Below are 72,089 nucleotides of genomic sequence, written 5' to 3'. Positions count from 1 at the left end.
CTGAGCCCTTGGTGCTACCCCTGCCTGCAGTCACTGCAAAGGGGTTTGGAGGCAGTGGAGCAGCCTCAGGAGAAGGGATGGAGAGAGTCCCCAGCAGCACTGCAGAAAAGAGAAGGTCTGATGCTGGAGGCTCCCATTGCCGGCCCTGATCATTGGATATTGGCACCTTCTCCTTTAAATTTTTCATTTTGAGATTGTCAGCAAGAAAGAAAACCCAACTTTTTCTCTAACTCCTTGACTATGAAATCTGCAAAAGAGAGGTCACGCCCTCTACCCCAGTGACGGGAGATACAGTATCCACAGCTGTGAAGTGAGCTCTTCATTTGATCCTACTTTTTTGTGGAAGGCTGTTCATGCAGCCAGAGTCTAACTTGTGTGCTGCAGGCTGATCCAGTTAAAGGAGGAAAAAAATGAGGGGCAAGAGTAAGAACCTCCCCTTCCCATTTTTAGTTCTATACCTGTAAATAAATGTACTCAAAAAAGAGACAACCCTTGCACAACTTTCTCTGTCTGACTCCCAAAATATATAGAGAGAAAAATAAAAGGAATTGCCAAGAGAAATCTTCTTGTGCTATAGGATATTAAAAAAAAAAAAAAAAAAAAAAAAAGACACAATAAATTACATAGAAGAAAAACCATACCTGAGTTTTGACTATGTGAAGTTTTGGTGATGTTAAGAGACACTCTCTGCACCACCAGTTTCTGGTCCATTGCACACAGGATACGGAGTTTTGCTGTAGCCCGGTCTGAAGCTCACGTACCAGCTGTGAGGTGGTACCGATCGTTCGGATACAGAGCCATTCGGTAAGGGGTTTGGTGTGCTTTGGGGCTGGAGGGTCCGGAAAACTTCCAGCACCACAGAGGGACAACGGCTGAATATTGATATCCTGAAGTATCACATTTAGAACAACCTACAGGAAAAACAGAGGTGAAATTATAACACAGCATCGTAACAGGCCTTTCCTAATTTTTTTTTCATAAAGCAATATTTAACAGGATCATTCATGCTTTTTAATAGAACCAGCTATATATATCACTAAGAAAATGGAATTAATAGATAAATAATACATTTCTAAAAGTATTCTACCAAGGTAAATACCTCTTTGTAAGGAAACCTTGGAGCAGTGTACAGGAATGAACACTGTCTGCCAAGGAAAGCAGAACAATACTGAAGATTTGTGACAGCAAGACAACTGGAGAACAAATGCAAGACTCTCAACGTTACCAATTGCTACAAATAAATTTAATGAAAACCAGAGAGAACCAAAGACAGATAAGATTTCCTTGACCAGAACTTCTGAACATGAATTGTCTGAAAGAAGCATGTTGAATATGACATATTATAATAGATAGGAAAACTAACTGAAGTGGAGTTACAATCAATTTTTGAAACAACAGAAACAGAAATAAAAGAACAGCAGTATCACGATACCCATCAGACCTGTATTTTGCTAATAAGGAATAAAGGATTTCTGCAAAATAGGCTGTTAAAGCAAAATCCATAACTGTGCCTAGACTTCAGATAGCTGTCTCTGAAATGATAGCTCCTGGTCTGCTCCTAGCATTGCCAAGAACACGAGAATATAAACTGTATCCAGAGTGCAGGCAATAAAAACAAGGTCTTTTTTATTTTATCTTTTTATGAACAAAAGCGTATAGTAATGGACTTGAATTGCAAGCTTTGCAGGCAAAAATTTCGAAGCACTTTTGGAACTCCGTGAGCAATACGCACACTGTTCAGAGGCAAAAAAAATAAATTTACTGCTCCAAATAGAGTCCACAACTTCTAAATTAAGATTCTGGAAGTTCCTTTTAAGTCTGAAAATTAAGTTCAAAATACATCAAATTAGATGCTCCAAAACTTAGCCAACCAAAATCTGTTGCTGTCTTTTAATATATTTTTTTATTACTTCAAAGGCATTAATTGCAGCTGAAAGCCTTTGTGCATGCCCTTTCCCTTAGCATTTGAACAGAAATGTTTGGGATAGGTGCCCTAGCAGAACAGAAACAACATTTTGTTCCTGTCTTCACCATTGTTTTATGGACATAATTCCTCAGCTGTAGACTGAAGAATTAAAAATGGCATTTCTTGAAAATGCTTCAACATCAGATAACTCTCAGGAAACCACAATTTGCTAATTGATAAAATATTAGCACAAAAAGGAGCTGCAACTGTCAAAACAATCGCTAAAAACTCATTGTCCATATATTAGCAACAAACCCCATCAAGAACTTAATTTGCACTAGATGCACGTGCACTGAGGGCAGGATGGGCAGACACAAACCTCACCAGGCTGAACTTTCATGGTGAAGAAAGGCAGGACAGAAGCAGCCTCCAAAAAGCAGCGCCCCCGGGAGATTAGCCCCCAGGGAAGGCGGCGCACTTTTACACGCGAAGAGGGGGCTGACTTGGGTGCCGCTTCGGCAGCGCCTGCAGAGGAACACGGTGGGTGCCTGACAAGCGAGCCACCCGTCTCGGGCCACGTGTCGTCCTCGTCATCTGAACCGAGCGGGATTTGTGCGGGCACCTGCTGAAGGGTCATGTCCACCCAGTCCACCCGTGAGGGCGTTGCTTCTCTCTTCACCTCTTGCCTGAACATTGTGCGAGATGAAGAAGCCGGCTCTGGTCACGGCTGTGGGCAGAGGGACCGGCTGTGGGCGGCCGTTTTGTGACGTTCAGCTCAGCCATTTCAGCATCTGAAGAGGAACTTTTCGGCGGGAACTTATTAACGCACAGTTATTTCTTTAAAGGACTTTGCGCATGGCACAGCTCTCTGTTATGTGTCTCTCCCTCAGCCAGGGCCAAGCCAGCATCTGTTACACAGCTCGTTAAAAGGCCTTGCTGCCTCTCGTGAAACTTGGAAATACGTGGTTTGCCCTAATGATCAGTTCTGACCTGGAAGAAAGTTAAAGAAACCAAAATGGAAAAAAAACCCAACTGAAACCCCCAACTACTATTCTTTAAACTACACATAACAGCACAACCAAAAATGGCTCTCTTAACGTCCTTCCTAGATAGGTTCAAAAAGGGAGAGAGCGCCCGTTTTCTGAGGCCGTGCTCCTCACAACTAATGAATGCCCCAGCCCAGGTGCAGTCGCTGGCTCAGGGGGTCCTCTCAGCACCTCGGTCACTGGGAGGTCAGTCAGGGGCACAATGCCTGTCCCTCTTTCTGATACTCTTGTTCTCAGAAGAAAAGCCACAGGCAGGGACAGGACACTAGATTACAAGGACCCTTACTCTCAGCCAATACCAAGAAACTGCTGGCCCTCTATTTCTTGCTTGTTTTGGTCTCATCTGGTGGCTGGAGGCTCCTGGGACACACACACACACAGAGTCAAACCAGGCCTCGTAGCAGAAATCAGCCAAACTCAACTACATTTGTTGCCTGAACATAAACAGGAGAACAATATGGAAGGCAAATCAGAGAACTTGAAATGTTTATATGAATGTTCATTCTGTATTCATACAAATGAATGCCTCAACAGCTTTGACCTCTTTTCATCTCAGTCCTAGTCACTATAACTTGTCCCAGGCCTCTCTTACCCGTCCCCAGATTTCACCCACCAAGCCATGGGGTTTCTGTGGCAAAGGCAAGTAGGTCTGTCTTTCTGGTGTCCTCCTTTGGGAGGACTTTAAGCCTGTAGTTGACTCTTCAAGTCACCGTGACTTGAAATTCATGGGGACAAAAAATAAATCATCTTTTGCAACTGGCCTCAGGAAACAAGGCTGCCTTGTTTTTTTTTTTTTTCCTCTGAGATGTGCTCACCTCTCCAAGGAGTTGAGTTAACTAACCCTCACAGAGACAGGGGAACAAAAATGCACACAACACCAGCAGCACTGATATGTTCAGTTTTGGGGCCTATTTCTTTTATAGGGCCTATTGTATCTCGGTATAAGAGATTTTATGGTTTGCAAGATTCCAGTAACTTACATTTGTCGCAAACATTGGTTTCTGGGTGGGGTCTCAAAAGCCACCTTTTTTTCCCCAGACTTCGCTCTCATTAAATTCAACAGTCCTCCTGGGCACAGTGAGAGCAGGAACCAAGCAGCGTTGGTCACGGGCCTCCTCCTCATGGGGTCAGATGGCTTTTCCCAGGCGCGTTGCTTCTGCTGATGCTCTGCAGCTCGCGCTTGCCATTTCCTCAACCCAGACAGGGAAAAAAAAAACCCTCCAGCCACATTTCCCCATGGTGTCAGCACCTGAAAGGCTGGCCCTGGAGGTGCTTGGGAGGAGAGATGTGAATACCGGAGTGGTGTCCCAAAATCACAGCAGCACTTGCTCCTTCCCCACAGCTGGTGGCCAACAGCTCAGTGCTGGTGCACAGAGCATTGCTCTTACATGCTGCTTCCACCCATAATGCTTCCTTCCCTCTCTCACACACACTCATACACGCACACCCATATCCACTTTTATTAGAGTGAAAAGGTTTTATGTAAGTCTGGAGGATCAGGTTTTATTTTTAAAATGTTTGCAGTAGTACTTCTGAAGCATCCCTATCATCTGGCAAAAAAGGGAATTTAATGCACAACCATATTTCAGTCACTCTCCCGACACTGCTGCTTCCCCTACATAAATTGTTTTATTGAATCTGATTTTTTTTAAATGAATTTGGTATTCATGAAAGACCTCAGATTGATAGCTTGGAAAGCAAAGCGATGTCTGGATTTCCACGCAGAACCCAGGCAGCAAAACTTATTTCAGACCCACTGCAATGACTGCTTGAAGCAGCTCTGTTTTTAAAGGGGTTCTGCTGGACTTTTGGTTCTAACCCACAGGGAAACATGTCACCCACGTGCACAATGTCATGCGAGGCAGTGTTCCCACTGACACCCAGACTTCCTCCCAGGCTCATTTTAAAGGCTACTGTCACCTACATCGGGCTGTGTCGGTAGCAGGGTCTGCATTTGGTGCCTTTGGGAGGCAGCGTAATGACAGGCAGTGACCGATAATGTGGTTGAACAGTGATTGAAACAACTGATCCAACATCAAAAAGCTGATTTTATTACCTGACAGATTCAATCTTCTCTTTCATCAGTTTAGTTAGAAAGGAAATGGTTGTATTTTAGGAGCAGTGTTGGAAAATATGGTATGGATGAAAGAGGAAATAGAAAATTTTTTCTTTCCTAGAGTCTTGGAAAAGACTACCCAAAACCTTCCACTAGTGGTTACATCCTCCAAAGGACTTCAAAGCTTGCAGCAGCATCTGTACCTATCCGAGAGTTGTGTTTGCATGACCTGACATGCACAGCCACTTGGATATGAGCAAACACAGGTGCAGATGTGCATCCATCAAAAAAAAACCCACCTCTGTTATGTGTTTCCAGTAGCTCCCTTTTATTATCTTTTCCATTCCCACCTACTTTGTTCCAAGTTCAAAATAACGAGCCTTCGCTTCATGCACAGTTGCAGTGTTTGGCAAAGCGGGGGCTGGTGTGATACCTTACCAGTAAAGATGTTCCATGCATGAGGAAAAAAGAGTCTATCTTATTTTCTCGCATTTATATTGGGGAGAAATATATTCCGAAGTACTGTAGATTTATTACAGAAAGCCTGAAAGAACCCCCTAATTATTATTCACTGCTTTACAGATCATTGTTAAAAGTGTTAATTTCAATTATCCAAATTTTTCTGGTTTGTATGTCATTTGCAATAAAATTACTAGGGCCAGATTTACTGGTGTACACCATTTGCTGTGTGCAATTCCAGCCTCGGGTTTACGGCTGCTTTGTGTCGCTGGAGTGGTGCACTGAGCTTTCTAATGATTCTGGCTTATTGCCTTTTCCCCACACATTCTCTATCAATTTATTATTCCATGGTGGATGGTTATATGCTTTCTGCAATTTACTTTAGAAATAGTATTAAAAATTAAGTTGACATGCATGAAATAAGACTTCATTGATTTTCCTAAACTTGCAACAGAGAAACACCCCTCTGTGTCGCTGGCCCTGAGCCGTGCGTACACACCTGCGTACGTGTGTATATAAGGAACACTGTACGTACGGTATAAGAGAAAGCCAGGTGAAAGCTGACAAGCTGAGCATAAACACATCTCAAACGACACCTTCATGAGAAAAAACCCCGCACCATCCCGCCCCAGCCTGTTTGCACGCAGGCACATCCATAACATGACTGAACTACAGTTTCTCCACGAGCACAGCTCCCGGACGAGCCTCGCCGTTCCAACGCCTACACAAACCACTCGCCAACAGGCCCAGGAAAGGGCGATGGCCACACACTGCTCCCCCTCTCCCCAGGGAAGCTTTTGGGTTTCAGACCATATTTGAAGCACAGAGTTTTGGTGCAGACTTCCATCAAGAGCCAAACAGGAACAAATCAAACCCGCAGCTGTAGGACAGATGGTTTCTGACATCTGATTAGACAGGCTTTTTCTGAACCAGGGATAAGGGGGGTGTTTGGGTGACCACCTAACCTTTTGACTAACACACAATGATTTAATTTCTAAAAACAGCAATTCCAAGTGAGCGCAGAGACTATGTATTTTATTACCCACATGTGTCTGCTTTAGATAAAGGCTTTACATATCCATTTTGGAAAGGACTTTGAAAACAATTTTTGTTTAAACTATGGGTAAAGGAATAAAAATGGGTCAAGGTGTATTCAATGCAAGAGATAACTATTAGCACAAGCTCCAGCCTGAAGCATTTTAGAGCACACATGCCACTAGATAAATATGACACTGGTGCAGCACTGCACGCTCTCTTCTCAGCTAGTGGGCTTTTCATCATAGAGATGCCTTTGTGTGATCTAAAGTGGGGCTGCTGGAGACTTGCAGTCAAATGCAGTGCTGTCAGGAAGGGACAATCACCCATCTCTGCCAAGCTGACAGTACAGGATCTGATTTATCCTGCCCCTGACTCATATATTTATTATAAAATCAAAGGTAGCCAGGGTTTAGCACCAGTACAAAGTGCTGGAGTTTTGTCCAATAGCGAGCTGTTGCATGTGGAATAAGCATCAAATCTCCTGGCATTTAATGATTCATTTTAAATATATCTGGCACATGAATTAGCAAACAGAGCTGTGAAATACTAACAGCAGCCAAAAGTAATTTATGAATATTGAATTGCACTGTGCAGTATGTCAAGTAAAAATACAGCAAGAACACCCTTAAAAGCTTCTTTGCCTGTCCCAGCTTTCTGGTAATCAGAGCACCTGAGAGAGCTGCACTGAATGTAACGCTAAAAATCTCCAAATAAAAAATTAAAAAAAAAAAAAAAAAAAAAAAGAAAACAAACCCAGGAAAACTGAAATGTCCCCCTAGAAACGGATAACAGATATTTTTTAATGAAGCTGTTGGTAATTGAAAATATGCAAGTAATTAAGTATACATAGATGGCTAATCACAAATTTCACTGCTGCGCACATAGTCTCTCAGTTTGTCCAAATCTATCAATATTCCCACAGTTTTCACAACCTCCAGCAGAGTTTGTCACGTGTCTGAATTTTCTAACACAAGCTGGCCATGTCAGGACCTCTAACGGGGTGCTGGAGTGCAACTGCAAGGATTCTGTTAGAGCACTGCAGCGCATCGGAGAGACCCTAGAGGAGCTGAGTGTTTGATGTGATAAGCTTTGAGATCCTCCTGTTGCAATCTGCAAACAAAACTACACCAGCCTGTAAGGGAGGAGCTGCTGGGAAAGGCTTTAGGTCCCTCCGAGACCACAACTTGTGATCATGGTACTTTTCAAAAGTACTGTTACATCCTGGAAAACTGGTTTTCTATAACATGACAGTTTTCAGGTGAGGAAAAACATGAGGCTTAAAAGACACAAAAGTGGATGGGCAAGAACAGCACCCAGCTTAAAATTAAATACAGGCTGTCTGAAAAAGCTGGCTTGCAGAAAGGACACTGAAAGGAAATGTCTTCAAGTGAAATGTTATTTGTAACCTTCAGTCAGCATGAATGTAGGAGAAAGCACCGGGGAAACGGTAAAAATCTTCATCTTTATCTTCACGTTTATACCGCTAAGATTTTCCTTATTTTCTCCCAGAAGTGTTGCCAAGTGTGGCAGAACACACACACATACACAGTCGTCTAAAGCACCTCAGGCTTCGCACACGCTGTGTCCTGGGCTGTGTCACAAGCCCTTTTAAACGTCCCCATCCACTTTAAGCCAGAGATCCTGTCCTGACGCTTTTAAACAGCTTGATACCGGGCCACCACGAAAGCTCAACCTCTCATGAAGACTTACTCATTCATCTGTACAAGTCTGTCCATGACGCTATGCATATTCATTGATTAGTACCTTTAGAAATCAGCTGGGTGTCATAATTAAGACCAGCCAGCGTTGCTAGATCCAATTACACAGTAATAACTGAGCGGCAAGGAGATGCTGGCAGCTAAAACTGCATCAAATGGCTTTCTTGAGGCAGAGCCAACAGTATGGGGTAAAATTAGAAAACAGCCCTGTGACATTTTAACTTCTCATAACAAACAGAGAGGGGAAAAAACCCACCACTGCAATTCCCAGGGAACCATTTTTTAAAACACTGCGAGTACAAGTCCGAGCGTGACTGCCAAAGCCAGCTGCTTTATACAAGCGAGGGCTGCAGCTCTCCTTGAACAGAGCAAGCTCCCGGCTCAGCGAGGCGCCCGTCTGCAGCTACGGTCACTCGGTAACAGCCAGCGCACTGGCTCTAGGCGTGAGGGGCACCCCCAAGGAAGGGAGGCTGTTTCACGTTCACAGGCGATGGAGCTCAGTTCCTGGGAGCAGAAAAAGGCCTGCAGCAACGCTTAGCAGTGGGAAAGTTTCGTAGCTTACGCTGTGAGTAGGGAATGAGCTACAGAAGCGTAAAACTGACTCGTAGCCACAGCACTTTTACAACCATGTTGTATCACCATCAATATGTTATTTAGAAAATATCAAAGCTTCGGTTTAGATCACAGCACTGTAGACATTCCTGTTACAGGGAATGTAAAGAGGATCCAAAGTCTCTCTTGATAAAGCCAAGCCTTCATTGAAAAAGGTGTTTTATGCATTTGGGTCTTTGTACTTCAAGGAAAAAAATTATTTCAGAAGTTTCTTTGAATAAAAAGGAAACAAGAAAGCAATGTAAACAGAATTGGTGCGTCAATTGTAGACATACTCCCCAGCAGTTCTTTGGCAAGAAGACAATAACAGAAATCAAATTAAACATGGACTAACACACAAGAAAAATATATAGGCTTCTGAAGGCAAGTAGGAAACTCAACATCAGTTTGCCAAGTCTCAACAAGTCACCAGTAGGTGTTTAAGACAAGGAGACTTTCCTGAGTTACTCCAGACTCACCATCATGGAGAACTGGATAAAAGAGTGCAGGGGGGATGTCCAAGGGGAAAAAAAACCCACAACATGCAGACAAGAGCTCCTATCTGGGCGCAGGGCTATCCCAAACCTGCCATCTCCCTTTGGCAGCCCCAGCCTTCCCTGGGGACTGATCCTGCTGGCAGGGCGGAGAGCACCAGGATGAGGGGGACTCTGCAGCACCTCAGGTGGGACACAAGCTGGCGTGGGCACAAGCACACTTTCTCAGGATGGTCATCTTCACTATCACTACGAGGCTTGCACAAAACACACCTTTACAGAGGGTGTGCAGAGCATGAGTAAGTTTAAGAATGTAAGCCAGTTCACGTGTCTGAGGGACCAGTGATATGCCTGAACTGGCATTTGTTACTGGTCTTATTTGTGCCAGCAGCCCTACAGCCACTGCAGCCTCCGCAGAAAAGACTCCAGTCTCGGGAAGCAGCCCCACAACCAACCAGGTGTCACCACACATTGTCCTGCACATCCCCCTGACCACCTCCTTCCTGGTTCAAAATGCCAGGCTTTGTCATTCCCATCCTTCCCAGGCATAAACACGCTTTTCGCACTGGATTTCAGTGTCTTCCCTGCTACAGGCTCTGGTGTACAAGCCACCTGTGCTCTGCTGGTCATTAAACACAATGTTTGATAGTGCTGTTGGAAAAATGAAATATCTACTTCCTCCTGAAGAAAGATCAACACTCATTTTGCTAAGACCTACACTGATTAAAATCTGTCTGGATCCTGATAGATGTCTAATGCTTGAAGCAAAACTTTTGGAGGTACTGAAGGTTATGGAACATCCTTTCGTCTTGTTGCATCAACACAACTAGCAGATATAGGTAACTTCTATCATTTTCTGTAGAATAATGTTTGAAAAACATTCTTAAAACTGAAGGCTGATTTTCCCCTGAAAATCGAAAAGCAGGAGCGTACGTACGCATTCAGCCCAAGGGTTATATTTATATATACATAGTCAAAGGCAGATGAACTTGCAAGCACAGTTGTTTGGTTTGGTTTTAATTCAAATTGGAAAGTCTGGAAAATGTAGTGTATCCTAGTCAAAAGAAACCTCTATTGCAATTTGAATGAAAAATAAGTAATTCTTAGGGGTAATTGTGATCCTCAGTATCAGTTAGGGCAGTAACTTCATTGTACCAGCTGCAGTAACGGAGGGTTCGTTTCCCTCCTGCGCCGCTACCTAGCACATTGAGCATGCCTGAACTAGTCATCCCGTCTCCTCCTTCAAGAAAAAGAGCCATGAGTGATTCGAGAGATCAGGTCACATCACCTGCCTTAAAGACCTGCCTTAGCACGGAACGCGTCACATCCCGGGACAGCTCAGTTTTCCCAGGCTTGTCCTTCTGTAAGGCAGCTCGGCCCTTAGTTTATGATGTCAATCAGATGCATATTTACATCAAATCAGATTAAATGCCTTTGTTAATGCACACTAGCACTAGAAGACAGCTTTTGAAGTGCACAAGTCAGAGTAAAAATACGCAACAATTTCTGTATAAAGTGAGAAATGTACTAAAAACTAAAAAAAGTCGCATAAAAGTTACGACAGTTGCTTCACTTTGAATGGCTTTTTTAAAAGTACTTAGAAGTTTTCTCATAAAAACCATAACCTGAACGCATGTTACGGCAATATCTACAAATACATACCTACACACGCCCCGCTCCCATGGAACAGTAGCTGTTCAGCTGCTGGCGCCGCAGCTCTGAGCTACCCCCCTCCCTCCGCGGCAGAGCGGCTTCAGAGCCAGCTCCTGAGACACCGTCATCGGTGGCGCCGTATTTCAAGCCAGCCCCAAACCAGTGGTGGTTCACTTACAGCGACTGCAGCCCGCGAGACGAGCGACACGGCCAGGAGCTGGGGCCGGGCGCTGTGCTGAAGCACCTCTGCTCCCCAGCCGCAGCTGGGGGTGGCTGCGTCCCTGGGAAGGTGCTGCCCGGCAGCGGCGTGTCAGCTCTGCCGCTTTGCCCTCCCCACGCCACCGTAACAAAGGCATCTCTGAAACTTTGCCGCTGCCAAAGACCTCCGTGCGTTCTGCCTTGTACCAAAAATGCCCACATACAAGCATGCAAAAGCAGCACAATACCTACAAAACGCTTTCTAGGACGGATCTGGAAGTACTTCACATGACACACGCAACTCAGGTTTTATCAGACCACAGGCACCACATTTAAAAAAAACAGATTCTCTCTCACCCACTTTGATTCCTACCTGGAACAGCAGAAACGAACCGTGAAGACTCTAGGTCCAGCCAAGGAAGGTGTTGCTGACGGAGGGCAGGAAGAGGGGACGCTCCGGCTCCCACCTGACAGCCCCTCGAAAGCCACGGCAGACTCCTGGGCTGGAGGGGACGGCAGGGACAGACCTGCAGCACGCGGCACCAGAGGAAGGGTCATCCACGCGGGGCCCACGCTGAGCGGGGAGCAGCTCTGGAAAGCAAAACACGCCTGGCTGACAACACGCTGCCTCAGGCCACACAGAGGTCCAGATCAGGAGGCTCAAAGGCAGGGCAGCACCTTCGGAGGCCCCAGAGGCTGAACTGTTTCTCTGGGAGGTGTTGTACCAAACCACATCCGCATTTGCTACTCACATGAAATCCTCACAGCTTTTGTCTTTGGTGACACTTCTGCCTAGACCCCAGAAGAGCAACAGATTCAGAGAAGAAAAACAGCAGCACCCACCTAAACAAAAAGAAAATGTTTTGACAGAGTCCACTTCATAAAAAGGTGCAAAAAGCAAGGAAAGACAAAAAAAAAAAAAGGATCACCAAAGTTCTCCACAGAAGTAGTCTCATTGGCCTGACCACCTCCGGCCCTAATAAGAAAAATTATATATAAAGTTTATCCTTTATTCTACAAGAATTTCCTTTATGACTCTGAAGACAATACTTTTAAAAAAGTCTTAAAAATAACTAGATGCTTTAAAAAAAACCCTTTTAAACCTGTTTTTACTCCATTTGTGAGGATACGCTTCAATTTCTTGATGTAATGAAAGTCCTTGATACTGACTTCTATAACACAGTGGAAACCCAATTACAACATTTTGCATTGTGATTGTATGTGCTAAAGGAACTAAACCTGAAATTAGAATCCCTGTGTATTTTCAAAAAAATAGGTTTTTATTTTATTTTGCAGGGTTATTTTTCTTCCTAGAATATGTAACTTCACAATCAATGAGTCACAGGATCTCCCTTGGGATACATTAACCCCTTACACGAAATAAACCTACTAAAATGTGGTTATTGAATCAGGCTTAGAAACATTTCTGATCTTTAAAGCCCATGATGGGAAAATAAAGCAACATTCAGCTATATTTACAGAGCCCATTTATTTCTACAAGTTAACACTGACCACATTATTTGCAAGTAATTTGGCATGACAGGAGTGAATACATGGAATGAAGCAGTTGGTGCTGAAAACCTGGCATCCACACCATCAGTGTTCGGGAGGTTTCGCTTTGGACCAGCTCTGGTGGGACCCCCGCATGCAGCACCCGTAAGCAAAGGAGGGCATCAGACACGCTCCCGGAGGGCATCAGGCAGTTCATTTTTACCAGAGAGAAATGCAGTTTGTGTCCTCTGAAGGTGCTCCGTGGTGACACAGGCCAAACCCTGGTGAACTGGGATGGCAGGAGATGGCCTCAACAGCAGAATTCTGACCCAAAGGTAAACACTAATTAAACACATGCACTGTCAACATAAAAATCTCTCTCAAGATGTTTGTCTAAAATTTTTTTCAAGTAACACTCTAAGTTACTGTAAACAGAAAACGTTTAAAGAAAAAATTGCTTGCAAAATGTTTTCTGTGTCTTAAATTACTGCTTTTCCACAGAATCAGTTACTCCCATTTCCCTACTTCTACAAAATTCTACCATAGAAATACAAGAAAGAAAAACATGTATAAATTTAAAACATTTACTGTACACCTTTAAAACAGTAGATATTCTGGATATATACAACACATATACAATACACAGTCTCCCTTTACTGTAGTGGTCTGGCTACTAGTTGTGCTTGTCTCCCAGTTTAGGAAGTTTAATGTTGCTTAGTTCCATAAAAATTTTCATGAAACGTATGACTTGCTGGTAGCAAACAGCTCAAAAAGTAGTGCATTCAACATTTAAGCATTATATTCCTAATAGAGTGATAACAAACCTTAACCTTAAGGTCGACTAGTCTTCAACTAACAGTATAAAACTGAATTTCTAAGCATGAAAAAATGTCTTTCTCTACAACTATCTTAGAAAAAAGAGCAAAACTTCAGCTCATATTTGAGCCAAATCTCAGCTCAAACAGCATTCAGAAGATGAGCTTTGTTTGATTTTATTAGTTTTGACGGCCTTTCTCTGTTTCTGCAGAGATAAAACCAGGAAGGAAACATTGGCAGAGCACCCGTTCCTTGGCGTTTCAAAGCCCAGTTAATTGGGGTGTGCTTGAATGAAAAGCCCACAGATTGGGCACATATCCCACTGAAATCAACAAATCTGTTGTAGCTTGCCATATACCTTATTCACAAAAAGGTATTGCATTTATTGCCATGTCTGTACAGTATTCCCACCAGTGACTATTACTCATTGCTGCCCACCGACAATGACATAAAACTTTAAAATCAGGTTTGCCTGACTGAAGACTGCATACCCATATTGCTTCCAGACTGAAAATACTCATACAGCAAAGGAGGTCACAGTCAAATGTTTTGACTTGGGGATTACTCAGTTGCTGTATTTCCTATTCATACATACAAAAAGAAACATTGATAAAAACAGTAAAAGTTTCCAGACTGGTAGAAACTTTAACATATACGAAATTACTGCCCCCAGGCTAAAATCTTCCTGCCCTACCGGCAGAAATACTAATTCTCAGTAGATGCTCCCCATCAGCTGTAGTACAACTCTGGAGTGAAGAAACCTTGAATTTGCCACCACAAAGGTGTGGAAACCCTTGTGCTTTTGCATGAGCATGCTGGTTCTCCCAGCGAGCCAAAAGAAGTCAAACTGGGCTGCCAAATGGAGTGACGGGAAGAACATCAGGAAGCGAAACTCAGCAGAGCTTTATCTCCCCCTTTCTCTGGTGAGAGCTGGGTTCTTCAGCAAGCAGGACACGTTCTTCACAGTACACCTGTTATGTACACATTGCTTGAACCTATTTTCAGTGACAATGCAACCAAAATCCTAGTCTGATGAACCTACAGTTTGTTAAAGTATGACACTGTAACAAAAGAAATAGTGAAGAGGAGAGTTCTCTCGTAGCACAAGTTCTTGCTTTCTACATAAAACCAACCACATAAAAAAAATTTGCATCATCGTAAAAGACAGTTCTGGTAGCTGACTCGCTCGGTATCCATCTCGGCTGTGACTTGTTCCTCCCGTAGGCAGAACGTTAGGCAGAGGGAGAAACCTCCCTGCCCTCTTCCTCAGGTTGAAATGGAACACCAAGCCAAAAGCTGCACATGAAGATCACGACTTCTGGTCTTCCTCTGATGGGACAACTTCCAAGAGGATCTGCAATGTTAGTGTCACCCTGTCTGCAAAGACAAAACATACACATAGGAAATTTTGGTAGGGCTGGAGAAGGCAGAAGCAGACAGGAAAACGACCTTAGCTGCTACACAACCTGCCTGCACACATGGTTCACAGCGCTCACACCAGGTGCAGGTATCATTTAAATGCCTGATTCAAATTCTTTTCTTCCTTTTAACTGCAATTTCTTTACCTTTGATCCAAGGCTGTGCATATATAGTAAGAACGTAAGGGTATGAAGGCATAAACTTGTTCAATAAACACCTGCGTGCATTTAAAGGCTACCTTAAAGCACAACTACACTGCACAACTGCTTAAACAAGGTGGTAACATTGAAATAAAAGTCTGAAAGAGTTCAAACCAGTTAATTCAGCTGTGCCAAGGTCTGCCCAAACAAAAAAGAAAAAAAAATAAATAAAAGGCATCAATGATTACAAAGCTTCACAGGTCTGAGAATGTCATACAACCAAAGCAACTTCACGCTGTACTTTTGTCACTCTGGACATTTATTTCCTTCTTGTGTTTTTGGTGGTTTTCTTTTTAGGGTACCGATTCATAAATAGCACAGTTAATTTACATGTAGAATAGGAAAAGAGCATTCTTTTACCACTCCTTTCGCTGGTCACCTTTTTTTTTAGTCACCTGTTTTTGAACAAGCAGGAGCTGTTGTACAAGAAAGTTCTGATTTTCCTTGCCTAGCACAACATGTCGGCATTGACACCAGTGTAAAGTAAGGAGGGTAAATCTTTGCAGCTCATGGCAGACATGAACCAAACCTACTTTCCCGCTCTCCTCTCGCAGGCAGACTCTGCCATCCTTTGCTCCTCTCTGGAGGTCACCAGTTCAGCACAAAGCCGGGTTGCCCTTAGACCGTAAACTGACGGGGTCAGAGAGGCTGAGAGTCAACAGGGTCTGCGTTTTCCTCCCGCCTCCCTCCCCTGCCTGCAGAGCAGGGCTGGGCAGGACCAGGGTGAAGGGCAGGAGGAAGGCAGCAGCAGGAAGCCAGCAGGGCTTTGCCCCTGCCTTCCCACCCCTTCCAGGTTTGAGGCTGAGCAGAGGAAGAGAAACAGACTCTCTGTGAAGCCGAGCCACAGCATAACAGCTCTGGGAAAGGGCACGGCGGCAGCGGGAAAGCCGAGGCAGCTCGAGAGTGGGATGTGACCTTAACACCCTGTTGGACCAACTGGACAGCGAGCCCCTGCCCTGCCGTGGCAGGAGGTGGCAGCCGCTCCTCCATTCCCATGGGGCAGCTCTCCTCTGTGCTGGGATGCCGCCATGGAGGAGCAATCAGACGGGTGGGGGGGCTGGGGTGCTTGCTCAGGGTTGTTGGTTACAACATACTACGGATAAAACAGTGTAAGGAGTATTTTCCCCAAAAAAACGTTCCAATCTGTCTCCAGTCAGCATCTCTACGTTGCCTGCTTTGAGCTGTACCTGGAGTTACAGGACTAGCTTCACATTCGTAACAAGATAACTTAACACCATTTCAGTAAAGGTGACCCCACACACATCCTTTAAACCCTAATGTTCCCTTTTCAAGAGGAGAATTCACTGTAAATAGGTCCCAGGGGACAACCTTTATGACAAACCCAGACCTGGTACCTGTGTAAGCACCACACAAAGCTTGGGTGAGGAACGAAAGCAGCAATTTGCTGCGTATGTATAAGACTGGACATGAAATCCATGACAGCCAAATGCTGAGATGATTTCCTGCAGATCCAAACATCACAAACTCGACAACGAGAAGCAAACGGAGCATATAACACTACGGCCTGAGTGAGCAAGCATCCTCTCCTGGTGTTGTAAATAACCCTGAAAGACACATTTTGTCATATAAACAGATCTCTTTTCCAGCATGGGTTCAGGCTATGAAGAAATCGGGATTCAACTTCTAAGCTCCTCACAATTCAATCCGCTGTAAAGAAATAGATGCTTTAAATATGAGTCTAAGGTTGAGGCTTCCACTGAGGAAGCCCAAATAGAAGCGTTCTCGTGCTGGTGCGGCATCCTTTTACACACTGATATGCTTTGTAGGATTTGCTAGGCTTCTTTTTTCATTTTCATATTAGTTCTACAAAAAGCAAGAACGTGAAGGTCAAATGAAGCCTGTACTACCTGAAAATGATTTGTACCAGCACATCTGGTGCTACAGCAAAATTTCTTTGGAAGGAGAGAACAAAATGTTATTCTTACTGCAAAATACCACCCAGACCCTATTAACCCCGCAAACCGTGAAGTTACCTTTTGTTCAACACAGTAATTTGGGAAGGAGACTGGGCAATGTAAATGCCATTAAGGACAGTCAAAACGTACAGAAAAAATGACGTTGAGCCTTGGAGAGGATTTCTTGGGTAACCCGTTCCAGGGCTTTGCTACTGTCACCCGCCTGAAACCCCTTTCATAAATGTACTCCTCTTCAGGCTGGGTTTGTCATCCCGCTATTAATTCTGGCTGTTCAACTTCCCTCCCCTCTGATCCTTACAAAACCTCTGCTAATATCCAGTCCGATCTTACGTGGGGCTGGTCTATGCCCACGTGGTTTCCTGCACCAGTTCTGTCCTTCACTCAAATAGCGCGTGGGGTTCGTGAGCAGCAGTCATCTCTCCTCTCCAAAGCACGTCTGGCGAGCTGAACAAGTCAAGTTCCCCAACAAGGTGACTTGACAAAGGGGTAAAGAGAGCGCCACACCACCTGTCGATGTGCTGAGCGGTGCGGACGAAGCAGCCTGGGAAGCTGCCTTGTTAGCACAGTGCTGTGCTCAGGCTAACAGGCTTGGACTCCTCCTGCGGTACTGCAGGACAGACTTTGTTCGAGTCTAGTAGACTGCATCTATCACATTCTCCTTTGTCTAGAAAAATGAATTATCTTCCCAAAATGTCACACAGTTAATCTACAAAAATCTACCTCTTTAATGACAACTCCATTTTTTCATGTTGCCTGTTACCCCACGTCCGGAATGACTCTTTCATGCCTATGTACACTTCATGCATATTGTTTCAAGATTAGAACAGCAAGCTTGCAGCTGCCCAATGGCTTGTCTACATCTCACAGAGGTACCTTAAGTGAATTTATCCTCATTCAATGCCTTTGAAAAATGCTCTCAGGCTATACGGCGGAGCTCCCTTAAAACTCACAAAATAATGCCAGTTTAAGGACTCCACACAGAAGGTTTATTGCTGCTTCTGAGGGGGATTTTTTTTTTTTTTAATTAATTTAACAAGTAAATCTCCACTCTGCTCCACCCAAAACCTGTCAGCTTCAGTCTTCTGTCATTACCGTTATTTTGGGAATAATAATTGCAAAGCAAACAAGCTGTTTCACCCACTTACTGGCATCCGCTGCTTTCTCCTCTGAGCCAGCACACTGTGTCCATGCTCAGGTACCACACAGGCACCAGGCCTTCTTTCTAGCAGGAGAACTTTGTGTTATCTGAAAAGCTAGAAGATTCACCCTCATTGAAAAAGCTTCACATTATCCAGTCTACCTTAAAGAGAATATTTTTTCTCTCACCCAAGTAATGCAGTTCAACACTGGCATCCTGTGGCCAGAGATTCGAGTATCTGTATTCCAAAACCTCTGAGACTTCACAGAAAATGCCAAAAATCTCCTGGGTTTGATAAAGGGAAAAATTCCTAGTCCCTAAACATCAAGGCTGAGAAATTATAAACAGATGAAAAAACAAACTATTTAATAGAATGTGCTTTTGCATACAACTGTTTTCATTTGCACTGGAGCTTCCTACCCATTCCCAGGACATTCCAAGTAATTTATAATGTTATGGATATAAAATTAAGACCACCAGAGTGTCCTAGCCTTAAACTAACATCTTTTTCTGTAAATACTTTCTGCCCTATTGTCTATGGACTTCCCAGCATGAACTGAGAAGGAAATTCATAGGTCCTACAACAGACAGAACATAACCATATAACCTATATTTATATAGAGAAAATACATATAAAATGTTATAGTATAATAACATATATACAAAAAACCCATTCTTCTGTTGTGAGCAGCTCATTTTAAACCACCCCTTAAGACTGAAGCACAGAAGACAATATGCATTTTTGATTCAGCACCTATACAAATAAATTATTTTTACTTGAAAACTTTCCTGGATTGAGTTTTTCTTTTGCAGCAGAAGAGATTTTCTTTCAGTTTTGTTTAATAAACTATCCATCATTCCTCAAATATTTTGCCTATATTCTCGTTTCATGTTTTGAAAATTACCTCCCTTTTGAAAACCTATCATGCTGAGTTACAAAAAAGAGAAGAATGGGGAGCAGTAATAAATTACACTGACTTCTTTCTAATTGAAATGCTCCAAATAACCCTTCTCCAACACATCAGAACTTCCACAAATTCTTTCAAAAACTTTCAGAAATGGTATAAAAATTATTCTCTGTGTATTTCAGGCGTGAAATACTACAGCCAGCTCACACAGAGGTCGTTTTTCATGAAGCACAGAAACAATTTTCACAGAGGTGTGTCAGGCACTGTATATTTTGCTATCATTTTGTCAGGAGCCTCCGCTAAGGACAATATCCCCACACCAAGCCTGCCCGAGCCTGTCCCATTCCAAATATTCCTCAGTGGTTCACAGACACGTGGTCTCAGCAGGGAGCACCAAGGCCATCCTGTCATCACAGCTGCGGTGTCTATGTTTCCAAACCGATTCTCCTAGGAGTGTAACACTGTCTGTTAGCACAGGCCAACGGCCTGGGGGGAAGATGGGCAATTTGAAAGGAATCAGATGTTTGTAGGGGAAGGAGGGGAGAAGGGGACAGAGGGAGAGGCATCTAGTCACTTGAAGCCATTCAATAGCTGAAGAATAAGCTTGCTGTAAACATTAGCAGACATTGCACAGAATCACAGAAGGGTAGGAGTTGGAAGAGACCTCTGGAGATCATCTAGTCCAACCCCCCTGCCAAAGCAGGTCAGCCTAGAGCAGGTCACACAGGATCGCATCCAGGCGGGTTTTGAGCATCTCCAGAGAAGGAGACTCCACAGCCTCCCTGGGCAGCCTGTTCCAGGGCTCTGCCACCCTCAGAGTAAAGAAGTTCCTCCTCAGGTTCAAGCAGAACTTCCTGCGCTCCAGTTTGTGCCCGTTGCCCCTTGTCCTGTCACCGGGCACCACTGAGAAGAGCCTGGCCCCATCCTCTTGACACTCGCCCTTTAGGGATTTATCAGCGTTGATAAGGTCCCCTCTCAGCCATCTCTTCTCCAGGCTAAAGAGCCCCAGGTCTCCCAGCCTCTCCTCATAGGAGAGATGCTCCAGCCCCCTCATCATCTTCGCAGCCCTCTGCTGGACTCTGACACTGATGGTAACCAGCAGAGCAATCCCATGGTATGTGCAGAAGAAGAACTTGCATTGTCATCCCCAGCTCAGAGCAGCGGAGCGAATTGAACAGGAGGATTTCAAAACACTGGGAGCCCTGAGAAATTCCTGAAGTCAGCACAAAGGAGAAGAGTCCCAGCAGGACTTACCTAGGAGCTTTCTGAACCACTTTGGCTTCTTGTCCCACACAATAAAGAGGTAGTAGGCCGGAACTCCAGTCAGGGTTATTGCAAATCCAATCCCTGTATTCACTGGGTCAGAGTAAAGTGACAGTGCGACCATGAAGAGGCACGTGAAGGAAAATAATGCTGGAATAAACAGAGGCACCTGAAACATAACCACAAAAATATCCGTTACTTTACACTGACCGTGTTCGGGAATGACTATGGTGCTTGTGAACAAAACGCAGCAGTGCAGGACAGCTCTGGAATAACCGGGGTATCTAGAACATGCACACCAAATGTCAGCGACTGCAGAAACCAAGTCACACAGAGTGCTATGCAGTGAGCGCCATAGAAGTCTCTTAATTACACACTAAAACACTACAGGTTTTTACGTCCTTTATAACGTAAGGGCTGTAAATAAGTTACATTGCAAAAGTCCTTTCTCTAACCCCCAACAGATTAGGAAGCAGCTCTAACCGCAGTAAAGATTTCCTCTTTGATAATTACCTATTAGAAAACATTTTAAAACACAACCAGGAGTTCAAGTCACCTTTTAAAACTATTAAGAACATATTGATTTTCTTCCCAAGGTAAAAAAAAAATCTAGCAGGAAGAGACCAAATTAAACACCAATTTGACTAGTGATAAAGACACTTGATAGCATTATGCAACTGATAGCTATTGAAAAAGCACTTTCTGACTGTATGACTGATCATATTATCTGCGTCACTGTTAGTGACAAAAAAGTACAAAAAAATAACAATATCAGATTAATTCTCTCAATTGTCAAGAACATCACTACAATCACCATGTTAGCACCTCTCTGAAGGAAACACCTACAGGCATGGCTTGTGAGAGTTTTGGTGTAATGGAGAACTGGAGAGTTCCTTGGAGATTATTCTCTTCCTTTCATGCCTTGAAGCATCACTGTTTCTCTTTTGTGCACTGTCAAAAGCATTTTTTTTTTAATCAAAGCAAAATAGGTTGTGCTGTTAACCTTCTTATTTACAGATATACCTACAAAAATGCAACAGCGCACATTCTTAGTTCTTCACAAAATAGGCTACTTGGCAGTATACAAATAGGGATAGATGCCTACATTTTTTTCACGATGGACATCATCTTTCTGGATATATAATGGGACATCTTACTTTGTATGTTGTTATTTGTATTTTAAGTTATGTAAGTTAAGTAAGATGTTATTTAAGTAACATCTTACTTTGTATGTAAGATGTTACTTAAAATAAGCAAGAAGAATGGCAGAACCAAGGCCAAAACAGCTACTGTTCAATGGGTCAGAGTATTAGCATTTTCTTTCTGGGTTCACAATAACTGCGTCTGCAAATCCATTGCAAGCCCTAAATATCATAATCATAGCACTAACAGCTTATTTGCACATCCAATTGGCATATTTGCTATTGGATAGGCAATGAAATAAATGTCTAATGTTAATGCTTACATTTGACAGGAATTCTGGTGGCAAAATTATTGAGGCCTTTATCAGAGGAGACATTAAATAGAGGACTGGCTGAAAATCAGGTTGGCACACGTAACCCCAATATTTGCAGTCTGAACGAACCCCGTGTGACTACACACGGCTCAAGGTATTTTCACACAGCTTGCATCACGCTGCCTCAACGCAACAGACCGGCAAAACTGAGCCAACGCCTTCACTTCGGCACAGCCGCATCGGCCGCTTCCCCCCACGCACCAGGGGACAGGCCAGAACTCTCCTTCAGAAGGGAACGCAGCTCAGGTAGTGATTGGGAGCTTGCAGGAAAACACAAGGAGACCCTTCCATGCAAAAGACTGTTTTCTATTAATTCTGATTTCCTAAAAAAAAAAAAAGGTCAGCTTACTACATCAGAAAATGCTCCTTTACTGTCTGACTGCACCACACATCGGAGGGAGAAGGAGTCACGTAAAACAGTAGAGCGCGGAGGTTACCTTGAAAGGACGAGGCATATCGGGACGTTTATATCTGAGATAAATCAACCCAGCAACTACGAGTCCAATAAAAAGCCACCTGGCAAAACTGAGGAAATTCAGGAGGCTGTAGAGATCCCCGTTGAATAACATTATCATTGTGAGAGGATGCTGCAAAAGAAAGTCAGAACGTAAGAGGGGTTTAGTGGACTGATGTCTATTATTTTACAGCAGTGATACCAAATTTTTCCCTAGGGACAAGCAGCACAGCCTTTTGCAGAGACACCTGAGGGCCACAGACTCCAGGCCGGCCTTTGTCATGCCATCAGGTGTGACATCAACAGGCAGCTGTCCCCTGAGATCACGTTCCATCAGTATCTATCTGTCCCGGGTGGCCACACGTGATCAACACGTATCTGCCCCCTGCCACCCAGACAGGTGCACAGGCGCACAGCCCACTGTGGCACCAGAACATCCTGGGCACCGCTCTCACGGGGCCTGACAAACATTAGCCCCCTGCAGTTTTATTTGCTCATCGCTGACGCAAATAAGAGCGGTTACATTTTGGTCACACCTGATCATACAAAAGCAGAGGTTTCCAGATGTCTTGTGGAAGGAAAAAGTCTTATGGTACCCCAGGCTGCACCAGGGGAACTCAGCAAAGAGGGTGTGGTAAGGGGTAGCTACACACAACAGCCCCTAAAAGTTTACAATCTCCGTTTACAAGCACGATAACGCGAGAAAGGTGTCACGGGCAGTGAAGGAGAGCTAACAAGGGAAAAAACCAAAGTAAGGTCACAATCAGACTACATGATTTCTTAAGAGTTGCTACACACACATCTATCAAATACCAGGACATACGTACATAAACAGATTTCTCAATTCCTAAAAATGCTTTTTTTTGTTTTTTTAACAAGCCTCAGACACTGAACATGCTCATTTTCTCAGTTTCTCAAGAGCTCTTTCCTTTCTTACAGTGTGTAGACCTTGGCAGGAGAAATAAAATCGTAAAATGCTAAAACGCAGACTACTGATGCAGAATAAGGCAAAAAAAAAATTACAGTCTCTGAAGGAAAGCCATCTGCATATGAGAATCTGACTTTTTCAAAGGAAACCAATGCACTGGTGTAACAGGACCAGATGTGATAGCAGAAAACATCTTTCAGGAAAAAAAAAAAAAAAAAAAATTTTGTGCATTTCATTCCACAGAAAACAGTCAGTGCCATTTTCCTGAAAGGTATGATTACTTCATCCCAGAGAAATAAAATGCAAACTAAAAGCTTACATAAAATGAATTTCATTAAAACTTTTCACTGTAATCACGCTGCCTAATTTTCAAAATTTGGAAGCCTACAGCTGTATGGGCACATATAAAATTCAACATTTCAGCTGGCACTTCAGAAGTGAGCTTATAGGCATCTATAGCAAAACCTGATTTGAATTCCAGTGCCAGCATCTGATCTTACTAGCGCAGACTCACAGATACACATGTGTCTTCTGCTGTGGCAACCAGAGGTCTGCCCAGATATATTACAGCATGTAATACATTACAGCCCCCCAAAAGAGGGACTGAACACCCACAGTTATGAAGACTGCAAGTTAAGCGAAGAACTTCCTGGCACTGTGCAAACTGAGGTTTGAGGTCGGTATTTTGACTTTCTGTCCCAACATTTTACCACACAAATTAGTCTGCGATGCAAACACATGGCCAGCATTTAGCTCTGCTGCTATTTTAGAAGTCAGCACCAGGATTTCCACTATAATATTGGTGTTTTTACTTAGACAATTCACAGTCTACTGCCCAGGCACACGTTCTCTCATTTTTTAATCACCGCTACACTGCACTTCTGAGGGTTCCCCTTCCATTATGTTAGTGCATAATTGTTTGCATTTTTCACTATAAGGCGGTATAACGAGCCTTTAGGGTGCTCCCAGATGCTGGTGTTCAGCTGCACTTCCAGCTAAATTAATCCCTTTTTTGTTTGTTTGTTTAACTGGAGTTCGTTTCTCCGAGACAGAACTAGCTCATCACTAGCAGGTCCTTAGAAATAAAGGGCAATAAAACATGAATTACGTTGCAGCAACAGGCAGTCAAGTGCTACCGACAAGACGGCAAAGAGGAGATGATAGAATAAGAACAACTCCCAAATCTCATTCCTCTCTTTACTGTCCTCTGTCCTGCCCAAAGCCGATGCACACACTAATAAACACGACTCAAGCAGCGCCTAAATTCTGTCCAAACCCCCCAGAGCAAGCCTGTAATATGAATTCTTGTGCAGGAACATTTGTTTGTATGATTTACCAAAACAATGACAGCTGGCAGAGGAGTGTGCTTGCGGACATGAATCATGGAGAGAATTTCCGGAAGGTGACCCTCACGGGATGCAACGAAGAACATCCTGGTGGGAAATAAACGCGGACAGACTTTAAATGTGCTCATTAATGTGACTAGGGAAAGCGGCTCATGAAAGTCACAGAGCACAGCGGCACTTCTCAGGCTGGTCTGAGGTATTCTGAGTGAAAAGACCAGCAGGAGAAGCCCGTACACAGAAATCAAAGTCATCTCTAAAGGTGTCCCCTCTTTACCTTACATTAGGATCAGTGTTTGGAATTAGTTAACGTTTTCCCTCCAATTTCCCTGCTTCACACAAAACAAAGCAGCCATTAATTAAGTGCTACGCTTGGAGGGATCCATTTCCAAACCATTCAAAGGGTTTTAACAGTAACATACTAAACCCAACAGGAACAAAGTTGGAAAAAGCCCCACACCTGGTAAACATTATGGCCATTTTCCATGTCCTGCCAAAGGAATGACTCCTGCTCTACCCTCCCCTTGCTTCCCTACTCTCAGTGCCTCTCGCACGCCCTCCACCCCCAGCAGTGTCAGCAACGCTCACCTGGAGACTGCAAAAATGCCGCCATTCATAGATCCAAAGCAGGAGAGAGCAACAAATACTGGTACAGCTAAAGAAAAGTTTCCCATCAGTCGCTCAGCAAAGGTCTGTTGGAGGAGAGAGAAACATACAGTGTTTTTTCATAAAATGTGAAAGTAATTCTACTCTATTAAGCAATTATTAGTAAGTAGGGTAAGTTTTATTTATATCCCTTTTCTGCACCCCTCACTGAGTGCTGTGCATTTGCTACCTCTTGTTTTGTGACACCAAGGCTACTGCAGATAAGATCTCCCACCCTTACTCCTTCCTGCCTGTGAAAGGCCGCCAGTTGAGGTGGAACCAGGCCACGATTTACGTCAGTTCAGACCGTTATGACTCCGAAAAAGAAGACTCAGTCTGAATGGATCGAGGTCTGATCTGCATTCCTAGTCTTTCTTTTTCTACGTCCTTCATTTTACTTGGCTGATGCTATCCAGTGGTATAGTCCATCCACTCATGCTTGACTGTTCTGTGTCACCAGAACAGCCTTAATTGGAGTTTGCAGCACCACAGGAGACACATACAATTTTCTTCAGGTTTGCAAAATGTTTTGTTTCTAAATCTCCCACGAGCAGCAGAATTTAGTCATTTTTAAATGCCACGTCAATTGAAATAGCCATAGGCAGTGTCACTACTGGAAAGTGAATTGAAATTTTTATTTCCTCGTTGTGAGTCAGATACCATAAATACAAAAATCAGTGTCATCACCACAATTCAGGAGGAACAATCAAAGCAGTATTTCCAAGCCAGGTTGCCTTGCAACTGCTTCCCAAATGAACTCCAGTATCCACAGCAACCCCCTTCCTAAGTACTCGGGACGCACATTGTGCAGAGATAGCATTACCATTTTTTGCTACAAAAAATAGTTCAGAGCTCCCACTTCCACAAACATCTGTGTTTCCTGCCTCCCAGGAGTTTGGTCTAAAATTTAGCACAGAATTTTTCAAGCATGTACTTGGCTATAAAATTTAAGTCCTATTGTTTATATCAGGTGAATAAATATAGTCTAATATTATCTTACAAATGCTATCAATGGCCTTAAGTGCAACCTGACTCACCAGTCAAAAATCAGACTAAGCTTACCAGGATGCTGATAGGTGGTGCAAAAGAGGAGCCATAGAAAAGCCTGATTGTGTGCCCCCCCCCCCGAGTTTTTCCCCCTGGAAATAAGAATCTATCAACAAGCACAACTGCAGCAGGGATATAGTTTTGTATTTTCCTTCTGTAACTTACCACTGCTACAGCTTTTGAAAGCAGCAATTCCCCAGCACTGATTGTAGTGAAATAAGCCACGTTTGTTAACACATAGCCAACTGTGACGATAATCATTGAAATGCATATTGCGAGGGGTATGTTCCTGAAATACACAAGGCAGCTCATTATTTTGCAATCTGGTTGCTACTCCCTGAACATGAAACAAATAGCAAGAGAAGAAGCCACTAATGATGGTGAATGCACATTTGGTGATCTCAAAATATCATAATTAGAAACTACCAGTAAAAAATAACACATCTAAACAAAACCATCCAGACAAAGCAAAAAGGTTTATAATGAAGAGGTGAGAAACCATGGGAGGGAGGAGTCCTCTGGGAATGCCAAGACGCTGCAGTCCCCATGCTTCCCATACAAGAAGCATGGCCTATTTGAGCTGCCTACCCATACGGACACTCAAGACGAGTCCAACAGAAGGCCCAAAGAAGATGCATTATTTTCTGATCCTTTTTCTCAAAGAAACACAGCTGGGTCAGAATTTAAGGATCCTCTTCACTACCAGTCTTTATTCCCCAAAGAAATCCTTGACGTCAGTATGCCTGTAGAGAGCTGAAGGGAAGCTCTAAACTGAGACTAAATCAGTAACTAGACCGGGACAGTGTTGCTGTTGCAGGTCTTGCCCACCTCAGAAACCACGGTGTCAAGTACTGTGATCAGCCTGGACACACCAGTAGGTAAGAGGATCGTGCCACACTGCAGCACCAAATCCGGGTAGACACAATGATGCTGCATTAACCGACTGCTGCCTCACGCGAACGGTCCCAGGTGAAGGAGCTGGAAGGAGGGGAGCCAGTCGGCTTGTAGGACGTGCTTGTGGATGGAGACAGCAACAGCAAGGACCAGAGGAAACAGCCCAGAACACAACTGCTCTGGAGTTGTTCAGCCTGGAGAAGAGAAGGCTCTGGGGGGACCTTACAGCAGCCTTCCAATACCTGAGGGGGGCCTACAAGGAAGCTGGGGAGGGACTGTTTACAAAGGCACGTAGTGATAGGACGAGGGGCAATGGCTTTAAACTAGAAATGGGCGGATTTAGATTGGATATTGGGAAGAAGTTCTTTACCATAAGGGTGGTAAAGCACTGGAACAGTTTGCCCAGAGAGGTGGTGGAGGCCCCATCCCTGGAGACATTCAAGGTCAGGCTTGATGGGGCTCTGGGCAACCTGATCTAGCTAAAGATGCCCCTGCTCACTGCAGGGGGGTTGGAATAGGTGACCTTTGGGGGTCCCTTCCAGCCCAAACCATTCTGTGATTCTATGATTCACAAATACCATTTGAATGACTGAAACCACATTATTAAACTTAATAAACTATCTTTGTCCATTCTCACTCTTACCAAACACCTGTTTGCTTCTGATTTAAATCCCAGTCTAATTTCCTCCAAAACAAAACTAAAGGGAAGGAAAAAAATGCTCTTCTAAACATGACTGTTTCCTTAGCACTGTGGGTCCTGCCTTGTTATGCTGAAGAGCACTAACCCCCTTGGATAGCAAACCAACAACAAAAAACACTCATGAGAAGAATAAAACCCCCAAAACAAGCCAGAACTCGTCAGCAAGCACTAATCCGTTAAAAAGCCCACAGATCATAACTCATGCCTGCAGCAGCACAAGGGATGCTGTGCCTCCTACGCTCCTGAGCCCTCGTCTTCCGAGCAAAGCGAGTGCTCGGGCTGCACCTCCTTTTGTCTCCCGGCAGCAGCAGGCCTTCAGAGGGCTGCCGTGCGCTTGTACACTGCCCCTCCGAATGCTGCTTATTAGCCACTGCTTTCGGTGACAGATTTAGACAAAAATGAAAGGCCAGTTTCAAGATTTCAGGGAGGAGTATACAGTATGGTTCGTTTCTCACCGACACCTCAGTTCAGGTTTACACTTGGTCCTCGAACCATCTGAAAGCACAGACAGACCGGTACAAACCCTATGTAAACCCACTAAGTAAGAGCTTTAATCACGTCTTCCCAATCCATCCAATTTAAGAGGCAGTTCCCAATTTGCAACAGGATCCCATTATCAAGCTCTCTGCTACGAACTACAGTCACTGCACTGAAATAAAAGCTGTTATGCCATTCCAATAAAGATGACCTCCTTTCCTTGTAGGATCGCTGTACCAATTTTCTTGTATTTTAGATATTCTCCTAGACTTCCAAATCTTCTCTCCAAATCAGGAACAATCATACCTAAGTTCTACACTCCGTTCAATTATCTCTGCTGATGCAGACTTCACGTTTCCATTTCTGCAGCTTATGAATCAAACCCAACATAGGGTATTAGCACACCGATAAGCCATGTTTCCGATACAACGCAAATTCACAACTGCCACGCAGCTAGCTGAGCATTTTGGACTAGAGGGAGAGAGAAAATTCAAGGAAAAAACCCTACTTTTCACTTTAAGATTTTGATTTATTGAAGTTAAAACTTCTGATGGGACACTTGACCACTTCAGCATGACATTTCTTAGGAAAAAAGTCTTAGAACCAAGACAGAAATCTTGTCCAACTGGTAAAGATCCCAGAACAGCTAATGGGTTAAAAACAATAGCATTGTGCGTGCTTAGATACAGGAGAATGCAATATTTCATTTACTTAAAGCAGGCCCAGGTCTTGAACTTGCATTGAAGTGGCTACTGGTTACTGTAGGGCAGCGTGTTCCTTTTGCATTCCAACTCAGAGTGAAATCTCAACAGATTTCAAAAAGCAAGAAAAATTCTTTTCAAATCAGCTGTTTTTGTGAGCAGACCTTGAGGTGCTGACGTTAGCCCCAAACCTATACAACAATTTGGAAGTGTCTCGTGCATTAATGCCAAGACAACATCCAAGCAGGCTGCTCCTCAGGTAGGAGGGGAAGCCACTGCCAAGAAAGTCTTTTGCAATATTCATCTCTTCTCCCAGAACTTTGAAGAAAATCAGTATCAAAAGGAAAAGAAAATATCTGAGGAAGCATGAATCAGGAAATATTAACAATATAATTAAAAAGTCTTCATAAAATCAGATGAGACACAATTAGGGTAGCGTCTAAGCATCTGAATGTTGATTAAAATTGAATCGCATCTGCACACATTTCAAGAGTTACCCACCCCTGGCTAATATCCAAAGCCAAATCTTCCCCTTCTGCCCTATATATAAAGCAATTGTAATAAAGAATCACAACAGCTTAAACTAACAGCACATCTCCCTTGCACTTCCCAGAAAAAGAGTCACTGGGAAGTCTCCCATCACAAGAGCATCTGGAATGCGGATAGTCCACCCTGTGGCTATACAGGGCTGAAATTCGTCCTTCTAGAGCCTGTAAGGGGCCCTGGAGCTGGGGCACAGGGTTCAGTTATTCAGGATATCCGCTGGGTTTTGGATGTGACCTTTGGTGTTGTGGAACCATAGATCTTCTGATAGTCTGCTCTAGTACTGCTCTACCTCCTGCAAATATTTTTGAGAGAAAAAACACAGAGCAGACCCAGTAACAGGGGGAGGGGAGAAAAAAAAGGGAGAAAGGGAAAGCAAGCCAGAGCGAGAACCTGGGGATAAGAAGAACAATATCAATAAATCAGCTGAGGAACATTACCAGAAATCTACAGCTCACATCCCAGCTTAACAACAACTTCTGTAACAGGACACGGTGAGCGCTAAGAGCTGTGACCACTGCGGGCTGCTCTTTCCATGAAATGACAAGCACACAGCCAAACAGGCCCCCCTCAGTCACGTGAGGTTGCAAGTATGAAACCACTGTCGCCACATCCATAGCTGTTCAGAGGCCGTGCCAAAATCATCTCCTGTTTCAAAGCCGCGTTTTACAAGTGCTCACTCTGGGTCGGCTCTCCTGGAAATGCTGCACCAACGGCACCCAGCTGGGAAACACAAATAAGGGGGTCTAACCAATTAATCAGTGACATAAGCCACATCTTTACTGTGCTATGGAAATAGTGAAAGATACAACCTGTTACACTTACATTTACCAAAAAAAGAAAAAAAAAAAAAAAAGGAAAAAAGGTCAGAGGAAAAGTCCTGATCCTTTCACGTGGTTTCCAAGCAAGGATTTGCTTGGTTTTCACGAGAGTGAGCCTGCACATGCTGTATTTCTTGAGTTGAAAATTTACCACCACAGGAGTTTCAAGACCATTTTCAAAAGTTCCCTTGTGCAATAATTTATTCACCATCAGCAGTCTGTTAAGCAATTTTCCAAATAAACTGTCTCCAGATTTTGGCACTCTTTAAAAAACCTAATCATTCATTGCACTGTCCATAAGGACAAAGCTTGGCAGAAGAAGTCACAACTGCAAGTTTATCCAAACAACCTGATGCTTGCAAAAATAACCAAATGCAATACAGAAAGCAGCAAGAGAGCCCTAGTAATTTCATATTCCAGGTCTTCAGTGCAAGACCAGAAGAGGTATAGCCTTGGCTTAGTAAGTGCCACTTTCCAGAGCCCGATCTACGTCTCTTGCCATTCCCAGGTGGTCATTCTGTGAGCTGCAGCAATCCCAAACCCTGAACAGGACATCTGTAGGAACAGGACATAAACCTCTGATGCGTGTTTTTCACACGAAAGTAGCCTGCCAGACCGCCTGTTGCACAGAAGGGATCAAATGGTTCTCACCAAGTCAACACATGCAAAAATGACAACCTCACCCATCTGTTAGGAGAAAAGGAGGATGCAAAACTTAAAAGGAGGCCACCTCCCAGGACAGAATCAAAGCCAGGAAGAGAGAAGCGAAAAGAGATGGGAATCATCACAGCACCTCTTGAATCCACGTAATTATAAATGCTAATACAGGTCTCGGCAATGACTGACTTTAGCAAAGAGCTATTATTATTTTGTTTATTGTAGCGAAGGTTCTCCTCAGCAGATCACCACTTCTCCTTCCTCCACTGCCTCCCAGTATGTTCCAAACTGGAGCTGCTGTGGGCTTGCAGCTCAGACACTGTTAAATTAGGTGGCTTCTCTTCAACTTCTTTTGATTATGATTTTCCAGGGGAGAAATGAAAAAAGGAAAGACTAGCTATTAAACTGTGCTCTCAGTTACTCCACCAGAGCTCCACATATGTTACTGATAGAACGAGCGTTAAAGGGCTCCCATCTCCATTCCAATGTATTGGTCCTGCACCGCTGACATCTACAGAGACACAGCAGCACAACACTGAGGTAAGAGTGTGAAGAATCAGGCCATGGTCTGCATTTAAAAACCTTCTCACTTTCTGTCGGCTAGCAAGAGAAGGAAAAGGGTTCTGCTGTGCCTAATTACTTGCTTTCTTCCCAGTGTTTGACTTCACTAGTTCAGATTGTAATTGGTTACAGCTCATAAAAGGAGTTTTCTATGACCAACCGACTTTAAAGGGTGAAACTGCGTTACAAGTGTGCAGGGAAGGGCAGCAGATTTTATTAAATGTTTCCAATACCCTTTCCAGCAGGCTTTCCCAAACACCGAGTTAGCATAAATACTCTCTTGGCTAAAACTTAAGACCTAGGAAGGTACCTTTTACACAGGGTAACACTGCTCTCCATAACATCTCCTTCTAGGCGCACCCTCCCAGATGAAGTCCCAAGCAGAAGATCTGTCAACAGCCCTAGAGAGAGTGAGGATAACTGAGACGCTCACAAGGCAATTTGTTAATAAGAGTTTTAAACCTGGCTGAGGTCACACCGCATACCAGCTCAGGCTGGCAAGCCCGATTTCACCAGAGCACTGTATTCATTTATGTCGTGGCCCAAGCCCTGACTTGTCAAGTCCATGCATTTTATGCAATACCTTTCTTTGAAGGGTAGAACAAATGCTCTGAAACTTGGGACTGCCAGCTAGAGACCTCTCATGTTCAAGCAGGATCCTCAATCTTTTCACATGGAGTAGATAGCTTTCCTGGCATTCCCAAAGAAAACTAAGCCAACACAGCAGACATTAAAGATGACAGCTAAATCCACCAAGGACTTGTGAGGCTACAAAGCCAGATATTAGTCACGCTGTCTCTGCTCAGCCACGCACACTTCTTGTACAGCAAGTGCACGAGCACTGTTAGGAACCAGAAAGCAGGCACAGAGGCAGTACACAGAGCTGCTGAAATAATACGAAATGCAAGTAAAATGGGAGCTTAATTTTTAAAAAATCTCTTTAAAAAAAGAAATGGAACGGGGACTTGAAACATAAGATATAAATCATCCCCTGTGACTTCTCCACCAACTCTCTGATAAACCATTTCCATATGTCCATAAGTGCCAGTATTCAACATTTTTACATTACCTCACTTGAAAACTTGTTGTATAAACTTTATAACCGTTTCCAAGAGACATGTGAATAATCACACCTGGCTTTTATTTTGCCCCATAAGTTGACCCCAAGTCACACCCCTCCCGAGGGCCCAAAGGTCCCAAGGACCTAGGCTGGCTTTTCTTTCCCACCTAGCCACCCCTGCATAGAGCTAGGCTTGCCCTGGAAACTCAGGTGTGCTTGTCCTCAGAGAGCCTGGGAGGCTTAAATGGAGGAAAGTCAGGCGCCTGGAAACATGGGCAGCAGCCAAGCAGGATCTGTAACAGAAGATCTGCATTTAGCATTTCAGAACCTAAAATGGCAGTAAAGATGCTTGGATGAAGATGCTCGTTCACCTAGGGTATTGCAATAAAAGTGTGGTTTGGGTTGGACCTGTAACTAAAACGGTGTCTGCTGCTCTCTCTCACAAAAGCCTCGCTTTTAAAGGCAGCACAGGCAGATTCATAGGATTCAAATACATATTTGTCACTCCTGAGTTTGATGAATGACTTCCGTGCTTCGACCTACCATCAGCATTCTGACACCCTCCCTTTACTCCGTTGGCGGGGAACTTTCACGTGCTCTAGGAAGTTTGTGACCTTTTCTACCAGAGACACAAAGACTCCGATTTGACTTTTATCGCCCAGCTCCCACTGAACCAGGAGGTGAAGAGAGCACCTCTGTTCTGCCACAGGCTCCAGCATTTTATTTTCTTCTGAGGCCTATTTGCTGGAAGTGCTTACAGCACTACCAGTTGTGTAGGCTATGGTGAGAAGCAACAGTAAATCACGGTGCTTGCTTGGAGACGAGGATGCCATAATCACAAACCTGACATGGGGCTGTAAGAACAAAATGCCTGCCTGCACCCAGCTCACGTATGGAAATGAAGGGGAGTGGGGCAGAGGCTCAGTTTGAAGCACCTCCTCCAGGCTGCCTTATCCAGCCCAGGATGGCAGGTCTGCTGCCTCTTAACTGCTCCATACAGCCATATACCTCACTGCCAGGGTGAAAATAAATGCAAAAAGGAAGATGTGATGTAATTGTGTATTAAAAGTAGTGGTATTTATTACAAGAGGCTTTCCTGGGAATTTGAAATAATTAATTCTCTGAACATCTGATTTATGAACAGGGTCTACTTTCCCCAGGTAGAATCACCTTTTGTAGGAAAGCCGGAGCCTCCTCAAGTTCCCCGCAGACTTACAGGCAGGCAGGTACAGCCCCTTTCCCATGAAGCACGCAGACAGCAGTCAGCAGAGCGCTGGCAGCATCTGGGGGCAATATTCAGCTGTATAAACAGGGGAACCTGTGGTGGGAAATGAGCAGATCAGGCCTCATAGCTGGGAAACCTCAGCCAGCAGCTACCACGTAACAATAACGTTATGGCCAGGGAAAGAGATTTCGGTGGCTACAAAAGGAATCCCCCTAAAAACCGTGCTGCCTGTCGCAGCACCCTTCCCGCACTCTCACAGGCACCTGAGCATGTGCAGGCAGCGGGGCCGGGGTGGAAGCAGTGCCCTGCCTTGCTCTGTGTGTGTTTCTGTTGCCTATACTGAGGACATAAGTTTCTGATTTATGGCACGGCAAAAGGCAAAGCAACACCTTCAGTAATAGAGGGAGCAGGCTGGCGAGGCTGCTATCACTCCCAAAATGAGCTGCTCAGGCTCAGAGCCTGGGAACAAGGAACCTCAATACAAAACCCCTCGCTCAGCTCTGGTGGAGGGTACAGGAGGGGACGCCAGAGGTGAACTTTTTAGGAAACATCACCGGTAGCATCTTAATGACTCCTTATGGCAATGAGGGGAGACAAATGCTTAGGTGCATAGCGGGATAGAGGGAGGAGTGTGTGTCTCTGTGGGTGTGTGCATAAAAGGACCAGATTTTTCATGCCTGTTAAATTCCTTAACATTTAGTTTTGAGCAGGAGAGTCTCCACAATGCCAAGGATCATAAAGGAACAATCTGCTGCTGTATGTCACCATTGATATTTCAGCACGAATGAAAATTGCACCATTCAGTGATGAAAAGAGCAGCTACCTGTAATAAGGAGCACCATGGAAATGGAAATACCATTTACCAAGAAAGGCTTTTCTTCTGAAGGAATTCAAAATGCGAAAAATGGTAACTGTGGGTACCTCGAAGCATTACATTTTAAAAGATATAAAAGGGTTTAAAAGAATTTAAAAGGAGATGTCAACAATACCGCACTGCCATGAAGGGGGCTGTCTGGCAGACAAATAGTATTCTCAGCAGAAAGCAAGGAAATGGGGCTCTTGCTAAGGACAGCCTAGCAGCCTGGCCACAGGCGTGGGACAGCCCACATAGCACACTGAAATAACTGCAAGAAATGACCAAGTTCTGATGCAGAAGAGAAAGACAGAAAACTCCAAGTGCGAGCTGAAATATGCCTTTGCAGCATGCAGTAACTGGAGGCACTTGAATGGAGTTCAAACGGGAATATCATCCTTTTCTATTACCTTCAGTGCTTCGAGAAAGGAAAGATCTTTCAGATAAGCTGAAATCCTCTCCTGCTAAAACTTCATCATACTTGAACTACAATCACATGCAGAGGAGAAGAGCATATCCTCTTTTATTTTTTAAGAAGTGATGAAGTGATGTCATGAAGAGAAACATACAGAATTCTCAAAATCACCAGTAAGGCTGGATTTTCCTTTTTCTGTGACCAAGCTGAGGAATCTTAACCATAACCCCCTTAGAGAGTTAATACTGAAATCCTTCTGCAAATCAAGTTCCTTCCAGTTTGGACAGTGACATGCAACAGCCAGAATTATTAATCTCCTTCAATGATCTTGGACAGTACAGTCAATGACCCTTAGGATTTTAAGTGTGACTCACCTTTGCAACTGCACACTGTTCAGTGTACCCTCTGTCAATGATGCACTATTACTCCATGCTGGAATCTTAAAATGAAAGTGATGATGATGGTTTATACAGAACTTACTGCACTGTCTCTTACTCTGACTCAAAATCAACCCATTAAAAACCACTTACTAGTGCCATCAAAAAGCCCTACAACCTGGCACTCCACAGCACACTGTCCCGCACCAGCCTCCCTGACATCTGAAAGAAGCCTAGAGAAAATACCAGCTCTCTGGAACAGGACAAATTTATGTGTTAGTTTAGCAAAAGCACTTGCAAGGCTTGTTTCAGTAACCAAAATAAGCACAAAGCAGGATTTGGTCCACTGCGGGGAAAATTATTGTCTCAGGAGCAGAGAAAATACGCAATTCATTATGCCTCAGGGTAGTTCTCCTGACTCTGACAACGGCCGACACCATGCCCAGGTGGCCTACAGCTCGGACCTACTTCTGCCTGGCATAGTCTGCAACTAAGAAAAAGATTCTCGTCATGGTCTTCACAAGTACCAAGCAAGAATCCTAAAGTGATTCTGCTTATTTTTCACATCTATAGAAATATTCTGTTCCTAGACCCACAAGAAGCTCATCTCCTAATGAAGTTTTGCCCATGGAAAAGGAATTTCGTGGTCCTCTGTGCTCTTTGTGGATAAATCTTAACCTTTATCTGGCTTTGCTTAGCAACTGTTTTTTTCCGGTAATAAACAGATATGAAAAAATGGAAGTATTATGATATCAAAATTACTCTTCTAAGGGACACTGCATTCCATCATACTTCAAAAAATTAAATACTGTAATTATACAGTCCGTGTTTTTGCAATGAACAAAACACAGTGACAATGTGAAGATGCAAATAACAGTGCTTGCTCAACAACAAGTGTTACAAGTGAATGAGGATTGACATAACAGACCAGAGCAGTGCAACTTGTAAAATGCAGATTATTCACTTCACAGCTCCTCCAGAGCCATTATAATCTTATACAAATCCTCTTACTTTACAGTTCATGGATATAGGCTGTACTGTAATTTAAATGATTGAAAACTCTTATGGGTTGTTAGTTAACAACATTCTTTTCTTAAATATAATATCACTGTCACTGTATATTAAAATTCCAACATGCTCACAGTCAAATATGAAAGTATAAGCTACACCATAAGCGCCCTCCATCCAGAACATCAGTACACCCACAAGCACACACACAAAGCAGCTGCCACGTAGGGAAGGGCTGTGCAGGGAATAGGAATCGGAATATTGGCTGGCTAAGAAGGACCTGCAGCCTCCTCTGATGGCAATCCTGTGATCACGCAGAGAGGAACATGCTCATCTACAGGAAAGACGCACAAAGCCAAACTATCTAGTTTTGATACGACTATTATGTACCTTTAAATACAAGCCAGTAACTTCACTAGTTACTAAAGCTGAACAATCAAATAAGACAACTCCATTGAATGTCTCATCCAAAAAGACTGTGTCAAAGTTGAGCAAGTTACTCTGCTAGTCAAACCGAATGGAACATATTCCTTTCCTTGTGCATGATAATACCATTGCTATTGATATTTTGACCATGCTGCTCTGAAGGGTAAGTACTCCTGATGACATGGCACATGTTAACAACTGTTTGTGCAGCTATAAAACTCTATCTGATGCACATGAGTACAATAAAGAACATACCACCGTTGCAATTTTAGTCGTCCATTCCTCTATTTGTGTTTTAGTCTCCCACTTTCTATTTTTTACCAATTAAAAAAAAAAAAAAAAAAAAGCTATCTCACTTTCTCTGGCAGTTAGTTACCAGCATCAGCCTATAGAAATTTTGCACGGTGCTCTGACAAAAGGTGACGGTTAACAGCGTGCACGATGCTGCTATAGCTTCTGGTGTAACACCACGCTCACCTAGCACTGCAGTTTGTCAGCTTTGAGGCTCAGCATCAAAGGCAGAAGGAAACAAAAGGGGCACAAAGAGGCTCACCCTCTTTGCAGGCAGGAAAGGGTGTGCCATACGACCAGAACACCACCCTCGGAATTAAACTAGCCGTCTCTGCCATATATAACTATCTGTAGGCCTTGAGTGTAGGCTTGCTTTTATAAATAACAGGAGGAACAGCTGTGAGACTCTCTTTTTGCCTATACACAGGATGTAACCAACACCGACAGTACCCACGAGCAAAGACTGCTCCACACCTGTGCAACTTCCTAAGGAATTTCTTGGCTTCTGTTGGGTTTTACAGTGAGATTTCAGTGCTATGTGACACCCAGATTTAAATCTCAGACCAAAACACTACAGCAAGTGCTCTGCATCGCCTCCTCCGCGGCTAATGCCGTCAGTAAAAAAGGAAGGAAGAGCACCAGTGTCAGAGGGAAACAGGCTCCTGTTTTAAAGGGGGAAAGGGAAAACCCGCTACACTGCAGAGCAGCGTCAACACCAAAAGCTGTATAAACCACACTTGCTTTCTCTCACAAGGAGTATAACCACTACAGGGCCTAAGGGGATGAATGTGGAGGCCGCGGGGGAGCCGCCGTGCCAGGGCTCTGTATCAAAAGGCAGGCTCTGAACCACCTCTGGTCACATACTTTGTCACCCTGCCCAGCTGTTAGCCCCCAAGCACAGTCCGATAGCCGTTATCAGCCGGTACAGTCAGGGTTTTCAGGCATTGCGTGAGCAAACACAGAGGCCACACACCATAGGTAAATGAAAAACTGCTTCTCAAGCTAGCAATTCTTACGTAGACAAAATGTTGGCTGATTTGGCTCGGTGTGTTTGGCACAAAGGACTCGGTGCCATGGCTGACACTGTAAGTGCACAGACACAGATGTATCTGATCCCTACTTGGATAATTTTAATTTTTTTCCCCATCTGGTTATAACTGATCTGGTGAGTTTACTCACTTGTCCATCTACCATTAACGCACTGCTGTCTCACCTCTTTTCCAGTAAATTCAGTCAGGCCACCTGCTTATGAACCACTGAAAAAGAATGGAAATGTCTAATGAGAGCCTGGGACCGCCACTGCAGCCAAGAGGAGAGCTAGCTTAGCCCTGAGAGACCCATGATCTCTCCAGTAAATGCAGTGTGTTTTACAGCTCTGGACCTTTAGCAGTACATTAGTCTTGCAGGAGATTTTTATTCCTGCAATGAATATTCTGCTGAGCTGCTCAGGGTTCCCATAAAGAGGATACTGTCACCCTTCTGCACAGGTACTGCTACGTCCCTCAGCGCCAAGAGACAGATGTTGAAACAGTCGTGCATGTATTTCAGGTGGCAAAAACGAAGGGAAACAGGGCAGCGGAAATCCGAAGGTTTCGCTGTTTTGTCGTTACGTGACATCAGCCTGCTGGTAAAGCAGATTAGGGTTTTGCCAACTACCGGGGTAGACAGCAAATAAACATTTGGTTTACTTCCTTAACAGAGCTGATTCATAGTAACAATGATTCACACAAACAAATAAAAAAAGAAAAAGGAAAAAGGAAAGCAAACACCCCTTGCGCTCAGCAGGTTATCACATCAGCAAGCAAATCCAGCCACCAGGGCTGGGCAGGAGCAGCCGGCTCCGGAGTGATGCGGTGCTGCGCAGCGCAAGCGGAACAGCTGCTGAAGGGACAGCCGGGGTGGCCACCACCATGAGCTGAAGCCGGCATGTAGGCTCACTGCACCCTTATGCCTTGGAGCCACCAGAGCTCTGGGCAACTCTGAGCCAGAGGTGCTGTGAGATCCTCCTCAATAGCCAGCCAGCTCTCACAAACCGGGGGGGCTCTCGGCACCCCAGGGACACGCTGCGGAGGAGGAGGGAGGGCAGGAAGCTCCAGCTGAGCTCCCTGAACTCTGCTTCCTCGAAAGAGGTGCCACGGGCTTGGCAGAGGATGAGAAACCTGCTGGAGGGTTTGCCTTTAGGGGTCTCCTTCCACACAGATGTTTGCCTCTTCCGTGCACACCCGGTCAGGACACCTGACATCATCAGCATTACACTGACACAGGCAGTCACTGGCAAAACTCAAAGTGTTGAAATATCCTCATCCCCTGTTGACGAGGAGATTAGCCCAGAGCTCCTTTCTCCACTACCCTTGAATCAGAAAAAATAAGGCTGTGTGTCGCAGCAGCCCATGCACCTGCTCGTCTACTCCTTCCACCGGGCCACCACCGGAACCTCTCCCCCCCAGCAGACGCCTCTCCTTCAGCAGGAGCCTGCCTCAATGATGCGTTTTCTGAGCTATGAGTAATCTTCAAAAAGTTTCGAGTGTTTCCAGAATTCTGAGAGATTTTGTTCAGTCATTTTCATTTCAAGTTGGGCCTTTTATCTCAAACCACGGAGTCTACATAAACAGAAACAACAGCTTCTGAAGCCCTGCCTTAGTGTAGACACTGCCTTAGTGGGGAGACCATCGCACAGGCAGCCAGCTCTGCCGTCCTGCCTCACCCTGCTCCCTCCTGACAATACGCACAGGAACAGAACCACTTCTAGCCCCGTGTCCTGGCATATATCAGCATGGTATTATGGCCTCTGTATTTTTCCTTTTCCCCTCTCTTTTTCCTTCCATCCTCCAGCTACCTTTGCTGAATATCTTTGATTTTTCAGGTAGCTGGCTACCTGCCTGATTTCTGTACTAATATCTTTGCCATATCTTTATTACATTCTCGAGACATAACAGGAACCACTATTAATTTCAATACACATATGCACAGCTAAAACCCAGCACAGCAATACTGATCTAGCCCTGCATCTATAGCATCTAGTTTTGTTCTTCCATTTTCCCACTCACTCTTCCTTAAACCCCCATGCCAGGCACGTGTTATAATTAACTTTGAATGTACGAAGTAATAAATCATACTACAAAAATCAAACAGAACAACCAGACAACTACACTTTTCTTTTCTAGTATACCCTCAAAGCTTAGGTAGGAAATCTGCATTTCCTAGTCCTGAATATTTCCATGGCCATCATCTAGACTTTTGCGTGAGCTGGATCATTTTATACAAGGAATATAAATGTTAGAACAGGCAATTATACAAGTGACCTTGTCTTTCTTCATTCAATAGTGAATTATTAGTCTCCTCAACTGTAATTTCATGAGACATCCTTATTGTCTTAATTAATGATCAAGGTACCCCTTTGAAACCTTTACAGATGCTATAGATTGCATCAGTCTCTTTTCTAATTTACACGTATTGACTGGTATATCAGTTTAAAGCCTGTCACAGGTAGCTCTTCACAGCAGCCAATTTCTAAACAGAACACCACTTTTTTTTTTTTTTTTTTTTTTGCATTAAAATAGAAAGATAATAAAGTGGAAGTAGGAGATATAAACACTGGAAGTCAGCTGAACCAAATCAAATGCTAAATTGGTGTTTAGAAAGCAGCTGCTAATGACAAAGATACTGGCGCCTGAAAACTGCACCCGAGGATCATCTCTCTCTCGTGATGTGGAATTGCACTACAGGGCTCAGCACTGATATAAGCACCAAAAAACATGGGATAGAGGGGGGGGGGGGGGGGGGGGGGGGGGAAGAGAAAGAAACTGCACAAGAGAAGGAAAAAGAAACAATAACATATGTTTAACGTGTGTCACGTACACATTCCTGAACATTACAGACTGTGATAGTATCCATGATGTCAATCCCTAACTCAATGCCTAAGGAAAACCTGCAGCCTCGGGAGTGCAGCATGCTCACCCAGCAGCTACCCACGGCTGCCTGCGGAGGCACGGGAGGAAGAGGAACAGTGCCCAGTGAAAACTGCAGCCTTGTGCCATCCCTGCTGCCGAAGCTTTGCTCTTGGTGACCCCCGTTCCGGATGACAGGCGAATTCATGCAGCAAGTCCTCTTCCCAGCCCCTCTGCAGCCTGCACGCGGTGCTCCGGTGAACACCAAGCCCTGCTCGGGCACCCAGTGCACGTGTCAAAGACATGGCAAGGGACCCAGGTCCGCAGGGTGCCTTTCTGTGCACATTTGGATAGCCCAGACTCAGGCTGCGAGGCACACCGAGTCTGCCAGCCGCGCTCTCTGCTTCCTCTCTCTTACGGCACAGTGCTGCTGTGGAGGAGGACCCACTGCACCTGTGGGGCAAGGCACACCGACCCAGGGGTGGTAGGAGGAATTTGTATTCAGCAGCCTAGAACAGGGCAAATAAGAACTAAAGGACTGAATCTGCATCCTCAGTTAATTGTGAGATCTATCCAGCAGCTAGTGTTCTGGAACTCTCAAAAATTGCAGGGCCAAAGAAAAGTCTGTGCTACAAGAGCACAGGATAATCCACATTATCAAATCCAACAATCCAGTTCAATGAAACAGAAGTTAAAGAAATAAAAAAAGAACCCAACTACTTGGATTTCAATGTGGGTTACCAACACCCCATTCCAACCTGACCATCTCCCTGGTTTAGCTCCAGCTGCTAACACATTTAAAATCAGTTTCCCTTGTTCCGTCCAGTTGGTTGGAGATATTCAGTGGATTCAGACCCTCATCAAACCCTTTCACAGCCAGGACCCAAGTCTGGCTCACAAGCAAGTTGCAGCCCTTGAAACATTCTGCATGTCTCACATGGGGGTGGTTTGATTGCATCCACCCTGGCAGAACCAACAGATTGTCAAAGTTAGGGCATTTACAGCACATCTCACAGCAGGTGGGATGGGAAGCGCAAAGAGAAGAAGCTGGAGTTGCTCCAGCACAGACTTCTCCTTCAAGATCCTTTTACTTGTGACTCTAAAGGTTCCACTCACTGATATGCAGGACAGTGCAGCAGCAAAAGCAGCATGTCCTGAAGGAAGCCTGATGGCTTTTTATAAAAGCTTGTTATTCCTTGTTGCTTTACTGGCATCTCCATTAGGAATTAGTGGGCATTGCAAGAAAATCTGAAAGCACTACGACTATGTCTAAGCTGAGGTCATCGCTGGCCAAAGAGTATTTTCAATACTTCTCCCCCCTGGCTTTGTCACTGGGCTTGAATCCAAGCTGCCTCAAACTGTTATCAAAAATTAGCTGAGATCACGTGCAAAATTAAGTAATAATTGCTCCTTCCTACGGACAAGTTGTATTTATAAAACGTATCACGTCATAGCTAATGCCTGCATTGCCTCCCACATAATGTTTTGTCAAGCAATTCTCAGCCTGATGTTGTACCCATGGTCTTCACACAGGAAACCCCTGTGTACCAAACTATAAGACAGTCTCCCAAACTAGGAGTTTTAGAGAAAAATAATTATAAATAAGAGCAAAGCAACTCAGAACATCTGGATACCACTCATAAGAGAATTTCCAGCTTGCAGCAAGAGAAGCAGCAGCATCCTTTAATTATTTTTTTGTGAAGTGCAAAAAATTAGTTCCTATATTGGTATTTCAGAAATCTGAACCCCTCCCAAAAATGCATCCAAGACTGAAATACTTAATTTCAGAAATGAATTATCAGTCATTTATAAAAAGCTAAAATGAATGAGTTGACAGTGTGAGGCCTGCAAAGCAGCAGGTAGGTAACACCGTTCACAAGACGGCAAAACCAAAGGAAAGTTCGTTCTACCAAGAACGGTTCTGTGCTGGTAAGCCAGCTCTCCTACAAGCTAGTAATTGTCCATCTCTCCCTCTCAAATACACACAAATACTACTGAATTACCTTCTTAATGAAATGCTTTCTCCATACAATTTACAAATAGCAAAACCCTTCCTTGGTTTTGTTTAAGTATATTTGATCTAATAAATTAATTTTTCTTTATTTGGCAGATTACAGCACCCCATTAAAGAATTTGAGAGTTCTGAAGACACGATTGTGAATCAATCATTTTAACCCTCACACAGGTCGCAACTAAACTGTGGAAAGTGATGTTGGATCCACCAGTGTTTAAACACCTCATCTTCTGAGATGCTTAGCAGATAACTGAGGGGTATTGAGGTAGCCTGTTAATGCTGTTAGATACAGTAAAATTTAGAAAAAAATAAGATTTCTATTGAAGTGACACATAAAAATAGCTGGGCAGGGGGCAATTAAAACATCATTCTGTGATGGAGAATAAGTATTCAAATAGAAAAATAACCCAAGACACAAATAATATACTAAAGAAAAAATGCAAATGCTCACTTAACCGACACGGCTTTCCCTTTAAGGTAATCTGATGAACTCACATGAGCAAACGGGCTTTGCAAAATATTTGAAACATTAGCATTTGACTATTTTTATCATCTTCAGATAAAATATCATGATGTAATCCTGTAACTTCTGCACTGAATACTTGGCACTGTAGTCTGACATGGAGAAAACGAGTGGGAGTCAAACGAATCTTTTACGAGTCAGTAGAACAGAGTAACACAAGAACTCCAGGTACCAAAGCTATTCTGCTTACATCTCGGCAGGATACCTGCATCCCGTGTCAGCCTTCAAAGGGAAGAACTGCACTTATGCACAGCTACTTTGTGAGACAGCCTTGTCCAAAGCTTATCTAAAAATAAGACTGAACCCTCAGAACACCCCCAGGTGCCCGTGACTAGTGCAGGGACCCACACAAGCTTCCTTGTTCCACTGATACCACGTCAGACTTTACAGGACTGGGACCTGCAGAAGCCATGCCTAGGGTTTATTAACAAATCCCCTAAAGCCTTCAGTTCAAGGAGCAGGCACGTAGATTTTTAAATAAATAAATAAACTTTGTCTGGTTCCACATAGCCCATGGCTCACCCTTGACCTTGGAAGGACATAAATACCCCAAAAAATGACGCCAGCAGGTGATACTTCCCAGTCTATAAAGCTGATAGAGAAAAGAAGGGGAGGAGAGAAAGGAGGGGTACAGGAGGAGGAAAGATGAGGTAACCCATCCTCCATTTTCACAGCAAGTTTGTGCCTCAGCCAGTTCTCCTGAGCCTCCATTCAGCGCTTTGACTACATCACCTGCCACTCCTAAATAAAAAGCAGTGATGAGGTGTGTTTGAAATGATAGACAGCATAGCTGCGGGGAGATAAACTTCTGACTTTATTCCTTTTCTGGTGCCTAAGATAATCAGTATCAATATTAATGTTCCTCTTCAGAGTAGAGCTTGCTGTTAAATCATAAAATTACAAAAAATAACAAAGCAGCAGAGAGGTAGAAATGGCAAAGGCTTGCATCCTCTCAATTAACATTAAAAATATCTTCCATTGTGGGGATTACTAGGGATAACTAGTCAGGATCTAGACTGGTAGTGAGCAACAATGCAATCCAAGTTTCTGATTAATTTTGGAAGAGGGGGTGCATCCTAATGTGAAGTGCCAAAAATCAGACAGTTACAAACCAGTAGGGAGCTGGAAGTTTTAGTGTCTCAGCCACTGTTCCCCTCCCACCCATCTGCACCACTATAATGCTTAGACATCCTGAAGAAACCTCTAATACCACATTTCCCTCACTCAGTCCTCACAGATGACTTTAAACTTTAATTAATACAAATGGGTAGTACACATTAGATTAATCAGGTATGAGACTCATATTATTTAAACCCAATATAAAGCCAGATTATATAAAACATTCTGATATCCTGATTTTACAAAATGTCTGATGACATCAAGCCTTGGTGACTTGCTATACATCATCTGCTTCTCAGTTCCTTAGAAAAAAAGGAATAAATGAAGTGAGAAGAACACTGGAAAAATCTAATAGACAAACTGACTAATCTCAGACCCCAAGGTCACAGTAAAGCAATTCATTTCTTGGCTTTTCAACAGCACAAGACATGATTTATCAATCTGAGACCAGGCTTATAAACACTATACATCTCAGTAATATGTTCTTTGCACTGTGTAACTTTTTAAACAATGATAGATTGCTTGGGCTGGACCAAAGTTATTTTACAAAGAGAAACAGAATATTTGCAAATGAAACAGCCCAATAAGGGAAAACAGGGCGGGGGGAGAAAGGATATAGCAGCCATATCTAACTGCAACTGCAAAATAATCTAACTTTTTGCCATAAAATATTTTCAGAATCCATGTCCTTCAAAAATCTCATATCTATCATTTTATACAACTGAAATAGAAGACCACTAAAGGAAAAACATTTCCTAAGTTCAACAACACTAACAATACGATTTTCAGATAAAAGCAGGACTGTGAATCAATACCTCTAGTTGCCCCCTTGATCACAGACTTCCTTGAAGTCATTAAGCAAATCAAGTCTTAGTTTCCCTTCCCTTAAAGTGAAAGAATATCTTCTTTCTCTTCCCACAAGAGCCTAATCTTTGTAACGTGCAGCGCTTGGGCTCATCACCTGCTCACAGTGAGGGTGCAGAGCAAATCCTTTTTAAAGCAGGATTCTCTTTGGCCAGCACTTGACACAACCTGCGCCTGACTTTGACGAGGCTCTGAAGACATTCCTGTAATGTAAAACACGTTCCTGCCTTATGTTCTCATCTGGAGTCCCCCAAAATTCCGGACAAACTCGAGTGCTGATCCTGGACTCCGCTCTGCCTGGGAAGGGAGGAGGGATGGGTCAGTCGGGCATTAGATTCTTTCAGGGTCTTGATTGACAAAGCTCGGTCTGTCTCCTGACAGTACAGAGTGGGTGCTCAGCAATACAGATGAGCTCAAAGACTATGTGTAAGAAACGAGTTTGAAAGTTCAACATGCTTGATTTCCAGTCCTCTGAATTTACTGCTCCAGGCAACAGGGCTCCTGTCAATTTTCAGGTGACAAATTCTCTCTCAGAGACCCGGCTGATCCTTCATTCACTTATTATTTAGACAACACAATACGACCTCAGTTTGAGTAGAGCTGATCCTTAGAACGTAAGAAAATCAAAAAGATCAAAGCTGCCCATGATGTGGCTGTGTGAGGTTATTTTGGTGAAGGTCTGCTTCAAGCATTATTCAGAAATTTCATTTCAAACAGCAATTGCCATTGACCTAGCCCACATATGCAAAACATAATTTTCAAAAGTAAAAGGAACTTGTTATTCAACATTGTTCCACATATTTTTCATAATAAAAATATTTCAGGCTCTTTAAAAAAAAAATCATACATTAAAGCAGCTGAACACTGCAACCACAGTTCCTTGTAAAACAAACATCAACTTCGTGTTGCTTCAGGTCCTACTAATGCTGTATCAGGGAAGCACTTTAAAACAAAGGAATAAAGAAGTAAGTCCAGGCTTAAAAATGAGACATCAAAAGGGGGTTTAGCAGGGGACAGAAACAGCTATTTTTACATCTTACGGTGATTTGGGTTATAATAATGTCCTTTTTCTTATACAAAAGAAGGGACTGGGACATTTCCAAAGGGAGAATTCAGCATTACTTCCAAAAATCTGTTCAAAATGCAATGGCACGCACTTTCAGAATTTTTTTTCCTTTTTCTGTTCTCCCTTCTATAACTTAAAGGGCGCTTCCTCTCCACTTGGCTCATTTCCACTGCCTCTGTGTCAGCTCGCTCTCTAGCATTTCGTATCACCTAGGCATCTCAGTGCCTTGGGCCCACATATTTACCCTATTTACAGACTCAAATCTGCAATTCATTGCACCCGGGCAGCCTGCTGCACCCACACAGGCTCCCGCAGCTTCGGGAGCCCTTTCTGCCGGCACAGCCGCTCTGCTGGAGCACAAAGGCAGCTTTCAGCTGGGCAAGGTCACGAGCAGCCCCCCCTTCCCCTGCTCCTCTCCGGCATTTCCAATGGCACTTGCTGTACTCCAGAAAGCTTTCCTCATGCTTCACACACCGCAGCAAACAAAACAATCCCTATCTGGAAAACTTTAAGCTCTAAAAGTACATGTTTCCACCTTCCTGTGTATTTCAGAACACAGTCTTGGGCCCAGGCCCATCTCTCTCACCCTCTGTAACACCACAGTACCGGAGAGGGAGCCCAGGACTCACCACGTAAAAAGGGACTTAAGGCCACGTCTCCCCAGACATGGGCCCTTGGCAGCCCTGCTGCAAGTCCTCTCTGCTAGAGCATTTCTGCATTCCCCCTGCCATCCCTTTCGGCGCCCGCCGCTGAGGCTGGCAGCAGGCCCGTTAACAGGGGGCAGCGCTGACCGCTCCTCTCGGCACCAGCTGCCGGGACTCCAAAAGCTGCCGCGCATCTGGAAATAGGCAACTGTGACGGGTCTGCAGACAAACATTTACCTTGGCACGTGCAGAAGGCATCACCGTGCTCACCTCTGCCACTGCCGGTAATTTGCACCCCTAACTGCTGACAACCGTGACAAATTGCACACCTGGAGCTGTTTCAGGCTCGGAGCCGTTCAAGCCTAGATTTCCCTCGTCCCTTTTCAAAGCAGCTATATAACACCTACCTCTGCAGCACTATATACAACCCTTAACGTAAGGCACGTGTCTCTGCAGTCAGAGACAAGACATACAACGAGAATGAAAAAACAGATAGCATTTTAGGTTAAAAAAAAAAAAAAAGGGCAGTTGAGTTCTGATAAACACCTACAACAGCAGCACAATTAGTGGCTCATCTAACGCCTGCACTGAGCTCGGTGGGAACCAAGACGGCTGCCCCTGGGATTAGTCCACACTGTTCCCTGTGATTTTTGGAATGGTGGTGGAGAGGCCCCCATTCGGCAGGACGCCTTTTCCACCAGAGTGGAAAACTGGATTAAAAAAGAAGTATTCCAACTGTTTCACTGAAGTGCTTGTTTCAGGTTAACAGAGTCCAGAATCCCCATTTAAGGTGCTGCAGAGGTCTCAGTCAGCACAGCCAGTAGCAGTCCACTTGCCCTGTCATCACCTCCTGCTTATTTAGCAACATTTGAAATCTCATGCTCTTCTACCATGTTTTTGTACCTTTGCATGGAGGCTGTGATCCCAGGCACCTTGCTGTAAACACTGGGCATCTTCCCCTCTCGCCCTCTTGAAGCGCAGCCCCAAGGAGAAGAGCGATGAAGGGAAGCTTTCACAGCTTTGTGACAACACTGCACATGTAACGTTGAGCTAGCTGGCTTTTTCCAGAGCCATCCTGGAATACCCCGAACCAGCCAGGCAATGTGGCTTGCCCCCTGGTCCTGCATCCCTACTAGAAGCACAAGTAACTTCAGCAGCTCTCCAAGGGTAACCTGGAGAACAGAGAAGCTCTCCTGAGATGAGAGCAGAAAAAGGGAGTGGCTCCCTCCCTCGCACCCTGGCTGCAATTAAGAAAACACCCCAAAATCTAGCCCACACCACTCTTCTAAGCTATGATACAACATGCTTCAATGGCTGCTTAGTCAAAAAAAAAAAAAAAAGGAACTATGCCTTTCTGTCCTCCGCAGCAGAGGGCAACTTGTTCAAAAATATTCACTCCTCTAACTCAAACCACATGAAAAAAAGTCAACATAAACCAAAATACCTGTAATGAAAACTGCCAATCACCATACAGTTGAGAGGCCTGCAGAGACACATAAACTTACAAAAAGTCCCAAAGGCTGGTAGGCATATGGGTGTTTCAAAACATCAGAGTACTGACGGTAACCACACGGTCATTCACAAACAGTACTGCTTCTAGCAAATGCTTTTGATCGCATCACCAAGACTCTGGCTCCTGACCCATCTCCCCAGAATTTCCTGAAGCAGTACAAGTCTCGGACCAGAACAGCTTCACCCCTTTATTTAGTGTCACACTCCTTTTCAAGTCAGTCTGACATCCAACGGTTTTTCAAAAGTAAACAAAAAAAAAAAAAAAGTGGTTTTTTTTTTAAGTGTCTGCCTCTCCCGACATCATAAAGCACACAGACCCTTGGTAGTTAAGCCCAGATTTGCTACTCGATCATCTAGCCTGAGTTCCTATGTGCCCCAGGCCTGGGAAGCGTCAGCCAGCTGCTCCCCACCAAGCCAAATGACTTGAGTTTTACTAACAGGATGGCTTCTAAAAAGGTGCTCTGTCTGAACTGAAAACTACCAATAAAACCCCCAAACTTTACATAGGTACCTGTCCTAATGATTAGTCAACCACCTTGTTAAACATTAACGGTGTGTTTTCTACCGGCATTTGTCTGGTTTCAGCTTCCAGTCATACATTCCTCCGTGTACGTATCCTGACCATATTAAAAGGTCTGTTAACATCCAAGACCCCTCAAAGGCACTGAAACGATGGAAATCTGCCAGTCTTTCTGCCATCCTCATGTTTTATCATCCATGTCTTTATAATTATTTTCAGGACTCTGAGGAAAATACCAAACAGCACCAGGCTTGGTCAGACTTTGAAGAAACCAACTAAAAACCTTCTGTGTGTTCCCCACCGATGGCTGTTTGGGTTTTTTTTTCCCCTTTCTCTTACATGTCTCAGATATGTAGCTTCATATTCTCTGAGTGTACATTGCTGGAAGTCTTTTTTAAACAGTAAGTTATTTGGTACTTAGCCAGGTATCTAATTTCAAAAACCTAAGAAAAATTGTATCTACCTGTTAGTTTTTAATCAAGTAAATTGTTAATTTCCTCAAAGAACACAATTTGATTTGACAAGGCATATTTTCTTTAATTTCTAGAAAAGGTTAATCTTATTACTGGCTGCATGTACCAAAACATACCTACCAAAATAGGTCTGCCATATCAATCTCTCCCTAACAGGACAGCTTTTCTTTCACATTTTACAGACAGGTGCCATGAGAGCATTCGCCTCTGTTTTGAGCAGACTCCCACCAATATCCTCTGTTCAGCTTAATTGGATCGGATGCTGTGCTATGTGTATTCAAGATCCTGCCACCCTGAGACACCTAAAACAAGTAGAACTAAGTATTTGATTAATATTTAAACATAGCAAAACTGCCGAATACTGCAGCAGATAAGTTTCTTGGGCAAGATTTCCTTGACAGGATACCAGTAACTCCCACTGAAAGGAGCCACTGATAGTTACTTCTGTCCTGAGGGGGAGAATCAGAGCCCTGGAGATCTACTTAGTTTTCTGCTTTCTGTGCATATAAAAGCAGAATAACAAGGTCACGACAGGCCAAAAATAGCAAATCTTCAAGCAGCTGCAATTCAAATAGATACCAGATCTGCTGGAAAGCAAGCAACTTGACCAGCATGCAGAATTTCTGAAGATCACTACTTTTATAGCATTTTAAGGTTTACAACCGTTTTTCAAAACTCAAGAAAAACATTAGGTACGTACTTTTCGGGATTTTCCACTTCTTCAGTAACAAAATTGAGGTAAAACCTAGAAAAGAGTTTTAAAATGTGTTATAAGGGCTCAGTAGATTTTGATTCTATATTTCTTTCCAAAAGAATCAAGAAGATGTTTTTAGTTAAGCATTGCTGTTAATTACAGTAGACTTTCCAGACCCATGTTTGGTTTATGAGAGCATGAGATTTAACCTTCCCTCATCCCCACAGTAAGTAAGGGAATTCTCAGAAAAGACAGCAAAGCAGAAAAAAGACAAAAGCTATGTAATGTCCATGTGGAATTACATTAATTTTTTTCACTGGCATACTAGGCAAATTATGGTTTACCCTAATCCTATACACAAACACACATGCACCCTCAAGCCTCATTCCATTTGTGGCTGCAGCCTTTTGCAATCGCAGCTTCTGTTGGCAAGGATTCTCATCAGGGTACTCAGCAAGGACTTCTTCACAATAAAAACAAACAAAGCCTCCAAAAACCACTCCTAAAACCAGTATTTTGACACTGGCGTGTCGTACACGACCACAAACCCAGGCTGCTGATCCTGTGTGCTCTTGCACAACCTCCAGCACAAGCTGCACTCTGGTTGTATTCCAGCAGCCTGCCAGTGACACCTACCTACGGGAATTCATAGAAAGCACTCACCAGACACAGCCCTGCATACAGAGCAACCTCAAGGTCACTGAACCCTCTGTCCTGCCTTTATTAGCACTAGGCCTGTGCATCGCTGGATCTCACAGACGTACCTGGCTCAGGTACAGGCACAAAGTCACACCCTGGCTAACTGAACAGAGCATCGATACAGTGCTCATGTTGGCTTCCTGCTCTTATACAGGAAGAAAAAGGTATCTGACCCAACAGTGCTGCAGTCAACAAACAAATGGTACCTGATTGGGCAGAAAGTCTGGGAACTTCTCTCCATCACAGGTCTTGGACCGGATCTGAGCTAGCAGAGTGAGTCAGTGCTGTCTCACGGCTTTTAAAAACATGTGATCTTATGGCTGAGCATGAAATTTTGTAAAACTCGATTTGCCATCTTGTACAACCACCTCAGTACTTGTTTCCAAACTTGTTTCTAAACTTTTGTGCAGAGAGCACAAAAGAAGAGGTTGGGATAGTTTAAAGGAGAGATGGCTTCCGACAAGTAAGATGTTCAGCTACTTCCTTCTGGCCTTAGCCCTAGACAGATGTAATTTGACAGCCCTGCATCTGTTCTTTCATCAATGCAAAGACATGTTTCCTTGCATTCTTTTCTCTACTTGTCCTTTTCCACCCAGAACTTTGTATACCAAACAGCCTACACTTGCTCTTCGCAGGATGAACCCACACGTAGGAGACAGTACCTTTGTTTTGTTCTCTAAAGCTGTACCGTTCACAGCCTCACGGGCTGTGCATAAAACTCTGCCTGCGTCCTGGGACACAACACCAACCCTTGCAACACTCCTTCACATTCAGTTAACTGGATGATTTAGCCTCATGAAACTGATAGCGCAAGGGTATTGACACTCCACTTAATGGTCTGCTCTTCTGTGCTCTGAGGCAATCAATTCGAGCTGGTGACAAAGACAAATAGGCAGCTGGGAAGAACCACTAACCAAATTAGGTCTTTTTCTGCTAATTTCTTTTAAAAGTGGCAAATAAGAACCTTGAAATAGAAATCAGAAGCTGTAAAGGAGAAACAGACATGATTTTTATTGTAGGGATTTGGAATGTTAGGTAGAAAATGGAAAGAAATGGGAAAGAAGCCACAAAGTAACAGTATTTTTTGATGTACCATTTTATAGTAAGCAAACTCTGCCTCAGTGACAAGTAATATTGAAGAGCTTTTAAAACTCCCTTCACACAAAAACATACAGTTCAGTTAATGCTTTAAAAGTGAGAAACCATCACCTGTATGGATATGACAGATAGAGGCGGTTATATGAGAGAGAGGGAAGAATGTAGAGGCTGATCGCATAACGAGTTCAATTTCTTTGAGGCTTCAAAATGCCAGGCTTTTTTCTTACGTATCTATCACAGATAAAGGCTTTGGACTCTCTTGGGTCCCCCCCTCCACCATTTAATATAAAAGTTCTGTTCAGTACTTCAGTGTGCATGTTTATAATGCTCCTGGCAACCGGGGAGCTATAGACAGGCAGAGAACTCAAATGCTCAGCCCATTGTCCCTCCGAATTAAATAAATAAACCCCTTATCTCTCAGCCCTCGCCTTTTGTGCAAGGTAAAGAACTTGGCTGCCTGTGAGGTTATGGAAAGGGAAGACCTGCAGACAAAGCTATCTCAAAACAAGCCCACTCTGTGCATTGTAGTCTCTCTTTTCCCCCCACGCTGCTGCTGCAAAAGCACGCTGGCGCTGTGCAATGTGAAGCCCTCACTAAGCACAGATAAACCATAAGGCAGATTCGAAGAGCAGCGGCACCTTTCAAACCAGCTGCTGTGTACTTGGGTGGGGGAGAGGGAGAGCACTTCAAAGAAAGTTCTGAGCAGGATACTGGAAGGCAGATTCTTACACCTTTGCTCACAGCTGACAGCAGTTAACTTCCCTGGAAGCCAGTAGCACTTCTTGTTAAGCGAGGTCCAATCCTCTCAGAGCAAGAGGCATAAGAATCTACGTCTTTCTACCCTGGTGGTGTCGTTGTTCTCGTTCTTCAAATACTGTTTTTACAAAGCAAAGGCTGAGGTCGACACAACTTTGCAACCGTTCATAATTTTTTTCATGTACTTACTGACTTGTGCAACAAAATTTAAGCTTCATTATCCCTTTTATCAAAATACCTAATGAAAGTTTAAGAACATTCCTTTCTTGTTGCTTTCTGTTTCTAGTCTTATGAACAGAAATAAAAGTCTGATTTTTTTAGTGTCCAGTACCTGTTTACCTATTGTACACTGGAGAAGTAAACTCTTTCCTCTGTACAGCTGCTTGCAGAATAACTACTGAGCATACAGAACAGTGGTGAGATCTACCCTTACCACATGATGTAGTTTGGCAAAAGATATAGAAAGTGAGACTCATTTATTCATATAAATAAATGTCTTTGTTAAAGTGTATCAGTGTTTGTTTTCAGGACAAATACTTACAGGTTTCAAGAACTTACCAGCCTGAATAGGCATACATTCCTGAATAGAAAGCAAGTGGTAATCCCATAACACTGGCATCATTCCCTGCAAAGGCATTTTTAAAGTGCTGTGTTTCTCCTGCAACATCAACAAAAACAATATTGAAAAATAAGCTCTTTGGTCACCTACTACTTTAAAACAAATAAATATATCACACCATGAAACATTTAATGACCCAATAGTTCACTGGCTTCAGGTTCTGCCCTTGACCTTAGTTTCTGACCCAATCCTCACAGCTGTAATCTGCCAGCAATTGTAAAAGGTTTCGTGGTGTCCCTAATCATACAATAGCAAAATTTGACCTATTAGGTTTTTTTTCAAAGCATTCTGAGCTTGATCACACTCACTGTGCCGTCATCTCCAGCAGCGACTCACATCAACATAAAAAAGCAGAACGAGCTCTAGTTTTTGCTGTGGAAAATTCCACTTGTTTAACGTTTTAATCCGAAGGGACATTGCTAGCATGTCACTCACAAGCAACGTTCTTAATGTAAACAAAACAGTATCTTAAACATTTCTACCACTGAAAAACTTAGTAACTCCTTACCACATTACAGTTAGTTCTGTATTCATTTTACACTAAGTAAGAATTACATATCTATAAATGCAAACATGTAAGAGTTGTATATGCTCTTACTCACTTACAAGGTGCTCTCTGGTTCGTAAGACCTTCCTACAATATCCCGAATTTCCTAAGAAGTAATGGTCCTCCACCGAAAAGGAGCAAGAAGTAGCAGAATCCACTCAGACTTAGATTAGCAATGGGTCAAATCCTCTACCCTTTACTCATTCTTTACTGAGTCCTCAGTCAAAATTTCCACTGAAGCGGAGGCTTTTTCGGTAAGGGAAGAGCTGTGGCCAGAGAAAGGTCCCAGTGGGGAATCAGGGACACCATCTGAGCTGCTTAAGGGCAGCACACCCCATCCAAACCTGGGCCTGGCCTGCTCCAAAGGGCTATGGAAAACGAGGCAGATGGGAACAGAGAGAAATTTTGCACGCATGGCAGGAGCCACTGCCAGAAAGGAAGTGAAAAACAGGAAAACAGAAACAGTGAATCAGCAGAGTGCGACACGGGGACACGTTTATTCCAGCCTATTGCTAACCGCAGAGAGCCACCTGTCCCCAAGAACTGAGCTCACCGCCATGCCCAATGCTGTGCAGATTGTCAGATGGGGGCTTCGTAGAGCATCATCAAAGAGGATCCCCAGGGACAGAGCCAATAGCTGTGACAATTTGTGTCAGACAAAATCTGCCACCAACTCATTAAAAAGCGCTCCCCGCTCTGACCCTCTGCACCGAATGGCTCCTGCTGCCTCGCGCAGTCGTCGTTCGGCGTTATTTCGTAAGGAGAGCGAGCTGGGGCTCCTCACCTCCTCACACCTGCTGCTGGCTGGGCTCAAATGGAAAAGCCTCTTCAGGTAGCAGAGCATACATCAGTGAAAAAGGTTTCCATGCCAGCATGGTAAAGCCATGTGCTGGGTGCTGCTGGGGAGAACAAAGGTGTGTTTGCACACTCCTTGCTTGTGCAGCAACATTGGTAAAGTTTGTAGAGTAATTCTGGCCCTCCAAACACTTCTGCTTTCCTCTCCTACGCCTGGGATAGCCCCAGAGTAGGCACTAGCCCAGGTGAAGGAGACATTCTGGCTCGACTAGGCGTATGCTTTGTGGAGTTGTATGCCCCTCCATCATTAAAACCCACCCTGCCCCTCTCACAAAGTTCAGGCCAAAGGCAAATTACAAAGAGTAATTCTGTCACTCATTTGGAAACCAAGTCTAATCTGAATAGACTCATTGGCATGCTGAAGGAAATACCAGTTCATCCCAGTGTAGTTACACTTCTAATCAATTACCTGACAGTACAGAGCTTCAGTTAAGCAAGCACAGACTAATTAAGAGATTTTGCTTCTATAAGCATTATTTGATGGAGGCAGGTGGGGAAAGACTGGGGAGGGTAAAGATAAAAGCACTTTAAAAGCATTTACTTTTCATTTCATACCTTTAATTAGCTGGATAACTCCAGGGACTATAATTATCAGAATTGCTACAAGCTTGCAAAAGGTAAGGAAAATCTGAATGCGGGCACTCCAGCTGACACTTGTGCTGTTCAGGACCATCACCAGCGCTGCAAGGGGAAAAAGAAGAGTCAGGAAGAAATACTCCTGCCCCCGAGATCATCACAAAACTCTGCCAGTAGGGAGCCGGCACACACAATAGATCCTGACGCATTAAAGGAAGTACACCCCCATAACCTCCTCCAGCCGCTGCGCTCCCACTTCTTGCATTCCCCTTCCAGATGCTGCACGCAGTGCTTGAGTTGAGCCCCTCTGTCTGACCCACTGCACAGCCCTTCCACCTCTGCATTCTCTGCCTCGCTCCCTCCACACCAAATTACAGCTTTATTTACCCAGAATCGTTAGCTGTTGGTAGATGACGGGCTGTCAGGAGCCTGCCTTGGATGAAAGAAATTAATGCCCAGCCCTTGTCACTCTAGATTTCTATATCAGTTCCAGTTTGAGTAGAGATTTTCATTTTCAGAAAACAATAACAAATAATAGTCATATTAAACCTTCTCACCGCCATTTAGGCCCCACAGAAGTTTGTCACTCACTACCTTATTTACCCCCGCTCCTCTTTTCCATTCTTTCTCCTCCCATATTGCCATATCACCAGAGATGCAGGAGGGCCAGTGGGCAAGTAACGTGCCCACTCTTGTTGGGAATTGGTGAAGAAACAGAGACGTTTTACTTCTTGAAAACAAAGCCCAGGTCTGCACCTCATCAACTTGTGGAGAGATTAAGTGAGAAAGGCTTTTATGTCCTGCCTGCTCGGCTCACATCTCCTGCTGGGTCAGGAAGGGCATCTTACAGTCTTTACTACAGCACTGAGTGACAGAGGGACAGTGGGTTTTACTATGAGTGCCAGTTATTCTAACTTATTTAAACAATTACCCTGGCAAAACAGAATCAATAAAGGAGTTTAGATTAAAACAAACAAACAAACAAAACCAAACAAAAAACAAACTAAAGAATGGTATCATTTCACTAGATAAAAAGTCCCTTTCCACCTCTGCTGCAGGGAAAAGCAAACAGTCAAACAAGCCTGCTCGCTCATCTTCTCTTTCTTGCCATCGCACAGAGCTAATGAATCAGCTCCTCATCACAGCCCTCCCATGCTTCAAACTCTCTCAAGAGCAGTGGTTGGTCTGTATCGTCAGCCATATCACACATCTTGGGACTCATAAAAACATGAGCTACTATCTCCCGCCAGAGTCTGGGAGCTAGTTTGTATGAGCTAACATGTAAATCTGGCATGGCACAAGCTTTCTGGCAGCAAAACCCACTATTTATCCCAAGTCTCTTATACAGACTCAGTTCACTGTTAAAAAGTCCAAAAATATATCATTAAAAAAAATCTGCTCATTTAAACCAAATGTAGTTTTGGTTTAATGGAAAAGGAAGAAAATTCCAAGTAATCTGGATTCCAGTGTAATTTTTAGATATTTTTAATAAAATAAAAATTCCAGGAAAAAAAAAAAAAAAAAAAAGGAATATTTTTCTGAAATGATTATTTGGGAAAGAGAGGGCCCCACTCTCAAATGAATAACTTGCCGAAGTCAACATAAACTCACAACGTCACAACGTCACTTAACGAGACGGTCAAAATGTTTTTCCAGTTCTGTTTTTCTACGTATTACAGAACTGAGGCGTTCTTTTCTACATCACAAAGAAATGGCTTGGACTTCTGCAAAATATCATTTGAGTCCCAATACTTTTTTTTTTTTTTTTTTTTTTTTTTGCTTTATTACTTCTGTGTATACCTGTACTTGGCAGGAAACAGAAAATCCCAGGGGCCTGATTCTTTACTCTGTTGTCCCAATAATACCCTGACATATCTTCACTCATTGAAAAGTCAGAAGATCCCTTTAGGTTGGCGAATATTAGCGCTGATTGAGGCAAAATATATTTAAAATACGCATTTGACTAACGGTGTCCAAGTTATGAAGAAAATCCAATACCATAAACAAGCACTGGCTTACGTCAAACATCCTAGAAAGTTCAGGATATAGCACCTTTCTTTCCCAGAAGATGAAGCCCAGGCAGGGACCAAGACACAAGAAAATGTCAAGGAAGAGTTTTATATGTAAGCAAGTATCTGCAATTCGATGTCCAGCTTATTCAGAGTTCAAGCCAGCGGCAGCAATCGGTCTGTTACTTTACACAGGTCAGAATAAGGAACGTGAGCATCGTCCCTGCAGAGAGCCCTCCTGGACGTTTTGTAATGCATCAGTTTCACCCTCCTGATACACACCTGAGAAGGTCACTGGATGGCAAACTAGTACAAACACGTAGAAGCTCATAACCTTCCTTGCTCACCAGCCACGCACAAATCACAAGCCCCAAAGCTGTGTAAGAGCTACACGGGCTTGAAAGAAAAAAATGCAGGCTGGTATTTTCATGAAGACGGCCTACTTGTGAGCGGGCTGTGTTAAAACCTTCTGCATCCCCAACTGTGAGTGCAAGCCAGCCAAGTATTTCCTCTGAGGCTTTCTGACCAAACAGCAAAAGCAAAACAGACACTGCAAGGCCCTTCGTTTAACAGGGAAGCCGAAGGGACGATACACCTGCAGTCAGCCCAGGGCACGTGTCGTTAGTTTTGATGGTCCTCTGTAAGGGTAAGTCCCTTGCAGAGCTGGGTGACAGCACAAATGTAGTAGCTCACGTTGCAGGCCTGGGACTTAAGTTCTTCGAAGATTTGAGACCAATTTGGTATCTTCTGGAATTTAATTTTATTGGACTTAAAAGGCTATGAGAATTTACAGCCTTCCTATAACATTTAGTCTTAGCAGCTTTACGTACCTAACAGACATACAGGGAGGTAGGGCTCATACTGCTATTGCGTATCAGCACCATACTGGTTGTGTTAGCCACTGGACTGTGAAAGGCAACAGAGAAGAGGAGAAGAAAGCTGCTGAAGAGCAGGAAAAGAATATGACAGCATTCAGGAAGGAAACTGTAACTTGGGACTATGGCCATTATTCAACATCTCTCTTCTATGAACAGGGCCTTATGGAGATACTTCAAGAACCTGATGGCAGACTCTTTGATACAGCATCACAGTGAAAGGAGGACTCATCCCTAACTTTGCTTACAAAGTCAGGCATCTAGTGGGGCTGCATCCTCAACGAAGAGACAATTATCTCCAGAAGATGAATAACACCACCACTTTCAGATGCCTGTCTTGGATGAGATGAGTTGCTTTAGGAAGTGTCTCTCTCCCTCTTTCTCCACTCACTCCATGAGGAGCACAGGCAATTGACTTAAACTAAGCACCTAACTAAAAGCACAATGAGTCCTAACCAAGGGGAGTGTGGAGGGAGAACAAAATGGGATTCATGAACACTCAAACACAACGCTAACAGCGATCATGTTGCTTTTCATAATCTCTTTCCTTAGCACAGCCACAGCTATAGATGGGTAACAAAACCTAGTGGGAGAAGCAGCAGTAAGCATTACATCCTGGCCCACTTTTCAAGAATGTATGTACCATTGCCTCAGCAGGAAACCAAGGAAACTGCCCTCCCCTAACTTGTCAGGCTTTTAGGGTCAAGGCATTCACAGAAAGCAAAAAATACCCTCAATTTGCAGATCCTAATGCGCCAATTAAAATGAAGTCACAGGCAGCACGAAAGCACCCATCAGAGCAGCTTTTGCTACCCCTGCAAGCCAAGAGATGTCTTAATTTAACCTGCTTGTCTGAAAACTGTCAGCCGTAGAGAGCAATGTCTGTAACATCTGCCGTGACGGGGAAGAAAAAAGGCAACTAACTATAGTCTCACATACACACCAAAAATATGCCAATAAAGCTTTGGTCTGGAGTATTTGCCAGCAAGCACTGATAGATCTGTACAGGTGACCTTGGTTTTCAAGCATAGTATTGCCTCCAACAGCCACAGTTTGGAGTATTTGAGGTTTTCTGGCAGACCTCCGAAAAAAAGGGGGAAATTACACATTACTGTGGCATAAGATACCCAAAATATGCATGAATAAGTGTAAAACCCTTAAAAACATGTGCGAGTTGGTAAACCTGCTTTCAGTCTCACCCCTTTTAATAGCTGAAAGCTGTTCATCTGCTTTCTGATATGGAGGCTAAGTGAAAAGATTAGAACAGACTCAGTTAGGACAGCATATTTATTCAGGTTACGTACTGACAGTACAGTTCAATACCTTTGCTTATCCCTTCCTGTTACCTATATATTTAAGCTTACCATTAGGAGAAGAGTTAAATTATACAAATAAAGCAATTTAAGAATAGCGGGGTTTTTAGCACTATCACCATGCTTTGCAATGGCAATAAGCATGGTGACAGGATGTTTCTTTATTGGAAGAAACAATAAATACGGAGGAGTCTACCAGCTTTCACTTAAAGAAAGAAATTAATTTTTAATGCCTTCTCCTAAAAAGATCGTCTATAGCATCAGAACAAAGGCGGACATCATCCCTTCTGCTTTGTGTCCTGGGGCTGTTGTACCCCACCCAAGCAAAGGTGGGCATTTAGAAGGCCTTGTCTCCTGTTCGCATTTTCTTCAGCTGTCCTTCCCTATGCTGAGGCACATCCAGGTTCTCTCTCCTCCACCTGGTCACTTATTTTCATAAAAACTGTAGCAGTTAGGTATCTTTGAGATGTCTGCTCTTCTCTCAGGTACAGTTAAATCGATTGAGTTTACAAAAAGGTTTCTGTCAGACTGACAAACAGACTGAGAGATGCATTTCCAGTATTGGCCTAGCGTTTTCTCCTTGCAAAGATTTGCCTGAGAAATACCAAGTGAATTAAAGTGATTTCTAAATTTAAAAAGAACAGGCAGCCTTTGCTTCAGAGGTTCAGAAAGCTGGGGTATCCGAAGAGATCCTCCACACAAGCATCCTTCCCTCTATGGAGCCATTGAAATATCTGGACTTTTTGGTTGGTTGTTTTTATTTAGAAAAAAAAAAAAAAAAAAAAAAAGGAAAGGAAAGAACCCTATTGTGAAACAGAAAATTTGCTTCTACAGATTGTTCAACATTGCTCAGAACAGATGCGATTTCAAGGGGAATTTTGTGCCCAGCACATGCTTTTTTATGCTTTTTTCCTATAAATAATAAACCAAGAATGAGGGGGTTTTTTAAAGGTCACCATCTCCAGTAGTTCAATTTTAGCTCTCATCTGATCTACATCTTCTCTGCAGCACCATTGCTCGTTTTTCACTGCCGAGGCACTGAGGTGGAATGGTGGGGAGCAGAATGGGCTGCAGCCCCTCTACAAGAAGGACTTGTTTGGAGCTGGTAGAGGAGCAAGTGTAATTGCCACTCCACATCATAATCCTGGCTGCATCCATCTCAGGCCACCTTGTAATAACAGGCCTACGTTGAAGAAAAGGAGGTTCAGGTGGGGAAAAAAAAACGGGGAGAAAAGTGACAAGTGTCCTTTGTGACAAGAATAGTAAAAACTGGACTACGGTGTTAGCTGAGGCTTTGAAACTCCCCCAGTGAAGGTTTTAAGACCAGTTTAGACAAACAACTGTCAGCAATTGTTTAGGTACGCTGACTGTGTTTGGGGGCAGGGGATCATTCGGCGAGTTTTCAAAACTCTCTTCCTGCCCTTCCTAGTATGATCAGAAATTAAAGGTAAAACTACAGAACCAAGTCCCATCCACGGACAGCGCTCAATGGTGCTTCGCACTACCCTTCCCACCGTGCGATACGGACACCTAGTGAGCTCTCCGTCGTAAGGCACAGGAGGCAGAAGGGACCAGGAGAGGATCAGAAGACAAAAGGCACATCAGTTCACTTCCTGATTAACTTAAAATTTTCAGTGGAAGCGAACACTACCTTTGGCACCATCAAATCATATTCTAAGATCTTGAGGGCTCCAGTGTGGCTGTTCAGCTCAACACCACCTTATCTTACCAATCACTCTGCCTACATGCACAATACAAAACATTCATAACAATTATCACCACAACAGCTAATTCGTACCATACAAGAACAACAGTCTGAGATCCCTGAGCTTAGGCAGAGCATATGATCAAAAGCTACTACACGTGAAACTCCCCTGTAGAGCGTACTGCAGAGAACAAAGATAAAGTCACAGTCTGACATGTCACTGTTTTCCTCAGTGCTGTCCCATTCACCATTACAAACTTCCTACCAGAATTCCTTCATTCAGTGAACAGACAGCCCATTCCACCTGCGCTGTACAGACCCACGCTCACCACAGGGGCAGCCTGCTGTGAACTTCTCTCCCTTTAGGCTGTCATTATTTCAGCATAACTCCACAAACCCCCACCCCTGTAACGTTATTTCTTTAATTACTTCGAGAAGCCCTGGCTAATCACGCAGATTTTCAATTAAATTAAAAGCAATAAAAACCTATCTCAAATTGTTCACTTATTGTGCTTGAATCACATGCACTTAAAATGCTTTGATAGAGTCCTCTGTCTCAGTGACCTTGAAGTCACTGAACATCTGTTTCACCTTTATCTTGCACTGAAATATTTCAAGACAGATGTAGCTATAAAAAGTCACTGACGTCAAAACTCAAGCCCTTAATTCAATTATTCCTATGAAACCTATAGTTTGTGCATAATTAAGTTAGAAAGAAATGCGGTCACGTACTGATTTTTTTATCGCTTCTGGCAGAAGGGAGCTCTTATTGAGATTGCTCCTACCAAAAGCCACAGTAACCTGGAGACTAGAAATTTCAATGCCAATTGAACTCTCTACCCCAAAGAAAGAAAAAGTCATCTGAACCTATTATTGTGCAAAACCGAGGGGGTCTCCTGTGTGCCTTTGATCATTTTGCATGTCTTAATTCCTTTTTCCAGTCCTTTTGTTCCGGCTATGTGCATTTACCCCATTGGAAGGAACAATCTGTCACTAATTACACTCAGGTCTGCTCTGCACTCCCCTCCCAGCACAGCTGGATGCGAATGCGCGCACACACGTGTGCAGGAGCATCACGGCCAGTGCCCAGGCAGAACTGGAAAGAAGCCTCTGGTGCTACTGGCTGACGGCTCCAGGGCCCCGTTGGCAGCACGGTTTGTGCCTCCCCGCTCCAGGCAGCCTTCCCACACCAGCCCAGGCACGCTACAGGTCTCAGGGCAGCCTCCCCCCTTCCATGGGCCATCAGTGGGTTTTGGCAGCCCGACACAGTCCCTTTTGCGCTGGTTGCCAAGACAGCAAGAAAGGACGAGCTGCTGGTAACAGACGTGCACCTTCACCGAGTGGAACACCCTGCTCCCAACATCGTCAGGCGGGTTCCTCCTTCCTGAACCCCAAGTGCCTCGGCAAGCTTTACTGCTGTGAAGGACAGAGTAGGACTGGGGAAGATGATCTCATGTTGCCTGTGCTCCACTCAAGAGAACTACATTTCTTCATGGCATCATGTTTGGCACTCGATTGCCTCCTCAAACGGAGGTAGAGCAAAGCACTTCAGATCAGGCAATCATTCTTCCATATCTCTGGCACTGGCTCACCATCTCTTCGGGACTGAAATTGCTTCCACAAAAGTAATGAGAGTTCTGCCATTAATTCAAGTGGCAACAGTATCAGCCTTGGCAATAGATTTTTCCTGCCATTAATAAAGTCTACTATTCTTTTTACTACCGCGTATGTTCACAAACACACAGATCCAGGCAAAAAGTCACACGGATGTCCTTGGCATTAGATGCACAGTCATTTTGTAACGATTCACATCAAACAACTACCTGTTCAGTGCATGATTACTTTTTTTTTTTTTTTTTTTTCCAATTTACATCATCTCTACCCTTCCCTGAAGCTAAAATTGGATACTTACTGATGCCAACAGCTGTAATAAGTTTAATCGCAAGTTCTGGGATTTCACACTGCATAAAGAAAGGTTCCAAAATGTAACGTCCAAATGCCAGCGATATCACTGCTGTGGCAGCAGGGCTAGAGTAAAAACAACAACATCATCAAAATCAAAAAATTAATCCGCAATAGTACATAAATAATACTCTCATGGGATCATGCCGTAACTTCACTACCACAGGACTGTGAACCGTACCTAATTTCAGTGCCTGCTTGTAACAACGCTGCCAGGTACCATGATTTCTGGATGTAGCAGGAAACCACAAGCAGTTTAGCTTTGATGAATTTTAGTGGCCAAGTATGTCTTAACCCTCAGAGACACAAGCAGATTAATTTCAAGCAAGCTGAGAACTCAGTTTTACTGAAATAAGTATTCAAAACCTACCCAATTCCGTTATTAAAATCTGAGACAATGCAAAAAATGAATGAAAATGGCATTTCCTAAAACGCAAACAGAACTTGTTCCTTTTCTTGACTAACAACTTCCTAGTACTGCAGGTGAGAGTAAAAATCCTCGAAGTACAGAAAATGAAACAGAAATGTGAAGAAGGGCGTGCAGTTGTTGCATTCACAAATTTGAAGTACTCATAACGCTCATACAGTCTTTGCCTTTAAGACAAGCTCAGGTTTTGCCAGAAGACTTAGCACTTACACTTATTAACAGCAAATTACCCTGGGCCTCAGATCAGACACTGTGTGCATATCACAGTTCCAGTGGGCTGCTCACGTTTGGTTTGGGAGGACACTTCCACTCTTCTTAGGACAACTGGTGGCATCTGTGCTTCATCACACGCTCACACACAGTAAGGACAAAAGGGCATATGATTCCGTCCCAAACGATTTCTGAGTTAAACAAGAGTCCGTGCAAATTTATTCCAAAAAAACTACAGCATTTACTGAAATAATGCCTCACCTTACAGAATATTAATAAAAATATTGTTGCTAAAAATGCCATGGAACCATGTAAAAATTCTGCAGAGAAGTTATTATTCTCCATCGAATGATAAAGGAATTTTCCACAAGAGAGTTGCACCCATGAAACAAAACCCACTTTCTTAGCATTATGACTCACCCAAAATGTCACACATTGTTTTGGACCAAACTGCAGAGCAGCAAAGAGAAGTAACTTCCTCAGAAAGTTTCTGCGTGGACAAGTGAGAGCTGCTGCTTTTTTGTCCCCCAAGCACGAGGACTGTTCCCCTCACTGGCCAACAACTGGCTTTGCAATTTCTACCTTCGCTTAGGGACCAAATGTCCTCTGAGCTGAATTTACACAGATATTTACTGTCTTTGCCTCAGTGCCATACTTCTAATTTGCATAAGGAGATCGTCAGGCTTCCGGCTTTCAAACATTCCAGCCTGCCAAAAGTAGTCTGAAGTGTCCTAGACAAGATGAAAGATCAGATCTTTGGAGCTTTCCCAGATTTTTTTTCCTCTGTTGTGGCTCCTTTTTCCAGAACTTGGGACTTTTCCCTCTCATTTTAAGAAAAGCCTTTTTAAAGTGGCAGTTGCTACTACCCACACCGCTGCTTTAAAGCATAGCCCCTACACTAGACCTCTAAACAACAGCTGTGTCTTGTATTCCCATGTCCAGGGGCAGATGTTGCTGGCAGCGTAGTCAATCAACAGAGCTGGAAGTGGAAGGAATGGGACGTTTTCCTTCTGACTGTCATCCTAAAGACAGGCTGGCAGCCCCCCGGCAGCTGTGTGCTCAGGAGCGGACCGAACGCCCGGTAGCTGCTTTCACTGAGGGCAAGGAGCACAAAAAGCCACCGGGAAGGAGCAGGTACGGTGCCACGGCACATACCGCAGGCGAGCGAGTCACTCGGCAGCACACTCTCACCCAGCCCGTGTTTAGCACCCACCACAGTTAAGCACTACAGACAATGCACTCACAAAGGCGTCTTCACTTGTTTGAGAACGAGCTTTTCCTTTTTTTTTTTTTTTTAAAGGTATGTAATATACCTACGGCATGACTTTTGGGGAGAAAAAAGTTCCTGCTCGTACTGCATGAGAGCAGGACCGTGGTGTAAGGCACACCTAAACAGCAGGTGATGCTGGCACAGTTTAATCAGTATGTGAGCAGAGTTTAAGCGTGCCCTAGACTGCAAAATAGCGGCTGAAAAGGTCTACAGGAGCAGGAAACGTTTATTTGGTTGCGGGTGCTCCACCAGCCTATGAGTGTGACAATCCTGCAGTCTTTCAGAGGAAAAAAAAAACGGCTCAGCAGAGAAGCGTGTGTGTACCACTTCATCTACTGAAGAACACCTAGATATTGGGTCTCAGCTTCTTTGATAGGAGCAGCCAATTAGTTTACCGATGCAGGAGTCAGATACAAAACTCTACACAGAGTTTCAGCAGCGCTGCTCTGATCATCACAAGTTGTAACAAGCACGCCTCCCTCGCTGCCTCAGATTCGATGATTAAAGAAACCACTGATGTTCCTTCCCATGCAAGATGGTTATTTTCTGGGTGTGGGGCAGATCATGATGACTAAAGAGTGTTTTCACGACACTCCTGGGACACTGTCATACGTAAAAAAAATAATCATTTTGCAAGGAGAGGAATTTATGACACCTGGTTCCTCGTGGGTGTTTGTGTCTAGGTTAGCAAGGTCCCCCTGCCCAGCAAGGTGCAGGGTTAAGGAGGGGGTTTCTGTGTCGATTCTGCGATGTGCAACGATACAGGTACACTCATAGCACCGTGCTGCTCACAGTGGAAACGGGTCTGTGTCCTCTCTCTGGTTTTCCTTTTTGGCAAGAAGTTATTAGGGTTAAAACATCTGCTCTTTCATCACGTTTGATGGCAATTATGCAGTTAATTCAAAGGTTACACATGGGTGGGGAGGATGTAAGGGACCATCTGACATACACAATGATTTCCTCCGGAAACAAGATAAGGATTTATGGATTCACAATGACTCAGCACTGTCACTGCTTTGAAACTCAACAGTCTATGCTAGAACTTGTCAGTATTATGTAAACCTAGCTGTGATTTGAAATGAGGTTTGTGCTCTTGTGACTAATTTGCTGATTGTGGAGGAGAGGGGAAAGGAGTGCTAACCAGCCTGAGGCAGGAACTGAGCATTCCTGAAGTCACTCTGCATAAGTGAGTTGCTCTGTTCTACCTGTAACAAGCTCTCCAGCCTCAGCAATATTGCGAACAAAACAAAATAATTAAAAATTCAATAGGACATACTTGAGTTTGATATAAAGATCCATTTGCATTATGAAAACTAAAAAAAAAAAAAAGGGACCTGATTTAACATATAAAGAATACATGGTGCCCCCAACTCGGGAAACTACTGGGCAATAGCTTCACCAGGAGTTATTCTTTAATCCACAGACAACAACCACCACTCCATAAGCTCGTGCCAAGACTGAGAAAATGTAAAGTTTGACTTTCCTCTTCCACTGTATCATATATAGTCATGTGCATTACATTACTAGTGACATGACTCGACACAGTAAGCTTAGCAAGAGTAAAGCAAGTAGCTGAATGTGTGTGGCAGGCAGTTTTCTTAGAATCGTTCTTTTCCCCCCATACATGCATGTACGTCTTCTTGAATGTTTCAGCGCTGACAAGCAAAATAGAATTGTTAAATCCTCTGAAACAACCATACCAAAAGAACGCAGCTCATTGATCAAGCTATAGTCGATTTGTTTTGTCCATCATGTATTGGAGATTTTTCTTTATGACTGAAAAGGGTATTGCCATCAGAAGAGGGACACAGAAAAGCCATGATACACTTACCGAATGATGAGTAATTCAACCCAGACTCTCACAAAAGCAGGTAACGGGCCAAAGGCCTCCAGGATATAGGTGTAGTGACCGCCAGACTTCTTAATACATGTTCCTAGTTCAGCATAGCAGAGGGCACCTGTGAGAGGCAAACTGTGCCATCACAAGAGATTTCCAGAAATAGCTTTCAAAGCACATATAAGCTAAAAAAATGGAGCTGCCATGGTACCACAACTACTTTTGATATATTTTAGTCTTCTTTTTCAAGCAATTTTAATTCATTTAAGTTTTCATTCAGCTAGATTTGCAGTTAACCAAACCATACACACATCCAGTACAGTTACGTGAACAAGCTGTTTGCTGACACATTTTACTACTCATCTATATCTCGTGAAGACACAAAATGCTGTGTCATGTTCTCCAGCTCCCCAGCCAGCCCGACTGCACTGCTAAGTGAAAGCCTTCTGACACATTTCCTTGTTATCAACATTATGATCGGCTCAGCCTTAGAGATGCCTGGCTCAGCCTCTGGAGAAGAGCCTGAAAACTGTACAGCCTGAAGTCACTGTTTCTTTTAAGCTCAGAGCCAACTTACACAGGGTGGCATTTGCATGTTGCACCTATTAAGCAGACACGTGTCAGCCCATGTTTGTCCTCTTTACCTCTTGCCAGAAAACAAGTTGATTCTGTTTTAAATAAAGCCAATATTCATGTTAGTTCTTCAGCTTCTTTGAGATTAACTCATTAAGTAGGTCAATGGACCCTCTGTCCTGCAGGGGCTAGGGTGGGGTTTTCCATTCTGAATGGGGGCTTTGTGTACAGAACAAATAAACTGACATTCTTCAGAATTTTATGCTCTTCAAAAATACACACAATTGGTAAAAGCTGTCACGATAGGCGGGCCAGCAACAAAACTCACGTTACGAATTTGTTTCCATCACACTGTTTTTCGCAGTGCAATCTTTCAAAGCAATGTCATGAGCAAGAAGCCAAGAGCAGTAACACAAGACTGGGGAGAGGGGTTATTCGTGGTGTTATTTTGCTCCCTTGCATACCAATACAGCTTACATCCAGTGGGAAGTATTCCTCCCAGACCTCGCTCTAGCCTCTAGGGAACTAAGCCGAGCTGTCTAAACATCTCGCCCGTGTTTGAGCAGAACGTCCCGCATCCCGAGCTGCCGGGGGCCTTACAAGCGAAACATAAGTTACCTCTTAAAGCCAGAAGGAATACATTCTAAGTACAGCACACTGCATGGCATTAAAGGGACGTTTACTTTTCCTGTTCCTTTAGGGACCCAAAAGAAACAATAATTTATGCTTCCAATCTTCACCGAGCAGCACGAGGCGGACAGGGGTTGCACACCTCTGCGCCCTCCATGCAGCCTATCACGCAGCACAAACCTTCTGGAGCCCTATTGGTCCTCAAGCTCCACACTGTGCCTTGCTGTCCAATAGTAAAATCAGACAAATAACAGCAATAATCCACCAGCTGCCCCTCTAGACCAGTTAGAAACTTTTAAGGGACTTACCAAAGAGCGAGAGGATACCACACACTGTCCAGACAGTCAAGGACATGCCCACGCTGCCAGTGTTCTTCAGGATGCCTTTAGGAGAGATGAAGATGCCAGCTCCAATGATAGTGCCAATTATGATTGATATCCCCCTCAAAAGTGTCACTTTCTTCTTCAGCACAACTCTTCCCTCCTGGGCTAGCTGCCCGCTGTCCATAGCGGGCAACCTGCCATTAGCTTGCCCCTGCAAGTAGCTTCCATTAGAGACCGCGGTTACAGCAGCTTTCCTAAACATGCTACAGTACCACCAGTGCACTGGCGGCAAGCACAGGCAACAAAGTTCGCAGCAGAAACTCGAGGGTTTTTCCCTCTCTGCGTAGCTAACTACTTCGTCTCGTCCTCTGCCCGCCCTTTATCTTTCCGGCTGCTCCTGTGCCCAGGTAGCGAGCTCAGAGTGTCTTTAAGCCTTCCCTGCAACCCGAGCGCTGCTGAGGAACACCTGCGCTTCCACCCGGTGAGCTGGGTCTGCCCCAGCTTTGGAAACCAGCTCAGCTTCCGCGTGGACTTGTATTTAAGCTCTTGTCATACCAAGTTACTCCAGCTGAATGATGATGCAAATTCTCCAGGTTTGCATCAGCCATTTGAGAAACCTCTGGCATTACTCAGCATTTCTCCCCCCCCCCCCCCCCTTTTTTTTTTTTCTTTTTAAACAGTAGGGGCATGTTGCACAACTGACCTGAGGGTGCTGGGAAGAACAAAGCACCCGCAAGCAAACCGAGCCAATCAAGCTAAGCACATCACCCAAATTTTTTTAAAGCAATTCAGAGCTAGAAACAAAAGCCTGCCTAAACACAAAGCTCGTCAGAGCGCAAAGGGAAAAGGAATCAAACAGGATACGTCATCCCTGGGTCTAATCCAATTTCTTGCTCAGAAAAACTCCTCTTAACGAACGTTAAGTTTACGGGGCTTAACTTCCCGGGCTGCAATCGAGCAGCCTCTCTTACGGCCACGGTACTGACCTGGAAATCGCTGTAGGGACCTGTGCCTACCTACAGAACACAGACAACCCCCTTGTCACCCAGAGTTGCCTAGCAACACACCCAAATCAGCCTAATAAGAACCCAGGGTTATTTCCCCAGTACGTCATTTTCATACGAGCAGTGTGTTTCTGGGATGTCGGTGAGCAATCCCGCAAGGGCACTTCCCCTTAAGAAAGAGATTAACATTTACAGCCACCTCGTGTGTGTGATCTGGTAGGAGGAGGACAAAACCCCAGAGCACGGGATCCCCAGCAGCTCAGGAATCAGAAAGGGGGTTTTGTGTTATCGTAGATCTTCTCTGACCAAACAAACAGGTAACCAGACGCATAAATACTTCTGTTTCACAACTTGATCATTCAAATTCAAACCTGAGAAATTAAGCTGTTAAAAAGAGAAGCATTCTCACAAACCAGAGCAAAAATCAACAGTCTTCAAGCACTTGTAACCTAATCGAGGGACAGCCTGTGTAACACATGCCAAAGGGGAAAAATCCTATGTAGCCTAACTATTGCAGCTGCTCGTGGCTTCAGATTAGATCAGTGCAAAGAGAAATGATTACTGCAGCTACTGCTCTTACAGTTACTGCTTAATTAGGACCTAGGATTGAGGGGAAAAAGAAATAACAGTTAAAAAATTTTATCATTTGAAAAGCAGGCACCGAGCTCAGAGCACTACTGTGCTTTCAAATTTATGTGAGAAAGAGGAGATCCTGGAGTATCAACACACTGCGGCTGTAAAACTTCAGCGTTTTTAAAGCCTCGTATTTTCAGTTAGAATTCACCTATAATAATTTGCAACGAGATAAAAGAAGGCATAAAAAAAGCTTATCTGCTTTAAACGCACACAGGTGAAGAACAAAGCGACTGTAGCTTTTGAGAACACACTGGCTGTGCTTGCCTGTGCTCTGAACACAACCTGCTGCTCCCTCCATCTGCTGGCACGCGCACCAGCTGATCCCTCACTGCTCTGCACAGCTCGCGCTCCTGCTGCCCCTGCAGCTTGTCCACCAGCTTTTGGGGAAGCGGTTACCCCTCCAGCGTGTGCCACAGGCGACTGCGCGGGCTGGCCAAGGGCAGGACCTCCTCTGGTCGCTGCACAGCCCAAACCCAGTCAATCCTCACAGCACCAGCTACAGGCAAAGCCACGAGTAGGTGCTGTGCTACGCAGAACTGTTCTCCCTGATGTACCTTTCATAGGCTGCCCCTCAAAAAGGTTATAAATGCCTGAAGTAAAGTAACTAGATCAAATCAAAGCAGGAAAAAGTAGTAACCACAGAACTGGGTTGGGCTGATGGCCTTTATTTTAATTTTCAAAGGTTGTTTAAAGACATCTTAAACATCTAATACTTTCAGGCAATCATACTTAACTAATGTTTACCCTTTATTTACGCAGGAAGATGGTTCCAAGATCAAACCAAAAGCTCAGTATCCTCCCAGACGGTCCCGAGGCAGCTCCTGGCAATTCAGCTGTCCACATCAGCTATTCAGTAGAAACACTGGACAGCATAATGGCTTTCAGATTTCATTTGACCACTAGCCAGAAGAATGCATGTTTGCCCATTGGACACAGCTCCAATGTTCTCCCACGCAGGGAAGGGCTGCTTGCTTCTTCTGTGGTATAGTGATAACAGGCATGTAAAGCTTTCCCAGTGAAATTTCTAACATGGGAGCTGAAGAAGGCTGGATGCAGAAACCCCTCTTTCCTAAATGCTGGCAGCGTGCTAGTGCTCATGCTACCTGTAGCCTTCCCAGTGAGTACTGCTGTGTACGCTGCTTCTCAACGCTATCCACTAAAAATAAACAAAAAAATAGGAGCACTTTTTCTCCTTTAAGTTCAAGCCTTACTTCCCATTATCAGTTCCACCCAGGATAGGAAATAATTATTTGGTGTTGGAGGATTATTTGTTACATTCTGGAAACTGCGTGAGAATTCTCTATCACCCGAGCCCAGTGCCAAGAAGGGCACAAAGCTGGAAAAGGCCCATTACTGTCTGCTGCCCCCCATTATTATACAGTATACTCACAAAATCTGTTCTGATTATTTGTAGCCCACCAGCCACTTTTACTTGAATTATTCATCACAGAGCAAGGACCGTGCTATCACTACGCAACCACAACACACAATGCTCAGTGTCTTTTCAGAGAGCTCTTCTCAAAGCAGAGGGCTTAACCTGTCCAACATTCAGAGCAACCCTGTTCTTTCATAAAAG

General features: G+C 43.9%; 1 protein-coding gene across 2 annotated transcripts; it reads right to left on the bottom strand.

Annotated features, from left to right (window-relative positions):
* Positions 1-14,775: 14,775 nt before the first annotated feature.
* Positions 14,776-69,135, bottom strand: SLC7A11 (solute carrier family 7 member 11). 2 transcript variants are annotated; one of them, XM_086464782.1, is made up of 12 exons: positions 68,859-69,135; positions 67,342-67,468; positions 63,554-63,669; positions 55,719-55,844; positions 53,701-53,800; positions 50,596-50,640; positions 26,430-26,553; positions 25,161-25,264; positions 24,566-24,662; positions 22,285-22,434; positions 20,319-20,500; positions 14,776-14,839 (listed from the first exon to the last, which is right to left on the bottom strand). In XM_086464782.1, exons 1-12 carry the CDS (start codon positions 69,133-69,135, stop codon positions 14,776-14,778), a joined length of 1,512 nt encoding a protein of 503 aa, XP_086320908.1. The 2 variants fall into 2 exon arrangements, with proteins under 2 accessions (XP_086320908.1, XP_009945267.1); XM_009946965.2 differs by having other exon boundaries at positions 14,776-14,843; positions 20,323-20,500.
* Positions 69,136-72,089: the final 2,954 nt, after the last annotated feature.

This window comes from Leptosomus discolor, chromosome 4 (assembly GCF_034619465.1).
Source record: "Leptosomus discolor isolate bLepDis1 chromosome 4, bLepDis1.hap2, whole genome shotgun sequence".
NCBI classification, from domain to species: domain Eukaryota; kingdom Metazoa; phylum Chordata; class Aves; order Leptosomiformes; family Leptosomidae; genus Leptosomus; species Leptosomus discolor.
This window is presented reverse-complemented; position numbering and strand designations above follow the sequence as displayed.

Coding starts and splice junctions, on each gene's coding strand:
- SLC7A11 (XM_086464782.1), bottom strand. CDS start 69,135: ATGTTTAGGAAAGCTGCTGTAACCGCGGTCTCTAATGGAAGCTACTTG. Junction 25,265..26,429: donor TTTCAAAAGCTGTAGCAGTG/GTAAGTTACAGA, acceptor CTCCTCCAACAG/ACCTTTGCTGAGCGACTGAT. Junction 24,663..25,160: donor GGCATTTTTGCAGTCTCCAG/GTGAGCGTTGCT, acceptor ATTTCCCACCAG/GATGTTCTTCGTTGCATCCC.